This window comes from Sus scrofa, chromosome 14 (assembly GCF_000003025.6).
Source record: "Sus scrofa isolate TJ Tabasco breed Duroc chromosome 14, Sscrofa11.1, whole genome shotgun sequence".
In the NCBI taxonomy this organism is placed as follows: Eukaryota; Metazoa; Chordata; class Mammalia; order Artiodactyla; family Suidae; genus Sus; species Sus scrofa.
The window spans coordinates 38,488,907-38,552,497 of record NC_010456.5 but is presented as its reverse complement, the minus strand read 5'-3'; the positions used below and the strand labels follow the sequence as shown (position 1 = coordinate 38,552,497).

General features: G+C 49.8%; 2 protein-coding genes across 3 annotated transcripts; one reads left to right on the top strand and one right to left on the bottom strand.

The window, feature by feature from the left end:
• On the top strand, positions 8,917 to 36,663 carry PLBD2 (phospholipase B domain containing 2). Of its 2 annotated transcripts, none has more exons than XM_013982918.2 (12): positions 8,917 to 9,267; positions 15,179 to 15,272; positions 17,582 to 17,740; positions 19,828 to 19,928; positions 20,148 to 20,362; positions 27,407 to 27,504; positions 31,741 to 31,901; positions 32,474 to 32,569; positions 32,827 to 32,898; positions 33,841 to 33,993; positions 34,598 to 34,760; positions 34,871 to 36,663. In XM_013982918.2, exons 1-12 carry the CDS (start codon positions 8,978 to 8,980, stop codon positions 35,036 to 35,038), a joined length of 1,770 nt encoding a protein of 589 aa, XP_013838372.2. In that variant the 5' UTR covers positions 8,917 to 8,977; the 3' UTR covers positions 35,039 to 36,663. The 2 variants fall into 2 exon arrangements, with proteins under 2 accessions (XP_013838372.2, XP_020928112.1); XM_021072453.1 differs by having other exon boundaries at positions 8,921 to 9,267; positions 27,410 to 27,504.
• On the bottom strand, positions 38,590 to 48,576 carry SDS (serine dehydratase). Its single transcript, XM_001928302.5, has 8 exons — positions 48,403 to 48,576; positions 43,676 to 43,830; positions 43,170 to 43,209; positions 42,808 to 42,947; positions 42,615 to 42,706; positions 41,903 to 42,130; positions 40,027 to 40,151; positions 38,590 to 39,173 (listed from the first exon to the last, which is right to left on the bottom strand). Exons 2-8 carry the CDS (start codon positions 43,826 to 43,828, stop codon positions 38,965 to 38,967), a joined length of 987 nt encoding a protein of 328 aa, XP_001928337.1. The 5' UTR covers positions 43,829 to 43,830; positions 48,403 to 48,576; the 3' UTR covers positions 38,590 to 38,964.

The window sequence follows — 63,591 nt, the reverse complement described above, 5'->3', positions numbered from 1 at the left end:
TTCATGCCACCTTTGTTGAAAAGGGATTGGGGAGTTCCCGTGGTGGCGCAGTGGTTAATGAATCCGACTAGGAACCATGAGGTTGCGGGTTCGGTCCCTGCCACTTGCTCAGTGGGTTAACGATCCGGCGTTGCCGTGAGCTGTGGTGTAGGTTGCAGACGCGGCTCGGATCCTGCGTTGCTGTGGCTCTGGCGTAGGCCAGTGGCTACGGCCCCAATTGGACCCCTAGCCTGGGAACCTCCATATGCCGTGGGAGCGGCCCAAGAAATAGCAAAAAAAAAAAAAAAAAAAAAAAAAAAAAAAAAAAAAGAAAAGGGATTGGTTTGGAGTAGGAGAGGGCCCAAGTCTGACATGATATCATCTCCAGTTTCTGGGAGCTGGTACTCCAACCCTGGGCTCCCAAGAAAAGCTCAGGCATTTGTATCAAAAAAGCCAAATTTGACTCTGGCTTCCTTTTTTTGTTTGTTTAAGTTTTAATTTTAAAATCATTTTGGGCCTATACAGAAGTTGCAAAGAATGCAATGAATTCTTGTATAGCCTTCACCCAGATTCTTCAAATGTTAACATTTTACCATATTTGCTTTCTCTTGCTCCCCACACCTTTCTCTCTTCAACTGATTGGATGAGGCCCACCGTCACTATGGAAAGTTGTTTGCTTTACTCAGTCTACTGATTTAAATGCTAATCACATGGAGTTCCTGTCATGGCTCAGAGGTTAACGAATCTGACTAGGAACCATGAGGTTGCAGGTTCGATCCCTGGCCTCGCTCAGTGGGTTAAGGATCCAGCATTGCCCTGAGCTGTGTTGTAGGTTAGCTGTGGTGTAGGTTGAAGATGTGGCTCAGATCCCGAGTTGCTGTCGCTGTGGCTGTGGTTGTGGCATAGGCCAGCGGCTACAGCTCCAATTAGACCCTTGGTCTGGGAACCTCCATATGCCATGGGTGTGGCCCTAGAAAAGGCAAAAAGACAACAAATAAATAAAGAAACAAATGCTAATCACATCTAAAAAACCTTCACAACAACATCTTGACTGGTTTATGACAAACATCTGGGCACTATAGCCTAGCCAAGGGAACACATAAAATTACCCAACCTAGGAGTTCCCACTGTGACTCAGCAGGTGAAGAAACTGACATAGTGTCTGTGAGGATATGGATTCAGTCCCTGGCCTCGCTCAGTGGGTAAAGGATCCGACGTTGCAGCAAGTTGTGGTGTATGTCACTGACGTGCATTGCTGTGGCTGTGGTATAGGATGGCAGCTGCAGCTCCCATTAGACCCCTAGCCCAGGAACTTCCATAACTTCCATGTTGTAAAAAGAAAAAAAAAATTACCCAACCCAGTTATCAAGGCTATTTCATCCTTCTGCTTTTCTGTCCTAGACATGTTGATATTTCAGCCTTAGCACTGTCACCTCAAGGTTACAAAATGGCTGCTGAAGCTCCAGAAATCACAATCTCAGACACAATACTGTCAGAGCAGGAGGGGAGAGATAAGATTAGAAAAGTCTTTCCCTTGCCCACCTCTCTCTTAATGGACAGTCTGGGAATAGACTGGAAGACAGTCTTCCCAGGATCCCTTAGCAGACTTTCCTCTATGTTTAATTGGCCAGAATGAGGTCACATGTCCATCTCTAGACCAAACACTGACAAGGGAGGCACGGGATGCCAGAACTGGCTCAGACTAATCAAGACTCATCTCCTAGATTGTGGAAGATTTGGGGGAGCAAGGCAAAATGGAGAAATGACTGCTGGATAGGCAACCAAGAGCACTGCCGCAGACTTGATGCAGCTTAAATGTGGAGGAATCAACCAATGGATGACTGACACTTTTTTTTTTTTTTTTTTTTTTTTGTCTGTTTATGGCTGGACCCAAGGAATATGGAGGTTTCCAGGCAAGGGGTCGAATCGGAGCTGTAGTTGCCAGCCTACACCACAGCCACAGCAATGTAGGATCTGAGCCACGTCTGCAACCTACACCACAGCTCAAGGCAACATGGGATTTTTTTTTTTTTTTTTTTTTTTTGTCTTTTTGCTATTTCTTTGGGCTGCTCCTGCGGCATATGGAGGTTCCCAGGCTAGGGGTCGAATCGGAGCTGTAGCCCTCGGCCTACGCCAGAGCCACAGCAACGCGGGATCTGAGCCATGTCTGCAACCTACACCACAGCTCACGGCAACGCCGGATCCTTAACCCACTGAGCAAGGCCAGGGACCGAACCACAACCTCATGGTTCTTAGTCGGATTCGTTAACCACTGCGCCACGACGGGAACTCCAACATGGGATCCTTAGCCCACTGAGTGAGGCTAGGGATTGAACCTGCATCCTCATGATTACTGGTGAGCCACAACAGGAACTCCATGGATGGCGGACACTTGGTAGAGGCAAGAGTCCCAGAAAGGAAGGTAAGTGTGTAGAGAGTTGGCTTGGGTCTCCTTTGCAGGTTTAGCTCTCCGGGCTTGCCCAGTGCCCTGGACATTTCACAGACCACCTGGGGGACCCCACCAGGTCAGGTAGAAAGGGCAGCCCTGATACAGAGGAAGAAGTGACCACCACCAACCGTTGTCCTCTTGGCTATGACAATCTGGCTCTGTCCCATGGCCTCCCAGCCTGGGCTCTGGCCAACCCTCTGACACCTGGACAGCCATCTGCTGTTCTAGAAGCTGAGTCTGCAGGGGGAGACTGGAGATTTCTCCAGCAAGGAGGAGGCAGAGGGAGAGATTGGGGAGGAGGAGCTCTTGACCCCAGTGCTAACAGCCAGAAAGAGAGGTCAAGGGCATGCTGAAATGGGCTGGAAAATTCAATCCTCATAGGACACTTTCCAAGCCTTTTCATGTTTATTATCTTGTTTAAGTATCCCCACAGGCAAGGGAGGATGGGATTTTTCTCAGGGTAGGGATGGGGCTCTGGAGGGCCAGAAAGTCCAAAAGCCTTGCCCAGGGCCACAAGATGAGCTTTCCTAGTACTGCTATAAGGAATTACCCCAAACATGGTGGCTTTAAACAATACCCCTGGAGTTCCCGCTGTGGTGTAGTGGTTGACGAATCCTACTAGGAACCATGAGGTTGTGGGTTCGATCCCTGACTCACTCAGTGGGTTAAGGATCCAGCGTTGCCATGAGCTGTGGTGTAGGTTGCAGACATGGCTCAGATCCCACGTTGCTGTGGCTCTGAAATAGGCTGGTGGTTCAGCTCTGATTCGACCCCTAGCCTGGGAACCTCCGTATGCCATGGGAGTGGCCCTAGAAAAGGCAAAAAGACAAACAAAACAAAACGAAACAAACAAACAAAAACAATACACCTTTATTATCTTACAGTTCTGAGGTCAGAAATCCTGAAGTCAAGGTCGGCAAGGCCTGCATTCATTTTGGAGGCTCCTGGGGACAGTCTGTTTCTTTGCCTTTCCAGCTGCTAGAGGCCACCTGCACTGCTTGGCTCATGGTCCCTTCTTCCATCTTCAAAGCCAGCAGCACAGCATCTTCCAATCACACTGCCTTCCCTCAGTGTGAGCTCCTGCCTCCCTCTTCTCAGGATCCCTGTGATTACACTGCCCCCCCCCCCCGGAGAATCCAGGACACTCTTCCCATGTCAAGATTCAACGTGATCATATCTGCAGGGGCCCCCGAACTGCTGCCACTGGGGCGTGCAAGGCACAGGCAGGATCTGTCTGGGACAGCAGCCACAGTGAAACTGCTGAGATGGGCAAAGGGGCAAGGTAGGGGCTCTGAAGGTCTCAGCTGGATAGCTGTGAGAGGCTGAATCAGAGGCATCCACATCCTGATCCCCACACCTGACAAACACATTATCCCCATGGCCAAAGGGTCTGTTATGTTACTTTTCTGTGCCTCTGTTTTCTCATCTGTAAAATGGGAGTGATGATAATAGACACCTGTCCCCTAGGTTGTGGAGTACGAGGATTCAATGATTTAATGAATGCTGAGTTCTCAGAACAATATCTGGTTATGGTAACTTCAATACATGTTAGCTTGCTTTTTTTTTTTTTTCTTTCATTCATTTTTCTTTTTTTTTTGGCTGTACCCACGGTATGTGGAAGTTCCCGGGCCAGGGATCAAATGCATACCACAGCAGGGACTTGAGCCACAGCAGTGACAATGCCGGATCCTTAACCAGCTGAGCCACCAGGGAATTCCTGCTTTGTTTGTTTGTTTGTCTGTTTGCTTTTGTCTTTTTAGGGCCCCACCCACGGCATATGGAGGTTCCAAGGCTAGGGGTCTAATCAGAGCTGTAGCCACCGGCCTACACCACAGCCACAGCAACGCCAGATCTGAGCTGCATCTGTGACCTACACCACAGCTCATGGCAACGCTGGATCCTTAACCCACTGAGTGAGTCAGGGATCGAACCCTCAACCTCACGGTTCCTGGTCAGATTTGTTTCCATTGCGCCACGACGGGAACTCCTGTTTGTTTGTATTTAATGGAAGGCATGATAGCCCATCATTTACTCTCTACCGGTTTGCTTTGCTGTCTCCTAACTTTGGGGTCTGATGGTGTCAGGGTTTTTGACACGAAGCCACCGCAACAGACAAGCTTGGAATTGCAGTGGCTAAACACAATGACCTCCTCATTCACTTGAAGGCTGAAGAGGGTGGGTAGCCCTCCTCCACTCAGAGCTTGTGGCCTCCAGGGTCCAGGCGGTGGGGGAGAGATGAAGCCGCTCTTCTCATCTTTTGACAACAGCCCTCAACTGCCTCAACCCGGAAGACACATGTCAGTTTCACCCCAGTCCTTTGGCTGGAATGAGGCAGGCACAGTCACAAATGGGATGGTCAGTGCCACCTGGGGGAAGATGGCATCTCGAGAGGGACAGAGGAGGCACCTGATGCAGCCTGAGGGTCAGGGAGGCTTCAGTGAGGGAGAGACCACCAACCCTGCAACAGAAGCCTGTCTATGATAATAATCCTGGGTATGGCCCTAGGATTAACCTTGCAGGAGACACAGGTTTCAACACTCAGGGTGGGAAACTGAGTCTGGGTTTAGTCCAGAGAAAGAAGGATGGGTAAAAGTGGGGTGATTCATTGAGGATCTGGAAGAGACCCCCTAAACCAAGGTTCTTAACCGGGGGCTGACAGACCCTTTGAACTTGGATGGAAAAAAAAAACCCAATATCTTTATTCTCATTAACCTTTAACCAAAATATAACACCTCCTTCCACTATGAATGTAGGCAACAACCCCCAGTGGTACTGGTAGTGGGTGAGGCTGTGCCAGTCAGTAGAAATTTTTCAGTGTTATGTTTAGCCTGTTGGAGCCATCTCAAAAAATGGGTCACCTTGACTTATCAGTACTTGGAAATAATGGCCCTAATTAGACTGGAGTCTTCATTTTAATCTGTGACCAGGGGCTGGGCTAATTGGTGGGGGCCCTGGAAGCTGTAGCTGAGGGGTTTCTGTATCTGCCAGGCTCTCAGGTGGCATTGCAATGCCTCAAGTTGAGGGTCTTTCTCAGGGGCTCAAATCATTATATCTGGAGGGAGGGTCACCTGGCCCGGGTTGGGGTTGGGGAGCTGCAGCTCGGGTCAGGGCTCAGCTGGGAGTATCCTGGAGGTTTCTTATCACTTGAGGGAAATATTTCTGTTTTTGATGATCCGTGGTTGTTGGAATTTTTCCTCCATGCCAGCTGAGATCCACAATCTAGCTCCCAAAGCTGGATTTTCAGGAGTCCATATAGTTAAGGAGTTAAACACTTAGAATTTGGAGGCAGAGAGGCCTAGGGTAGAATCCCACCAGCCTACTTACGTGTTGCTGGCCCTTTGGCCAGGGATCTGACTTCCCTGGGCCTCAGTTTCCTTATTTGTAAAATGAGGAAAATGGTACCCAACCCAGAAGGCAGTTTGTTTGTTTGTTTGTTTTTCTTTTTAGTGCCACACCTGTGACATATGGAAGTCCCCAGGCTAGGGGTTGAATCGGAGCTGCAGCTGCCAATCTATGCCACAGCTTGCGATGACAACAGATTCTTAACCCACTGAGTGAGGCCAGGGATTGAACATGCATCCTCATGGATATTAGTCGAGTTCTTAACCCACTGGAGCCACAATGGGAACTCCCAGTTTTTTTGTTTTCTGGTTTTTGGTCACATCTGTGGCATGCCGAAGTTCCCCAGGGTCAGGGAATAAACCCATGCCACAGTAGTGACAATGCCAGATACTCAACCTCCTGAGCCACCAGGGAACTCCCAGAAGGCAGTTTTGAGGCTTGAAGGCAACAAGGCACATTTGCCTCCTTTCTTGGACAGAGGTTAAGTAGTTGCTGAGTACATAGAGGCCACTCTCACGGTGTCCTCTCACCTGGGCCAGCAGGTTCCTCCTCTCCCCTCCTCCCTGGGCTTTTATACTGCGACACTGGTGGGTCCTGTCCTTCCAGCCATCCAGCCTTTTTTTTGTTTTTTGTCTTTTGTCTTTTGAGGGCGGCACTAGCGGCATATGGAGGTTCCCAGGCTAGGGGTCTAATCAGAGCTACAGCTGCCAGCCTACACCACAGCCACAGCAATGCCAGATCTGAGCCGCAGCTGCAACCTACACCACAGCTCATGGCAATGCCAGATCCTTAACCCACTGAGCAAGGCCAGGGATCAAACCTGCAACCTCATGGTTCCGGAACTCCTCATCCAGCCTTTTAAATCAAGATGAGCAGTGAGGCATGCACTGCCCATTCATGGGGACATTTTTGACTCCGTGTCATTCTGAAATAGCAGGCTGGGCAGTGCCCGGAGAATAAGCTTTGCTAATGGAGTTTCTGTCTTGGCGTTGGGCCTGTCTGGACTGTTTACTGCAGGAGACTTGGAGGACACAGATCAGGGAGGGGGAAGAAGGACTTGGAGCCTCTAGTTGCTGCAGGAGCCCTGCAAAGGCAGGTGGAAGAGAGTGAGACTCTCTGGCATAGTGCAGAATCTCCTCCCAGGGGCTCCTGGGGTGTGAACTTGGGGATGAATCTTGGCCAAGACCCAAGACCTGGGCAGTGACCTCAGGCGAGAGAGGAGCTCAACTTTCCCCTGTGTCAGAGGGAGATGAAACTCTGTGGGCAAGAATCAAAGGAGATGATCTGAAGGAGGCACTCCATGCCAGGCACTGGGGACACGGAAATGATCAGGATGCTCAGAGCTGAGCCCAGCTTGACCTTTGCAGAGTGAAGAATGAAGTGGGATGGGGTACAGTATTTAGTCTAGCACCGTTTCCCAGGAGCCCTTGAAAAAAAGTACAAGGAGTTCCCGCTGTGGCTGAGGATGCCACAGTGAGGAGGCAGGTTTGATCCCTGGTTTTGCTTAGTGGGTTAAGGATCCAGTGTTGCTGCAAGCTGGGCACAGCCCCCCCAAAATGCTGCAGTGAATAAACTTATGCATAGATATTTTTTCTGCATAAATGTTTAGAAGTGGGATTGCTGGGTCAGAAGGGAAATGCATGTGATTTTTTTAAAGATATTGCCCATTTTCTCTAAGTTTTGCATGCCTAGCAGCCATGTATGTGTTCCCGTTTCTCCAGGCTCATCAAAAAATATGTTGTTCAGGAGTTTCCTAGTGGCTCAGTGGGTTAAGGATCTGGCATTGACACTGTAGCGGCTCAGGTCACCATTGTGACAAGGACTTAATCCCTGGTTCAGGAACTTCCACATGCTGCAGTTGGAGCCAAACAAACAAACAAAAAATTGCCCAGCTTTTTATTTTTTCTAATTTGGTAGGCGAGAAATGATATTTCAGTGTAGTTTTCTTTCAACTTTTTTTTGAGAAACAGTACAATTTCCGTGCAGCCTTACCTAGTTTCTCTCAGTGATAAAACCATATGTAACCAGAGTACAATTATCAAAATCAGGAAATTAATACTTTAAGCTAAATTATAGACCTTTTTTAGATCACACCAGTTTTTCCATGAACTCATTGTTTTCGGTCTATATTTCTGTGATACTTTATCTTCAATATAGCTATAATTTGCATTTCTCTTATGGTGAATGAAGTGAGCATTTTCCATGTTTAAAGATCATTTTAATATCTTTTTTTCATGAATTGTCAGTTCATATATTTTCTTCCATTTTTGTATTGGTTTTCACATTTTTTCCTCAAATTTAAAGTTATTCATATATTAGTAAGACTACTTCTTTATTCACCATACATGTTATAAATATTTTCTCCCAGGTTGTCAGTAGGTTTTTTGACTTGGCTTATGGTGTTTACAACATGCAAGAGTTAAAGAAAATTTTATGTAGTCAAATGTACTAATCTTTCCTTACCTCTGAATTTTGAGTCATATAGAGGCCCTTTTTCCACACACAAGCTAGGGAGGAATTCACCCATTTTTTAATACACCTCTAGTAATTACTGTTTCACTTTTTACATTTAGACGCACATTATTTAGGAATTTATTCTTGTGTGTTGTGTGATGAACGGATCCTGTTCAAAAGAAGAGAAAAACAGAAGCATTTGGGGGACTTTTGGAAAAATTTGAATAAAGATCCTGTTTTAGGCAAGTAAATGGCAAATTTCCTGAGCATTATAATGGTATTGTGGTTATGAAGGATAATATCTTTTCTTTTATGAGATCATCTGCAGTATTTAGGATTGATACATCACAGTGTCTACAATTAACTCTCAAATAGTTGAGCAAAATTTTATATATGTATGTATATACAAAGAGAAAATAAAATGTGACAACATATTAGCAATTGATGGTAGGCATATGAATATTTACTAGACTACTGGCAATTGATGGCAGGAAGATGGGTATTTACTATTCTTGCAACTTTTCTTGAAGTTCAAAAATTTGAAAAAAGTGTTGGAATGAAGCGTGCTACCGCCAAAGTTTGAGCAGGTGGGCCAGGGCACCCGGCCCCTTTAAGATGCCCCGCCCCTTAAGTCCCGCCCGGGCCCCGCCCCCCGGAAAGGCTCTTCCCAAAACACGCCCCGCCCAGCCGCCCGCCCTCCGCAGCGGAGGGCAGTCACGTGAGTCAGGCTGTGGCGCCCAGCTCCGCGCTGTCATGGTGGCACCGATGTACGGCTCCCCGGGCGGCCGCCTGGCCCGGGCGCTGACGCGGGCGCTGGCGCTGGCCCTGGTGCTGGCCCTACTGGTCGGGCTGTTCCTGAGCGGCCTGACCAGCGCGATCCCGACCCCAAAGGGCTACCGGGGAAGCGGCAGATCGGTCCCACCCGCCTCCCGCAGCCGCTCGGTGCTCCTGGACACTGAGACGGGCCAGCTGCGCCTGGTGGATGGCCGCCACCCTGACGCCGTGGCCTGGGCCAACCTTACCAACGCCATCCACGAGAACGGGTAAGGGTTGGCCCGACCTCGCGCGGCCCAGCGTGGGGAGGGAGTTGTGTGGGCTCTGGGCCTCTTGCAGGTGACAGTGTCCCAACCTGGTCTCCCCGGGGGTCAGTTTCCCGCCTCTGAGGCTGCAGCACCGTGCTTGGGTGAGGCTGTTGCAGCATCCCTCAACTCCTGAGGACCCGTCCTTTGCCATCAGCCAGGAATGACAATATCTGTTTCCTTAGTGATACAGTAACTTCTATCCCCACCGAGGCCAGCACTCTCAACCCCTGTCTCACCCCCACAGACCAGAAAGGTGGTAATAGCTCTCCAGGAGAAACTCACACTTCCTTGGTTGTAGCTTACCCCATAGGTGCCAGCCACCCTGCCTCCTTTGCAGAATCAGAGCAAGAGGACTGAACTTGGATTCCAGGCCAGTCTAAAAACAGAGGGCCCCTAAATTCACAGAGCCTTGGTCCAGGGGAAAATCGTCTGGCCAGACAGATACTTCGTATGGAGCCAAGTACTCCATCCTTGGCAGTCACGATCACTATCCTAATCACTGGGGTCCAGGCTGTCATTCTGATGTATGATTCTTACCGAACTCCTCTGTTTGCCTGGGCTTTCATTTGCCTGTCTATGGCTTGGATGCTGAGGATGTGCTCTGGCTGGGAGCTTGGGTGGTGCCCTCTCAGGTCTTGTACCAGGGCTTGTGCCCATTCACTCACCTGGTGTGCTTGGCCATGGGTACACAGACCTGACAGGGGTCCCCATTCAGTGGGGGAAACGGTGCCAGGGGGGAAAATCGTGGGAGTGGGGAAAAATCTTAGAGCCTTGTCAGTAAGACCCAGGTCCTGGATCCAGGTTGTGTTGGGGATCTTAGGGAGCCCTGTGCTCCCCCACCCCTCCATCTTAGGCTCATCTCAGTGCTTAGAACATACTGCCTCCTCCAGCAGGCATAGCTCCTCCTGCTGCTTCCCTCATCCATTTTGCCATCTTCATTAATTCCGGCAGGTGTTGGGGAGACACAAGACACTGAGGACACTCCATTCTGGTGCTTTGTGGTACTTGGGAGGGTATTAGGGAGATGTATAGACCAGAGATTGTGGGGAAAGGATTTGCTGCAGACACAGGAGCTAGGTGGGGCTAATCTGGGAGGGCTCCCAGGGAGAGGAAGCCACAAAGTGGGCTGATGTCTATGGAGTGAACTAAAACTCTGTGGCGATGTGACTCTGGAATCTGATGACCCAGTTTCTGCTGACTCATTTATGGTTTTGGCCCCGTTTAGGAGAGCCATGACCGTCTCTGCCTGGATGCCAGTCAGGGAAGGAGGCACAGCAGGAAGGCCCAGCATGGGGAAGGGGCTTTGGCCCCAGCAGGCCCTGAGTGGGCTGCATTGATCTCAATTATGGAAAACTGAGAAGTGGGGGGAAGGCTCCCTTGATTGTGCTGGGTGGAAAGTTCTTCCAGGCCCCAATCTGGTGCTGTGTGACCCTGGGCAAATCACTTCACCTCTCTGAGCCTGTTTCCTCTCTGGAAGGTGGGGCTCAATGGGAAATTCAGGGGAATCACAGGAAACACCTCCGTTTATTTATTAAAAGGTGGAGGGAATGAAAGAAAGGAGCGGGTGTCCTCTGCCTCCATTTCGCAGTTGGGGAAACAGGCCTGAGATGTGAACCCTGGTCTCTTCCACACTTCTTTCTCTCACCTCACCGTTCTGGCATCTTCTCTGTCCAGCCTGCCCCTTTCCTTCAGTGTTGGACAGTGCTTGAGTCAATGATGTAGGGAAACCTGTGTGGGAAACCCCCATTTTATAAGCAGGGAAACCGAGGTCCTTAACGATACCCTCTTGAGAAGTGAGATGTAAGAGAGGCATCTGGGGAGTCCCCATTGTGTCTCAGTACGTTAAGTACCCGACTAGGATACAGGTTCGATCTCTGGCCTCGACTGGTGGGTTAAGGATCTGGCACTGCCATGAGCTGTAGTGTAGGTTGCAGACGCGGCTCGGATCTGGTGTTGCTGTGGCTGTGGTGTAGGCTGGCAGCTGTAGCTCCAATTCAACCCCTAGCCTGGGAAGGGATCAAATGCCGCATGTGTGGCCCGAAAATGGAAGAAAATGAAACAGGAAAACAAAAGAGAACAGCATCTGGGGTGTTCTGGCCCCCAAGCAGCAGAACCTCTGATCTGCAGGTGACTGTCTCATTTTTTGGAGGGTGGAAATCATGGAATCATGGAAATCATCCTGACCCAGGATGTCACCAGATCCTGGGACTGGCAGGATAACTTCCATGTCCCTTTCCCCTAATCTCTCTTCTTTCATTTGTGTTGTATTTGACTCTGGACTGACGCTCCCCGTGTAGCCTGAAACATGAAGGGTTTGACGCTTGGGAATCAGAGATGCCCCCAGAGCAGTGCCTCTGCTGGCCTGGCTCTGACTGTGGTCCTGGGGATGCCGAATCCTCCAACCTTACCTTCTCCTCCTTCTCTGACCTGATCCCCCTGCCCTACAACCAGCTATGTGACCTAAATTGCCTTCCAGAGGGGAGAGGAAATAAATACCAATAAGAGGGAATTAACCTATTAGGAAGCTGGGAAACAACCCCAGTCTAGCACCCAACAAGCAGAAACCCAGCACAGTAAAATGGATTAATACCACCCAGCTGTTTCTTTGAAAAGTCACAGAAAATAAACTTGTACCATCACGTATGGGAAAGGAGTGATAGCCACAGATAAGGTGGTACAGCCCACATGATAGAGGGTGTCCAGGGTTCACTGTACACTGAAGGGGCAATGGGGACAAAGGGAGGTTTGTGACCCCCTGCTCATCTCACAAGAATGGTTCGCCTTTTCATTAGACCCTGAAGTCACCTCAGAGGAATAGCTGCCCCTGACATAAAATCCCAGTGTGGCCCCTAGACTGACCAGAAAAAAAAAAAAAAAAAAAAAAAGAAGAAGACTGGACAAACAAGATTCAGTGCAGCTGACTTTTTATTTTTGTCAAGCAAGTGCATTAAAAACAAACCAGAACAATATTTATCGATCTCTGCCCATTTTATCTAATAGATGATCAGCTATTTTAAAACCAAACAAGCCAGAAGGACATGATCTCTAAATCAAGAACAGTCTAATGGAGGCATTTTGCTTTAGAAACACTCTTCTCAGTGATTTTTGTTTTTTTTTTTTTTTTTGAGCCGCACCCCTGGTATATGGAAGTTCCCAGGCCAGCGGGTCAAATCAGAGGTGTAGCTGCCGGCCTACGCCACAGCCACAGCAACAGATGATCTGAGCCCTGTCTGCAACCTACACCACAGTTCAAGGCAACACAGGATCCTTAACCCACTGAGCGAGGGCAGGGATTGAATCTGCACCTTCATGGATACTAGTCAGATTTGTTTCCTCCAAGCCACGACAGGAACTCCCCCTCAGTGATGTTTTTGTTTGTTTGTATGTGTTGTTGTTGTTTCATTTTGGCCAGGAAGTAGGGTAGAGTTTCTCAGAGTTGCCAGCCAGCACAGCAGTAAAGGATTCCCAAAGCCATTGGCTGATGTCCAGGTCTTCCCATTTCACAGGTGGGGCAGCTGAGGCTGGAAGAGTAAGGAGGTGTGGTGTGAGGCAAGGTTTCAGGCTTCTCATCGGGGAGATCTAGGTTCAGATCTCTGTCTGGACACTTACTACAGGTGGCCATTGGCAGCTGCCTCATCTCTGTGACAGCTTTTCAGAGTCCTTGAAAAAACTGATTAGGGCTCAGGGCCCGAGGCAGCAGAGGGAGCCCTGGAGAGCAGCTCAGGGGATCCAGCACTGAAATCCCCTCATGAATGGGAAGGGTAGGCAGAAACCCACCTAGGACTTAGGCCAAGTGAATAAACCCCATCCAAACCGAATCATCCATGGAGTTCCTGGTGGCCTAGCAGTTAAGGATCCGGCATTTTATCACTGCTGTGGCTTGAGTCACTGCTGTGGCTCAGGTTCGATCTCTGGCCTGGGAACTTCCTCATGTTGCTGGCATGGCAAAAAAAAAAAAAGGGGGGGGAAGCGAATCACCTCAGCTGCCCTTTAGAATTGCAGGAGACTTTCTCTTGGACAAGGGCAGTGAGTGACTAATCCTGTATCTGCGGTACTGCAGCCTGGCTGGGGGATGGGGTGTATGTGGGGGGGAATTGTCACTCTCACATGTCCTTTTCATTTCTGTCCAGCTTGAAGGAGTCATGTGGCTCTTCTCTTTTACATTTTTGGAATTATTATACAAGTACTTTAATTTTTCATGGAAAAATTGGAGCAGTTTGGAAAGGCGAGAAGGGATATGGAAGATAAACGGAGCCCCCATTCTTTCTTTCCATATATCACCACTGTTAGCTCTTTTTTTTTTTTTTTTTCCTTTTCTTTTCTTTTCTGCCACCGAGGCCGAAGTAAGGGACCCATCCTGTGACTGGTGCTCATAGCACCCTCGCACATGCAGGTGAGGGTCCTTGTTCACAGCAGCATTTCTGACCAGAGCTGAGGAAAATCGGGCCCTCCTGAGACGTCCAGAAGGGCCTGACAGTAATCTGCCCATATATGCAGTGGGTTTCTAGAACCATATGGCTGACTTCCATGTGCTAATGAGATGTCAGACCCAGACGGCATGTGGAGGTTCCGAGGCTAGGGTCTAATTGGAGCTGTAGCCGCCGGCCTATGCCGGAGCCACAGCAACTCAGGATCTGAGCCGCATCTGTGGCCTACACCACGGCTTGGGGCAACGCTGGATCCTTGGCCCACTGGGCGAGGCCGGGGATCGAACCAGCAACCTCATGGTTACTGGTCAGATTCATTAACCGCTGCATCACAGTGGGAACTCCAACCCAGTTTTAGAAAGAACAGCGTTATTACAAAAATTCCCATTTTCCTCAAATTTCCATTTTCTTCTCCCAAAACACTGAATGATTTTCTCCCTACCTGTGAATTTCAATTCTGTTCTCCTTTTGTGGCTAACTTACATACCTTATTATCAGGGGAGAAAACAGAATCTTAAGGTTGGAGTTTTAATGAAATCCAACAAAATGAAGCCTACGTGACCCTCCTAGCACAAAAGGAGATAAGGCAAGGAACTGGGGTGAGGGAGATCACATACCATACACAGTGAGGTGGAAAAGCCAGGTAAATTCTAGTCCTCCAGTGCAGCTCCCTCAAGCCCTGTACGACCCACTGTCCTCAGAGGTTAGGTTCTCAATCTCCACGGATGTCATGTTGGGCACATGGACCCTCTGCTGGTACCTGTCCTGGAGGCTGACCCAGGAGGGAGTTTTCCCAGGATGAACTCATAGCCAAAGCCCCATGTGACCTCCTCCAGCTCAGCTTCTTGCTTCTCGAGTACATGAAACAGCACAGAACCTCCTCGGATCCCCTGTGGATGAATTCCAGAAGCATGAACTTCAGCACTATGGACTCCAGGACTCTTGGCCCCCATGCCGCAGACATCTAGGGCATTGGAAATAGGAAACATGTTATTTTATCAAGGATAAAGACGAGAACCACAGAAACCTCTTCCTAATGAAATCCATCAAATTATAATCCCTTGATCTAGACAGAGAGCCTGGTACAATACATTCGAAGTGGTTTCTGGGATTAAGTCCTGGTTCTAGTGGAATATAACCTTGAACAGGGACTAAACTTGCCAATCTGTTGTTTTTTACCTGCCTAATAATGACAGTGAAATTAAATGAGATCAAAGGCAAAAAAAAAAAAAAAAGAGTTCCCATCGTGGCTCGGTGGTTAACAAATCTGACTAGGAACCATGAGGTTGCGTGTTCGATCCCTGGTCTTGCTCAGTGTGTGAAGGATCCGGCGTTGCCAGGTGGTTTTCTGTGGTTTAAAACTGCAGATGGTTGCCTGCTCAGCTGAGGATCCATTTCATGCTTGGCCCCTCACTGACCAGGTGTGCCCTCTCCTCCCTCCTCAGGTGGGCCTTTCTGGAGCTGCACACGAATGGCCACTACAATGACAGCCTGCAGGCCTACGCAGCAGGCGTGGCGGAGGCCGCCGTGTCCGAGGAGGTAAGGGCCAGATGGGGAAACCTGGGGTGCCCTGTGCTCATCAAGTGTGCTCCCCAGGGAACTTTGGAGGGTTCTGAGATATGTGAAGAGTGGGCTCACATGTATCTGTTAAAAATTTATAGTCTTATTTGATGCATAGGAAAAATATGACACATTCCAAGTTATGAAGCATAAGAATACAATGAACACCCAAACTAAACGCTAGCTTGTTAATACCACTGAAGCCCCCATTCTCAACTCCATGCCCTTACCTCCCCTACCCTAGAGACCCCCACCCCCTCTATGTGGTGTCTGTCATTCCCTGTCATTCATTCATTCATTTATGTTGAGATAGAATTCACAAACCAGAGAGTTCCCTGGTGGTTCAGTGGGTTAAGGATCTGGCATTGTCACTGTTGTGGCACGGATTTGATCCCTGACCTGGAAACTTCTGCATGCTGCAGACATAGCCAATATGTGTGTGTGTGTGTGTATTTGAAATTCATATATATATATTTGAAATTCAGTGCTTCTTAGTATAGTCATAAGGTTACACAACCATCACTACTATCTAATTCCAGAACATTCCAGAACATTCTTACAACCCTGGAAAGAAACCCCATACCTACTAGCAAACTTCCCTTTGCCCTCCTTCTACCCAGCCCCTGGCAACTGCTATCTACTTTCTGTCTCTACGGATTTGCTTATTCTGGACATTTCCTATAAAAGGAATCATACAGTATGTGGCTTCTTTAGCTTAACATGTTTTTAGGGTCCCTCCATGTTTTATTTTTTAATTTATTTTTTGCTTTTTAGGACTGTACCCGCGGCACATGGAGGTTCCCAGGCTAGGGGCTGAATAGGAGCTACAGCTGCCGGCCTACACCACAGCCACAGCAACTCTGAATCTGAGCGATGTCTGCAACTTACACCACAGCCCATGGTAACACCGAATCCTTAACCCACTGATTGAGGCCAGGGATCGAACCCACAACCTCATGGTTCCTAGTTAGATTTGTTTCCCCTGCACCACAACAGGAGCTCTTCCCTCTATAGTTTAGCGTGTGGTAGTTCTTTATTCCTTTTTATGGCTAAATAGTATTGCATTGTAGGAATAGACTATTTTATTTCATCAGTGGGTAGATTTTGAGTTACTTCCACTCCCTTCCTTTGGTTGAAGTAGTAAAACTACACGGGATGAAGCCTTAAGCAGCATATCATTTTGCTTTACCTGCTTTGGGGCTTTTTAAAAGTGGCCCTCACCAATTGCAGAAGGCAGACAGCATCAGGAGTTGGGGAGGCTGTGGTTGTGCCAGCCATGCTCCCATGCCATGGTGCAGGTGTGACATCCACATTGGAAAATAATTTGGTGTTAACTTGCAGAGTGGAACACACACATGCCCTGGGACCCAGCAGCCCCACTTCTTAGGTGTTTCCCCTAGAGGTGACCCGAGGACGTGCATGGAGGGTTCAAAGCAGCCCTGAGGTGGGAACATGCAAACACCACCAGCAGATGTACCGGTAGCCTGCACAGCGCAGGACTGTAGAGCAGTGACTGTGAAAGCAGTGTGGTGGGTCTGAGATGTGTGACACTGAAGGGGAAGAGCATGTCACAGGAGACAGCATACAGTGTGACAGCCTTTTATAAACTCACTCTCCTCCTTTGTCCACCCAGTTGAGACTCCCCCCAGGACCTTGATGTTTGGGGTCAGACAGGGCGTCAGGCTGGCACCGTTTTGGGTGCTGGTTAGGACCCTGAGGCAAGTCCAGAAGTGACTGTTCTGTGAGGAGCCCCAGATGTGGGCAGGGTGCTTTGCTGGTGTTATCTCACTAGCTTGCACAACAGCCCTCAGGGGAGGCTGTCTGTCAGCTGGGTGATGGGATGACTGGATTCAAGTGGCCTCCCTCCTCCGCACCCCCAGCAGATCGGCCCAGGCTTGTTCATGTGACATTGATGGGGGTGGGGGCTGGGGGGTGGTGGGAAGGCTCTTGAGGGCTGCTGGAACTCACTCAGGATTCTCTTATCAAGGTCACTCAGTTTAGGACATAACAGGTGCTCAAAAAACCCTGGTAGTTTGAAAACATATATAGACTGGGGGGGGGGTCCCTCCAGTAATAGACAAGGTGTGATCTAGGACAGACTTTGAATGCCAAAGACTTTCAGAGGAAGGAGGCATCCAGAAATGTGGCTTCACCAGGGCCCCTGGGCTCTTTGGAGACCTGGGTGAGAGTGATTTCTCTGAGTCTGAATGGGGAGCCCATGGGGTCCTCAGGGATGAGAGCAGCCCCGCGGCCCCGCCCCTGTCCTCGCCTACCTCGCCCCCCTGCAGCTCATCTACATGCACTGGATGAACACGGTGGTTAATTACTGCGGCCCCTTCGAGTACGAAGTCAGTTACTGCGAGAGGCTCAAGAACTTCCTGGAGGCCAACCTGGAGTGGATGCAGGAGGAGATGGAGTTGAACAAGGACTCTGCTTATTGGCACCAGGTGGGTGTGGCCCCCATGCCCAGAGGGGTGGGGTGGCAGCTTGGGTCAGCTTCTGGGACCTGCCACCACTGTGACTGCTACTGTTTCCAGCTGGCCCATCTATCTGCCTCCTGATCCTTCTAGCCAGTCCTTTGTCTCTCCCTCCCTCCATTCACCCATCTACCTACCCCTCCATCCATCTACCCATCCATCCAACCTTCCCTCCCTCCCTCTCTCCCTCTGTGTCCATCCTTCCCTTTCTCCCTTCTACCCATCCACTCACCCACCCATCCAACCATCCATCCATCCACCTCTCCATCCATCCCTCCATCCACTCATCCATCCCATCCCCATCCCTCCATCCCCACCTCCATCCATCCATCCATCCATCCATCCATCCACCTATCCACCTATCCATCCACTCATCCATCCATCCACTCATCCATCCATGCGTCTAGTTTGTCAGCTTATTCATCCACCTACCCACAAGCCTATACATCTTTCGTGCTCTTCCTCTCATTTATCCATCTGTCACCTACCTGCTCATCTTAGCCCAGTTGTCAGATCTTCTATCCACCCACCTTGTTGATACACCTTATTTGGTTGCCTATCTCTCTGTTCATCATCTCCCTGTCTGTCCATCTACCCTCCATCCACATGCCCAGCCATCTCTCAGAGACCACCTTCCCTGCTTCATTCCTCATCTTCCTTCTGGCCAGAGTCTAGGCACCTCTCAGTCAGCGTGTCCCTCTGTTGGTCCATCTCCTCTGCTCTGTCTCTGCTCTCATAAATCTCCCAAGGGGCTTCCCAGCTCTCTGGGGATAATGGCTGTACTCCTTACTGTGGCCTCAACACCCTCCTGCATCTTCTCCTTCCCCTGCCTCACTCCTACTGACTTTGATCTGTGCTTTAGCCTCCCTGGCCTCCTCCCCATTCCTTGAACAAGATGTGTCACCTCTGGCCTCAGGGCTTTTGAATGTGCTGTTCCTTCTGCCATCTTCCCTCACCTCCCAGGCCCTTCCCTGCACTTCTTCTTCTTCTTTTTTTTTTTTTTTTTTTTTTGTCTTTTTGTATTTTTCTAGGGCTGCACCTGCAGCATATGGAAGTTCCCAGCTAGGGGTCTAATTGGAGCTGTAGCTGCCAGCCTACACCACAGCCACAGCAACTTGGGATCCAAGCCTCATCTGCAACCTACACCACAGCTCTCAGCAACGCCAGGTCCTTAACCCACTGAGCAAGGCCAGGGATCGAACCTGCAACCTCGTGGTTCCTAATTGGATTCGTTAACCACTAAGCCACGACTGTAACTTCCCCTGCACTTCTTTATAGCACAAGTGAGGCATTCAGAGACTATCTTCAACTGGACTTGGGCCTCATGAGGCCAGAGCAGGGACCGCATCTTCTTTGTCTGCTGCAATGTCCCCAGTGTCTAGCCCAGGGGCTGGCATATAGTAGATGCTTCATAAGTAGAATTTTGTTGAGTGCTTACAGATGAAGAATGAATCCATTTTGAACCGTCCATCTACTCATGCACCTGCCTGAATGCATCCTTCCTTCCATCCTCCCATCTAAAGAGATGATGCCTTTCTCTCCGTCCTTCTCTTGTTTCACTCTGTGGCCACCATCGTTTATCACTTCTGCCTGTCCATCCATCCACCACCTATCCTTTTGTCTATCCATCTTTCAGATGCTCACTAAGTGCCTGGTGTATGCCCAGCACAGGCCAAGGCTTTGTGTGGGACACAGTGATATATATGTGTGTATGCTACAGAACAGTGACAGTGGGGAGAAGTCAGCTGCTTGAGACAGGTGCCCTGAGCCAGCAGGCTGGGAGGCTTCCTGGAAGAGGTGGCTTTGAGCTGGGCAATTAAGTGGGGATGATCAGGGGTTGGCACAGGGTGGAGACATATAGTTAAGTGATGGCATGAAGGTGCTTGGCATAGAGGGCTGGGTGGTGGTGGGGGTCAGGGCTATCTGGAGCCTGGAGGGTGCACCTGAGCCTCTCTTGCTGGAACCCCTCCCATTGCAGGAGAAGGTGTGAGCCTAGGGGAGAGGCCTTACCCTCCCTCTGCCCCCTGCCCTCTGCCTCCTCCCCTTCCCCTCCCTAGGTGCGGCTGACCCTCCTGCAGCTGAAAGGCCTAGAGGACAGCTATGGAGGCAGTGTGACCTTTCCAACTGGGAAGTTCACCATCAAACCCTTGGGGTTCCTGTAAGTGCCACCCCCAGTGTGGATAGGGTAGGGGAAAGGGCCACACGCCTTATAGTCAGACAGACCTGGGTTCCAGTACCAGCTCTGCCCCTTCCTGGCTCCATGGCCTTGGACTGGTCACCTGACCTCCCAGTGCCTCGGCTTCCTCCTCTGTGAAATGGGTAGGTAACAGCACTCCCAGCGGGCGTGGTAACCCTTTGGCACCCTGGCCCTCCTCAGCCTGTTGCAGATCTCTGGGGACCTTGAAGACTTAGAGCTGGCCCTGAATAAAACCAAGACCAAGCATGCCATGGGCTCTGGCTCCTGCTCTGCCCTCATCAAGCTGCTGCCTGGCCACAGTGACCTCCTGGTTGCCCACAACACCTGGCACTCCTACCAGTACATGCTGCGCATCATAAAGAAGTACTGGTTCCAGTTCAGAGAAGGGCCCCACGGTGGGTAGGTGTGAATGGATCTGTGTGTGTTCACGTGTGTGTGGGTACACGTAGGGGCAGTATGAGGAGGTGTGGGTCTTGGCCCTGTACACACTGGGGTCACCATAAGGCCCCTCTAAGAGCTCATCTTATTTTCTTTTGGCCACATCTTGGCATATAGCAGTTCCCAGGCCAGGGATTGAACCCATGATGCAGCCACAACCAGAGCTACAGCAGTGACAACACCAGCTCCTTAACCTTCTAAGCTGTGCGGAAGCTCTGAGCTCATCTTATTTTTCACATGTTTACTTCCTTTTAATTTTTATCTCACAAGGTGTATCAGTAAGCTACTGCTGCATAACAAATCACCCCACATTTGAAGCAGCAAAGGCTTGAAACACAGCCGTTTATTTTTGCTCTGTGGTTGTTTTGTTATTCTGGGTTAAGCCTGCTGATCTTGACCAGGATCAATGATGCTTCTTTAGTCAGCTGCTGTGAGCTGGCTGACGTAGGATGGCCTCATCTGCAAATCTGGGGGTTGGCTGTCAGCTGGAATGATGCGACCTCTGGCCTCCATGGTCTTTCAGCTTCCCACAGGCTAGCTCAAGCTTGTTTATGTGACATCTGGCCAGGGAAGCATGGAAGCCTTCAACCTCTTGAGGGCTGTTTGAAACTGGCACAACATTCTGTTGCTCAAGCAAGTCAAGTGACCAGTTCAGATCAAGAGGTGGGGAAACAGACCCCACCATATGACGTGAGGAACAGCAGAGCCACATGGTGGCTGTTGTGGACACAAGCACGGGGAGAATTACAGCCATTCTTGCACACAATCAGCTACACAGGAATGCACGAATACATTCTTCCTGTCAAATGGGAAGACTTTGCCACTGAGGCCAAAGTCCCGCATCATGCCCCGCCCCCTGTCATTCCTGGCCCCAGTGTCAGCCCCAGAGGTAGCCACTGCCAGATGTTTGCAGTGCCTCCTCAGCCAAAATGAAAAACTTAATGTTGCCAGGAGGTGATAAGAGAGTAGGGAAATGTGTACCCTCACTCACTGCTAATGGGGTATGAGCTGGCATGGGGCCTAAAGAGGAGCCTAGCCATCGTCTAACAAAATTTAAAATCTGTCACGCCTGTGATCCAGCAACCCTCTGGCCCATATCTGTCCCTAGAGAAGCATTTCTCTTTCTGCACAAGGATGTCAACTGCAGTAGTGGTTTGGCCACAACCTGGTGCCCATTAATTTAAAGTAGAGAGTTCCCTGGTGGCGTAGTGGTTAAAGACCTGGTGTTGTCACTGCTGTGTCTTGGGAAACTGCTATGTCTTGGGTTCGGTCCCTGGCCTGGGAATTTCCACATGCCGTGAGTGTGGCAAAGAAAGAAAGTGAACTTTGAAATTGACATTGATACGGAAAAGTATGCACATCATAGCGTACAGATGAATTTTTTGCACATTGAACGCATACCAATGTATAGCACCCAGACTGAGAAACAGTATTCCCAGCCCCCAGAAGCTTCCCTCTTGTCCCTTCACAGGCGTTATCCCCATCCCATACTGACTTCTCATGGCTTGGACTAGATTTACTGGATTTGAAATGCTTTACAGATGGAATTGGGCTTCTTTCACTTAGTCTCACGTCTGTGGGTTTTACCCATGTTGTCATCTGTAGCTGTGGTGCTCTCATTCCCATTGCTATATAGCCACTAGCATCTTAATATCTTTTAAATACCTATATAAATCAGGAGTGCTCTTGTGGTGCAATGTGTTAAGGATTTGGTATTTTCACTACAGTGGCTAGGGTCGTGCTGTGGCATGGGTTTGCTCCCTGGCTCAAAGCCTACATAAGTCGTATGCATGTGTTATGGAAAATTGGAAAACACAGCAACACACACACACACACAGAAAGTCGCTGGAAAATCCCACAACCCACACGCGTTCATTTCTGTAAACATTTGGGTTTTTTTTTTCCCCTAGACTTTAAAAAATATACCTCAATTTTCCATTGGTTTTAACTTACTTACTTATTATTTATTTATTTATTTATTTTCTTTTTGCCTTTTTCCAGGGCCGCACCCATGGCATATGGAGGTTCCCAGGCTAGGGGGCTAATTGGAGCTGTAGCTGCCAGCCTACGCCACAGCCACAGTAACGCAGGATCCGAGCCACATCTGTGACCTACACCACAGCTCACTGCAACACCGGATCCTTAACCCACTGAGCAAGGCCAGGGATCGAACCTGCAACCTCATGGTTCCTAGTCAGATTCGTTAACCACTGAACCACGACGGGAACTCCTGGTTTTAACTTATTTTTACTACATTAGTAATGCATGGATACATTCTCCCTGTCACAAATTCCAGCAATAGAGAGGAAGAAATAAATCTCCTTTGATCCCCTCCTCCCAAGTACCAGACCTCTCCTAAGAGGAGAGCACTGATGCCATTTTGGTTTGGATCCATCTAGATATTTTTATTATTTTATTTATTTATTTATTTTTTTATTTTTTTGTCTTTTTAGGGCCACACCTGTGGCACATGGAGGTTCCCAGGCTAGGAGTCCAATTGGAACTACAGCTGCCAGCCTATACCACAGCCACAGCAACATGGGATCTGAGCTGCGTCTGCGACCTACACCACAGCTCAGGGCAACGCTGGATCGTTAACCCACCGAGCAAGGCCAGGGATCGAACCCGCAACCTCATGATTCCTAGTCAGATTCGTTTCCGCTGCACCACGCCGGGAACTCTTAGATGTTTTTAGATGTATTTATACATCTGTATATATGGACCTTTTTAAAATTAATAGACTTTGTTTCTTAGAAAAATCCTAGGTTCACGAATAGAATACACAGTGCAGAGAGTTCCCGTATATCTCCCCCTGCCCACTTCCCCCTGTTATTAACATCTTGCGTTAGTGTGGTTCATTAGTTACAATTCATCAACCAATATGGATTCGTTATTAACTGAAGTCCATGGTTTACATTCAAGTTCACTGTTTGTATGGTAGAGGTTTATGGATTTTTGACAAATGCACAGTGACATATATTCACCTTTGCAGTAGTCTCCAGAATAATTGCACAGCCCTGAAAAGTTTGCTTTCTGGGTTTTTGAAAAAACATGAGATCATAGTTCCTTGCTCATGATTGTTTGCAACTTGCTCCTTTTGCCCCACAGCTGGCCTTGAAGAATTTTCGATATTGCCATGTTCAGTCCATCATTAACAGCTGGATATTAAATTTTAACTAGTCCCCAGTTGAGGATTTGGGCCATTTCCAGATCTTTGCTGTTTCGAATGGTGCTACAGCAATCAGGTGGGCCACCAGAGGTGTTTCCTGGTGGAAACACTGGGTTAAAAGATGAGTGGGGAGCTTCCGTTGTGGCTCAGTGGTAATGAACCTGACTAGTATACATGAGGATGCGAGTTCAATCCCTGGCCTTGTTCAGTAGGTTAAGGATCTGGCGTTGCCATGAGTTGTGGTATAGGTCACAGATGTGGCTTGGATCTTGCTGTTGCTGTGACTGTTGCAGAGGCTGGCAGTTGCAGCTCTGATTTGACCCCTAGGCTGGGAACTTCCATATGCTGCATGTGTGGCCCTAAAAAATCAATTAAAAAAAAAAGAAAGAAAGAGAGAGAGATGAGCACAATTACAGTTTTGTCAAATTGCCTCTAAAAATGGTTGAGCCAGTTTATACTTCTACCACCATTCTGTGGATGTGTTGACTTTCCCCACAGCCTTGCCAGCACTGGGTATTATGGTTTATTTCAATTTTTTTGCCATTCTTCTGGGTGATAAGTGATGGCCCAGACTAGGTTCATTCTGGTTTTTTTTTTTTTTTTTTTGGTATTAACTTTATTGGTGAATAGGTTAAGTATACATTTAGAGTATATCATTTGATGGGTTTGGACAAACAAATGTGGTCATGTGAACACCATTCAGTAAAGATATAGAACATTTCCATCACTCTAGAGAGCTCCCTGTGACCTATGCAGTTTTTCTCCACCCCTCTCCCCAGCCAGTACTCGTCTGATTTTTTTTTCCCATTAGGTTAATTTTGCCTGTTCTAGAGCTTTATATAAACTTATACTAATTTTTTTAAATTTATACTTGTAGTTTCCTTTTTTTTTTTTTTTTTTTTGTTTTTGGCTGTGCCTGCACCATGTAAGAGTTCCCAGGTCAAGGACCCAACCCATGCCACAGCAGCAACCTGAGCCACTGCAGTGACAAGGTCGGATCCTTTAACTCACTGCACCACAAAGGAACTGCTACCTTCTGTAGTTTTATTTTTATTTAATTGAGGTGAAATTCATATGACACCTTGTGTGAATTCCTGTTGTGGCTCAGCAGGCTAAGAACCTGACATAGTGTCCGTGAGGATGCACGTTTGATCCCTGGCCTTGCTCAGTGGATTAAGGATCTGGTGTTGCCACGTGCTGCAGTGTAGGCTGCAGATGTGTCTCAGATCCTACTTGCTGTGGCTGTGGTGTAGGCCAGCAGCTGCAGCTCTGATTTGACACCTAGCCTGGGACCTTCCATATGGCAATGGTGCAGCCATAAAAAGGAAAAAAAACAAAACAAAATTATTTTAATGTGCACAATTCAGTGGCATTTAGAACATTCACAGTGTTGTACAGAGTTCTTTTGTGGTGCAGTGAGTTAAGGATCTGGCCTTGTGACTGCAGCAGCTTTGGTTGCTGTTGTGGCACAGGTTTAATCCCTGGCCTGGGAACTAATTCATGCCTTGGCTGTGGCCAAAAATAAAACAAAACAACACCAAACAAAAAATACAGTGTTGTGCAGCTGTCACCTGTCTACTTACAAATCATTTTCATCACAAAAACAGGAAACTGTACCCATGGAGCAATCACTTCTCTTTCTCCCCCCTTCCCAGCCCCTGGCAACCACTAATCTACTTTCTGTTTCTGTGGAGTTTCCTGTTCTGGACATCCCATAACAATGGAGGCATTCAATAATGGTTTCTTCTAACTGGCTTCTTTCACTCAGCATTGTGTTTTCAGGGTTACTCTATGCTGTAGCAGGTGTCAGCACCTCATCCCTTTTTATGGCTGCCTAATATTCCACTGTATTGAGCTACTCCAGTTTGTTTATCCGTTCACCTGTTGATGGATATTTGGATTATTTCTTTTTGTCTACTGCACAAACTCTTAGTGATTCAAACAAATTGCTTAAGTAATACACGTTCACTGAGAAATTTAGAAAATACAGTGGAGCACAAAGAAGGAATAAAAATCACTTGTAACCCGCCCTGCCCCCAGCCCCTGCAGAACCACCACTGGTGTTGGTTATTTTCCCTTCCAGTTTTGGCTGTTCAGTTATGACTTTGCCCCTTTTATCTAGTCATTAGTTATTCAGAAATAGCTTCTTTGGCCCATCTCCTCCAGGGGCCCACATCCCTACCCTAGAACCCTTTGTACCTAAAGCCCATCCCATGACAAGTGCTGGTCTGGTACATGGTACCCTTGATTGTAGGCCTGCTAGGTACCCACTGTTGTGCTAGAAAGTCTGTCCTCCATGATCTTGTAAATTAAATCCTTATAACTGCCCCGTGCAGGGTGAAGGATTATTATTCCCAGTTTCAAAAAGGCTAAGTAACTTGCCATAAACCAAGCAGTTGATAAGGGGCTAACCTGAGATTCTACGCAGGTCTCCTCCCTCCAGAGCCCGCACTCTCGTCTGGTCCAGCCATCTTGCTTCTAGGTATGCACCCAAAGGAAATGCAATCTCGAGGAGGTGTCTGCCCTCCCGTGTTCATGGTAGTATTTACAGACCTGAGATAGGGAAACAACTAAGTATCCATTGACAGATGAATGGATGAAGAAAATGTGGTACACACACACACACACACATATATTCATACAATGGAATATTATTTAGCTGGAAAAAAAGATCCTGCCACTGACAACAACATGGATGAACCTGAGGACATTATGCTAAGTGAAATAAGTCAGAGAAAGACAAATACTGATCTCACTTATATGTGGAATGGAAAAAAGTTGAATTCAATATAAGCAGAGAAGTAGAATGGTGGTTGCCAGGGGCTATGGGGAGGTGGGAAATGGGGAGATGTTGGTGGGAGTACAAACTTCCAATTAGAAGACGAATAAGTTCTAGAGTCTAGAGCACAGCATGATGGCGTTCCCGTCGTGACGCAGTGGTTAACAAATCCAACTAGGAACAATGAGGTTGCAGGTTCGATCCCTGGCCTTGCTCAGTGGGTTAAGGATCCGGTGTTACCATGAGCCGTGGCGTAGGTCGCAGACTCTGCTCGGATCTGGCGTTCCTGTGGCTGTGGCATAGGCCAGCGGCTATAGCTCCAATTAGACCCCTAGCCTGGAAACCTCCATATGCCACGAGTGCAGCCCTGGAAAAAGACAAAAAGACTAAAAACAAACAAACGAACAAAAAAAAAAAAAAAGCACAGCATGATGGCGGTTCCCCAGTGGCCTAGCAGTTAAGGATCTGGCATTATCACTGCTGGGGTGCATGTTTGATTCCTAGCCTGGGAACTTCCACATACTGTGGGTGTGGCCAAAAATAAAATAAGGTAAATAAATAAAGGAGGAGTTCCCATTGTGGTTCAGCGGGTTAAGAACCCGACTAGTATCCATGAGGACACAGGTTCCATCCTTGACCTCGATTAGTGGGTTAAATAAAGATCTGGTGTTGCTGCAAGCTGGAGTGGCTGGGGTGTAGGCCTGAAGCTGTAGCTCTGATTGCCCCCGAGCCTGGGAATTTCCATATGCCATAGGTGGAGCCCTAAAAAGAAAAGAAAAAATAATAATAAAAAAATAAAGGACAGCCAAAAAAGGAATAGTAAACAAAGAAAACTCATGGGTACTAGTTGGGTTCATATTTTGCTACTAGGTTTTTTTTTTTAACACACACACACCCATCAGATGGCCTGGTTTCTAAGTCAGAAAGTGGCGTCGAGGCTTCTTCTGAAACCTGCTGCTCCACCTGGAGCATCCCAAGCCTCATGCAGAGGCCCCCATATGGGCTTGTCTGACCAGCCCCCCGCCCCACACTGGGCTCATTCTCCCCCGACAGAAGACCCCATCCCGGCTCCTGGCAACAGAGTGATCTTCTCTTCCTACCCTGGTACCATTTTCTCCTGTGATGACTTCTACATCCTGGGCAGCGGACTGGTGAGTCATCCTCTGCTGTCACCTTTCTCCCTGGGGTAGCTTCTCAGCCAGCAGCTCAGGACCAGCAGGGAGACACAGCCCCCAGCACCACCCCGGGGCAAGGCCGTCTGCCAGCAGGGGGCGCCTGTAAAATGGAGTCCCGGCCCCTCGGCCTCCAAACCCTGCAGCCAGCCTGGGACTCTGATAACGCAACTCCTTAGAAATTGCTTGCTGGTCTTGGGGCCCTTTGAAAATACCCTTGACCTCAGTGACCTCGTCTTGTGTTTATGTATTTAGGACAAGCCGTCCCTCTCCCCACCATGACTTGCTCATTCTTCTGCTTTTCCTCTTGCTTGCCACAAAACCCCTCTAAACCTGGCCAGGTTTTCTGAATAAATGTTGTTTACAATGTGTTGTTTTTATCGGTTTTCCTGGCTGAGCTCCAAACTCGTTTAGAAATCTGTTCCTGGCACCCGCTCACCAGGGCGGCAGGCCTCGCGGTCGCCAGGGCAACACTGGAGAGGAGAAAAAAGCATCACTTAAAAAAAAAATCCTAGATACAGAAGATGCCAGTTCCTGGGGAGGGGAAAGGAGGGGCCCTTTTTTTTCTATGACTTTTTGAAAGGAGCGTGGGATTTAGTCCCTTAAATGTGGGCAGAAGCATGAGGGGCCAGGCGGTGGGTGAGGGGACCCCCTTGCTGCTGTCTGGTGTGGGGAAAGCAGGAGTGAAGCCCGGAGACAGACAGTCTAAATGGTTTCATCCAGTTACCTGGAAAGTGTTTCATCAGGAAATTTACCTTCCATTCGAGTTCTTCTTCTTTTTTTTCCTTTTTTTTTTTTTTTTTGCTTTTTAGGGCTGCACCTGCAGCATATGGAAGTTCCCAGGCCAGGGGTCGAATTGGAGCTGTAGCTGCTGGCCTGTGCCACAGCCACCTTAACCCACTGAGTGAGGCCTGGGATCCACGTCCTCGTGAGTACTAGTTGGGTTCATAATTGCTGAGCCACAACGGGAACTCCCGTCGAGGTTATTCTTAATTGTTTTTGTGCTCTAGATTCCTTTGGCAGTCAAGGGAGCTTCAGACCCCTTCTCAGAATAATGCTTTTATATGCATAAGCCAGCATCTGTTGGATTATAAAGGAAACCAGTTACATTGACATGACTTTATCAAAATATTAGATAAGTAAACCTTTTAATATAACATACAAGCATACCTTGTTTCATTGCACTTTGTGGATATTGTGATTTTTTACAAATTGAAAGTTTATAGCAATCCTGCATCAGGCAAGTCTTTCAGTGCCATTTAATTAATTAATTAATTAATTAATCTGGGCCACACCTGCAGCGTATGGCAGTTCCCAGGCTAGGGTTCAAATTGGAGCTGCAGCTGCCAGCCTATGCCACAGCCACAGCAATGCCAGATCTAAGCCATGTCTGTCACCTACACCACAGCTCGAGGCAATGCCAGATTCTTAACCCACTGGGCGAGGCCAGGGATCGAACCCACGTCCTCATGGATACTAGTTGGGTTCATTACCACTGAGCTACCACGGGAACTCCTTAGCACCGCTTTTCCAACAGCATTTTCTCATTTCAGGTCTCTGCGTCACATTTTGGTAATTCTTGTGGTATTTTAAACTTTTTCACTATTATATTCTTTACGGTGATCTGTGACTAGTAGTGATCTTTGATATGATGATTGTAATCAGTTTTTTGTTTCTTTCTTTTTCTTTTTTGTCTTTTTAGGGCCACACCCGCAGCATATGGAAGCTCCCAAGCTAGGGGTTGATTTGGAGCTGCAGCTGCCGACCTACGCCACAGCCACAGCAACCTGGGATTCCCGACCTACTGAGCGAGGCCAGGGATCGAACTTGCATCCTCATGGATACTAGTTGGATTCATTTTCACTGAGCCACAATGGGACCTCCCTGTTTTGTATTTTTTTTTTTTTTTTGTGTCTTTTTGCTATTTCTTGGGCCACTCCCGCGGCATATGGAGGTTCCCAGGCTAGGGGTCGAATCGGAGCTGTAGCCACTGGCCTAAGCCAGAGCCACAGCAACGCGGGATCCAAGCCGAGTCTGCAACCTATACCACAGCTCACAGCAACGCCAGATCCTTAACCCACTGAGCAAGGCCAGGGACCGAACCCGCAACCTCATGGTTCCTAGTCGGATTCGTTAACCACTGCGCCACGACGGGAACTCCCCCTGTTTTGTATTTTTAAATTAAGCTAGGTACATTTTTTCTTGACATAATGCTATTGCACACTTAATAGCCTACAGTATAGTGGAAACAACTTTCATGTGCACTGGGAAACCAGAAAATCAATGTGACTGCCTTTCTTGAGATACCTGCTTTATCGTGGTGGTCTGGAATGGAACCTGTGATATCTCTGGAGTCTGCCTGTATGTGCTGCTTATTAGCACATTAAATAACAAACTCTGTTCACAGGTAGGCTGCCTGCCGTAATTTAGAAGTATGAGGAGGGAGTTCCCATTGTGGTGCAGTGGTTAACGAATGAGGATGTGGGTTCGATCCCTGGCCTCTCTCAGTGGGTTAAGGATCTGGCGTTGCCATGAACTGTGGTGTAGGTCGGAGATGTGGCTCCGATCTGGCTTTGCTGTGGCTGTGGTGTAGGCTGGCAGCTGTAGCTCCGATTGGACCCCCTAGCCTGGGATCTTCCATGTATATTTTTTAATGACCACACCAATGGCATATGGAAGTTCCTGGTCCAGAGATTGAATCTGAGCCGTAGCTGCGGCCATGCTGGATCCCTTAATTCACTGAGCTGGGCCAGGGATAGAACCTGTGCCTCCACAGCAACCTGAGCTGCTGTGGTCAGATTCTTAAGCCACTGCACCACAGCGGGAACTCCTTTTTTTTTTTTTAATGAACGCTATTTTGAGATTTGTGCAGCCCTGTCATATGATGGAAAATATCTGTGATTTTTGTTGGTCACAGTCTCAGGTACCACTAGCAACACTGTGGTGTGTTACCTGCATCCATGGTGGAAGGAGGTGCTGCATTTTGGTGTGACATTAGTGGAAATAAAGATGTAATGTTTCTTCCACCCAAGTCTGCAAACTCCCTGAGTCCTGCTCCAGGCTGAGAACCTCCCCCTGGCTCAGAGAGAGGAAACTGCTTCTCCGGGGCTTTTGAGGTCCTGTAGGTCTGAGTCTTGGCAATGAATGACTTAGAATATGAAAAGCAGCTGGCTGAGGGATGAGGAGGGTACAGAGTGGGGGAGTGGGAGAAGCTATTCCCACCTGGGTATTGCTATTGAGAGGCTTGCTTTGCAGCTTCCTCCCACCCATCCTCCCTCCCTTCCTCTCTTCCTTTTTTTTTTTTTTTTTTTTTTGGTCTTTTTAAGGCTCCCCTTGCAGCATATGGAAGTTCTCAGGGGTCAAATCGGAACTGCAGCTGCTGGCCACAGGCACAGCCATAGCCACAGTAGATCAATTCAAGCCGCATCTGTGACTTAAACCACAGCTTGTGGCAACGCCGGATCCTTAACTCACTGAGCGAGGCCAGGGATTGAACCCGCATCCTCATGGATACCTGTCGGGTTCTTAACCCACTGAGCCACAATGGGAGCTCCACGGATTCCTTTCTGAAACATCGCATTTATGGCTAATGCTGTCTGTTAGTTGTTTTCCAGCTCTGTATGACAAAGGAAGAGGCATGCTACCGTCCTGCTCTAGGGGAACAAGCACCAGTTTAGGAAGTTAAAGTGGAAATTTGGGGATTGAGTCTTGACCTGTCCACCTCCCAGCCTTTTTGCAAGTCTCTTAGCTTCTTCGGGCCTCAGTTTACCTTTCAGGAAGAAGGGCCTTACTAGCCTTGCTGTGTTTTCCCTAAGAGGGTTATAAGAGTTCATGGAGTTAGTGGTAGCCACCCTGCTTGCCCTGCAGAACTGCCGAGAAGGGGTATAAAGGGATACTGTCTATCTGGGGAAAGAGTTGACTGATTTGGTAGGGGAGTGGGTTCACGGGAGCGGCCCCTTGGGCTCTTTTAGGGACTGTTCCCCCAAGGCAAAGTGGGAAGCATGATCTTGATCATGAACTCCCCTCAATGCTCGTCCAAAGAACCAGTGAGGACCATGCACCTAAGTTGGGACATGAGGTTTTAAAAACTAAATAGTCGGCAATTTTTGTCAATGTGTGAACCATGATTGGTACAGTGCTGCCACTTGGTGGCAGCATGCCCTGGTTGTAAGTAAGGGAGCCTTTCCATGCAGCACCCCCTTGACTCTCCCACAGGTGACCCTGGAGACCACCATTGGTAATAAGAACCCGGCCCTGTGGAAGTACGTGCAGCCCAAGGGCTGTGTGCTGGAGTGGATACGCAACATCGTGGCCAACCGCCTGGCCTTAGATGGGGACTCCTGGACTGATATCTTCAAGAGGTTCAACAGTGGCACGTGAGTGGCCACCCACCCTCCCCACTAATACTCAGACCCCGGGGGACCTGATGGGGCAGCAGGGTCACACACCCCACATCTTCTGCAGAGGCCTCTCCTTGTTATGTACATGGGGAAACTGAGGCACAGGGAAGGAAAGGAGTTGCCTTTCTCTTGCAGGCTCCTCCACCCAGGGAAAGGCTCCCAGAGGGAAGACAGGAAGAAACTTGGAACTTGAGAGCTCTGGGGACAGTGGGGGGGGGGCATCCAAGGAGGTACTCATGAGTGGATGGGGCCGCATGAGCCAGAGACACTGGAACTGGGTAGGACAGGGTTGTAGTATGTTAGGCAGAAGAATTGACCTCTGTTCCAGTAAGCACTAGGGAGCCATGGACTCCTCTGGAGCAGGCCAGCAGCATGACGAGAGAGGAGTCTGAGGATGTCTTGTCTAGCTGCAGTGTGCAGGTGACAGTTGGACAGCAAGATGCCCCCAGACCATCCCAGCCCCATGGTTCCTGGCTTCTTGCAGCCCTGGGAGGGGAGAGGCTGGGGCAGTGGCCCCAGGGTCTATTCAGCCCACCGTCCTTGGGCAGGTACAACAACCAGTGGATGATCGTGGACTACAAGGCCTTCTTCCCCGGCGGGCCCAGCCCTGGGCGGAGGGTGCTCACCGTTCTGGAGCAGATCCCGTGAGTACCTGGAAAGGGGCAGGCGCTGCAGCAGAGGGAACTGCCTGGGCGGAGGCCTGGAGGCAGCCGAAATGAGTGTGGGAAGGGAAAACCTCAGGAAGGCTAGGCTGGGGGAGAGGGCAGCCCCGACTGGGGCTAAAGATTTGTGACATAATCAACCCCCAGGCAGTGGGGAGCCACTGGGGGTCCTTAAGCGGGGCAGTGCCCCCAGGAACCCCTTTTTACACCACACCTGTCCTGTCTCTTCCCGCCCGCAGGGGCATGGTGGTGGTGGCTGACAAGACCTCGGAGCTCTACCAGAAGACCTACTGGGCCAGCTACAACATCCCGTATGTCCCCGCTTCTCGCTCTTGCCCCACCCTTTGCTCAGCTCTCTGTGCTCTCGTCCTTCCCAGGCGAGTCTTTAAATCCACGGAGCGGGGAGTTCCCACTGTGGCTTGAACCCACCAGTATCCATGAGGATGTGGGTTTGATCCCTGGCCTTGTTCAGTGGGTTAAGGATCCAGCATTGCTGTGAGCTGTGGTGTAGGTCGTAGACACAGCTCAGGTCCCAGGTGTCTGTGGCTGTGGCTGTGGCTGGCAGCTGTAACTAATTCAGCCTCTAGCCTGGGAACTTCCATATGCTGTGGGAGTGTCCCTAAAAAGAGTAAAAAAAAAAAAAAAAAAGAAAAAAAAAAAAAAAAAAAAAAAAAAAAAAAAAAAAAAGCAAAGAAAACCACAGTCCACCCTCTTCTTTGCCAGGAAAGCCCTGACAGTTGGGGGTACAGCTGTGGGCTCAGTGTCCATGTGGTCTCCCAGTCTGTACCCACCACAGGGTGGTGGGGGGTGGCCAGCTCAGGTGCTGACTCCCACCATGGCTCCCCAGCTGGAGCCACTTCAACCTGGCTGCACAGCCATCACCTCTCGACCCTCTTTACCAGGGTTATCTCACCTGATCTGGGCAACCTCCGTGTGTGGTCGCCACAGCACCATTCCCATTTCACAGATGATGAAACTGAGGCCCTGAGAAAGTGTCCACCTTTTCCAAAGTTCCATTGGTGGTCAACTGTGAAGCCAGGCTTTGAACTTGTGTCTTTTGGGCCCCAGAGCCCTAGCTCGGCACCCTGCCCAGCCCTCCCCCACAGCACAAACAAAAGACACAATTATTGTTCTCCCGACTGTCATGGTGCTAAGGTCCTAGCATGACTGCCCTCTTCACCTCCCTGGCCACACACGGCCAGGTGAAGTCACTGGGGGTCATGAGTGACCATCCTTGTCCCTGAACCTGGCAGGTCCTTTGAGTCCGTGTTCAACACCAGCGGGCTGCCGGCCCTCGTGGCCCACTACGGGGACTGGTTCTCCTACAACGGGAGCCCCCGGGCCCAGATCTTCCGGCGGAACCAGTCACTGGTGCATGATCTGGACTCCATGATCCGGCTTATGAGGTGCGCAGGGGGGGGACCGTGAGCCCAGAGTCACGTGGAGCTTTATTGTAACTCACTGCAAACTCCTAGCAAGCCCGGGGGGCAGCGGGGAGGTGGTGCTAATGTTAGCAGCTGGCACAGCAGTACCAAGGCAGCACTCGGCTGAGCCTTCTTGGCGTCCTTGTGTTACAGGTGAGAATGCCTATCAGCCGTGGAGGGACCGCCTGTGCTTGGGACTGGGAAACGGGCACTGAATCTGCCCCCCGGTCCCCTATCCTCGGGAACACCCTGTCCCGTCAGGGATGCAAAGTCCATTCTGTACTCACTGATGCGGACATGTGACTGGGGATGTCTAAGCTCAGCAGATGCCATAAAGGGGCAAAACGGGGTCTCCAGCCTGGCTGGGGACAGGGCCCAGAGGGATTCCTGGAGGGAGGGATGGTGGAGCGGAGGTCTGAGTGGTGAGTGTGGAGGGACTGGGGGAAGCGGGGTGGGTGATGGAAGCTGGTTGGGTTTGGGGAGCCGGGCCCATTGAAAGTGGGTGGTGGGGTCAGGGGGCTGCCCCCACCAGAAATCTGGCCTCCTCTCCTGGCAGGACTGATGTTTCCTCCCTTTCCACATCCAGATACAACGACTTCCTGCACGACCCCCTGTCACTGTGCAAAGCTTGCAAGCCCCAGGCCAACGGCGAGAACGCCATCTCGGCCCGATCCGACCTCAACCCATCCAATGGCTCCTACCCCTTCCAGGCCCTGCAGCAGCGCTCCCACGGGGGCATCGACGTGAAGGTGCCAGGCCTGGGGCCGTGGGTGGGGTCCAAGTTAGGGGCGCTGCAGGGCCTCCCAGGTCAGGACAACTTCATGACCTGCCTCTCCTCCTGTCCCCTGCCCCACCCCAGGTGACCAGCATGGCCCTGGCCAGGGTGTTTGGCCTCCTGGCGGCCAGTGGACCCACGTGGGACCAGCTGCCTCCATTCCAGTGGAGCACCTCTCCCTTCAGCCACCTGCTGCACATGGGCCAGCCTGACCTCTGGAAGTTCTCTCCTATCGAGGTCTCATGGGACTGAGGCTCCAGCTCTGCTCTGCTGGCTTCTGTCCTTGCTGACCCCAGCAGGGACCGCCCAACTGACTGCCACCCTGACCTCCTGCCTGCCCCCCCCCCCGCCCCAATTGGGCGATGCCCTCTGCTAGGCCCAGATCAGGGACCCAGATCAGCTAGGTTCAGGCTTGCCTTGGTGGCCTCCTGAGTGGCGCCCAGAACCCCAAGGAGGGAGCCAAATCTGACACTCCCAAGTTGGTCCCCTCTCCTCTGCCTCTCTGTCCCTGCTTCTCGCTCTCTCTTCCAACCCCTGGGCCCCTTCCACATGCTGGCTAGAGGCTGGAGAGGGGTCCTGGGATCAGGTTCTGGGCCCCACTGGGGCCAGCAGGAGAGGCCTGTCCCAGTGCCTCCCTCCCAGTGTCATTCCTGGAGCTTGTGGGGTTTCAGTCCCCGAAGCCTGGGTGCTGCCTCCGGTTGGTGTTGGCCTTGCTCTTCCCAGCCCTCAGCCCCTTTGCCCCCTCAGGAAGCAGCTCCCCTGTTTCTTCTCCTGGCTGGCTTCTTTGAGCACAGAAACTTGAAAACAAAAACCAAAGTTTCTGGCCACTTGTGGCTGAAGGGGCCCAAGTGTCCTCTCTCCAGGGGCAGGCAGGAGTGTCAGCCCCCATGCTCCAGCCTCATGCCCCTGCCCCCCACCAGGGCCTGCCTCTGGCCTCAGGGCAGTGCAAGCAGGTCCCCTGCTGTGAGAACCAAATCGCAGGCTGTGCTGCCATTAAACAAGAGAGGCCATGGCCCTTGTGCTGTGCTTCATGGGTCAGTGGGAAATGCTGGGTTGGCATCCTTTCTCTTCTCAGATGTGAGCTCTGCACCATGCATCTTCCTGTCCACTTTCTATCTGTCCATCTACACATTAATTCATCTGCCAACCCACCTACCCCCTTGTCCATCTGCACCGTCATCCATCCATCCATCCATCCAACCATTTTCCAATCATCCATCCATCCAGCCATCATCCATCTAGTGACCCATCTTACCCATTCATATCTGTCTGACCACCCATATATCCATGTGTTTATTGAACACCCGCCTTGTTCTGTGTCCAGTTCTGGGGCCCTGTTAACCACCAAGACCTTCCCAAGTCCTACCTAGGGGGTATAGATCAGCAGCACAGAGTCCCTCCCCATCTGATCTTACACAGAGCCTACACTAGAGACAAGAGTCACTCAATGTGAGGTGCTTGGGGAGAAAAAAGCATACAGCCCTGGAGTCAGAGACCTGGACTCAAACCCTGTCTCCATCTCTTACTAGCTCTAGGACTTCTCTGAGCCTCAGCTACTGGTCTGTACCATAGGTAGCAATGTGAGCAGCATGTCACATGCAGTGTGTGTGTGGGGGAGAGGGGTGAGGACTCACTGCAATAGTAGCTGTGGTGTAACCCACATGAGGCCTCACACACTCAGCATTCATTCATTAGCAGGAATTTATTGGAACACTTAGAACATGCCAGGCACTGTTACAAGGTCCTGGGGATACCTTATAACAACAGGTACCAAAAAAAAAAAAAAAAAAAAAAAAAAAAAATCCCTGCTCTTGTGATGTTTACACTGGGGAGGGAGATAGTAAAAATAAATAAACATACGGTGTGTAAGATGCTGATAAATGCTCTGGAGAAACTCAAGCAAGGTTGAGGGCTGGGGTTTGCTATTTCTCTCGATAGCTTTACAACTCCTATTATCTGGGACTCGATAACCCATTTGTGGTTCTAAAAATTTAACTTTTACGCTGGTACATTTCCCAGCTCCTTTGAGAGTATTGTCTTTCCTGAGGTCCCTTGAGCTCCCGACAGCCCTCTTGGCGGGGGGGGGGGGGGGTGCCCAGGATAGCTACGTGTCATTTACAGATTAGGGCGCGGACTTGGAGAAGGGAAGTGATGTGCCTGAAATCTCAAGACTTGGGCCCACCAGAGCCAGGATTGGGCCCGGGTCTGCAGACTGCTGTGGGATAAAGCCCTCCCGCTTTCCTTGTGCTGGTGCAAACTCTGGCAGGACAGTGGTCATCCCCACCTGCTGTGTGCTAGTCTCTGGATCGCCCCAACCACTCCTGAGGTCAAGGCTTCTGTGGGACCCATTTGGCAGATGAGCCATTAGAGGCTCAGGCCGGTGGAACTCAATCAGGGCCAGTCACTCTGTAGGAAGGGGCAACTCTGGTCTATTCCCTCGAATGATTCTGGTCCCTCTTTCTGCTTTTCAGGAATTAAGGGTGGGCATGAAGCTAAGATGACTGAACAAAGAATGGGGTGGGGGGTCATGCAGATAGTCCCCCACTGGCGCTTCAGTTGATCCAGTAAAGGTAGGACCCACCTTCACAGGGACAGACAGGCCGCTTCCCCTCAGCATTTGTACACTGGGAGTTTCCCACAATCCTCAGGCTTATCCTGGGCTTCTGCCCTCCCATGCAAGGCAAGGGTCTGGCCAGCTGGTTGACCCCGCCTACAGTGGCTCCTCATCTATTGGGCAGAGGTGTCTGCCTTGCTTCTTTGGGGGGAGGTGTTCATGCCTGACGGGGGTAAAGCTGGAAGCAGTCATATTCTGGGCAGGTTTCCCTGAACTGAGTGTTATTTCTGACCCTCTTTTATCCCCTGGGAATAATTCTGGGCCAAGGGGCAGGTGTTTTCCCAGCCCTGCCAGCCCTTCTTGATGTTCTGTCTCCTGGGTTTTTAAAGCACATGAGCTCTTGTTCTTCCTGGCTAGAAATCAGCATGTCGGTCTGTCCCTGGGGTGGGTTTTCCAGGAAATCTCAGTCCCTGCTCTCTGCTGAGGTGAGTAGGGGGTTTGCAAGACTATGTGGATTCTGTGTGGTGTCCCAAGGGTTTAGAGTGGTTCTCAAATTTGACTTTGAACTGGGGGATCCATGTGTCCCAGGGGCTGCTATAGGTGGTGCAGGGACATTGAGTGGTTGCACCCCCAGCTCCACACCCCCCCACCCCCGCCAGGACCAAGGTGGCCCCAGCAGTTCCTTTTTTATCTGGTTTATAGGCTTGCATCAGTGTGCACTGTCCTTGTTTTTGTTTTGGGGTGTTTTGGCGGCACCTGCAGCATGTGGAAATTCCGGGGCCAGGGACTGAACCCACTGTGCTACAAGGGAACTCTAAGTGTGTACTGTCCTTGGACGAGAGGATTTTGTGTTTGAGAGGGCTTGCATGACATTGACCAAAGATGGGTGTCCAGTGTCATTTTACACACCCCTAGGAATGGGGGGGCTCACCACTCCACTCTCAACGCTTCTGTGATAAAATTCTTTTATCAGAAGGGAGTTCCCATCAGAAGGAGGTCAGCTGGTTCTGCCTCCCATGGAGGCAGCCCTCATCCCACCCTCAGCCCCTCTTGTTCAGCGCCATTCACCTCACCTGCCCCCTGCCATGCAAGGACACCCCCTCCTGGCACACACACCCAGCAGGAGTTGGGGTCCTGGCTTCCATGTGGGGCCCCAGGGCTTCCAGGGGTGGGGGATGGAGGCTGGAGGTGCTCACTGTTGAGAGCTGGGGGTGACAGCAGACTTGGGATGAAAGGAAAACCTCACCCATGATGGAAAAACTCAAAGGAGCTTCATTTCAATAAATAGATGTTTTTCTTCAATGAAAACGTTTACACATTAGAAAAGGGGATACCCAGTGTTGTCCCTCCTGCCCTGGGGACCTGGTGAGTTCCATGTGGGTGGCTGTCACTCTATCCAGGGTGGATAAGGGTGGCCAGAGAGCTGTCACCTGGATACCAGAGTCCTGTTCACAGCCTTGCTGGCTGCTGACCTTCTGGCACCTGTACAGCTGACCCATCATGAGAACAGGAAGGTTACTGGCTGGCCTGGGCCAGGAGGCTCCCAGCAGATACAAGAAGAGTATTTACAGTGAGGCTCTGGATAAAACTCCAGCCCTTCCAGAGGAGGGGGTGTGGTGGGTCTTCAATGGAGAGGCCCGCTCTTCATGCCCAGCTGTTCCTTGAGGGCTGGCAGCTGGGCCAGGCTGATGTTGCTGCCCCCGCAGACGATGACCACGAGGGAGGACAGCGGGGTGCAGAGTTTCCCCTCTCCCTGCAGCTTCTGAACCACCTGGCTGTAGACGGCGGCCAGGGCTGCCCCACAGGCAGGCTCTACCAGGATCTTCTCATCATCTGCCAGAGGAAGGGGATGGTGAGGGTGGAACCAGAGTCCCACAGGGTGCAAGGGAACCTTTGGGCCATTGGTAGAGCATGAGCCAATCAGCGCTCAGCCTTAGCCTAACTCTGGCCCTGGACCAACCCCACCCCTCATCATTACCCTACATTGAACGGCCAAGGCCTGAGCCAAGACTGAGTTTCATCATCTGTGCTAGCACTGATAAAACCACTGTAATTTCCTGAACACGGTGTTAAGGATTCCGAGCAAGAGTGCCAGGACATTAACCAAACTAAGTGTGGATACAGGAGGACTAAGTGGTAACATAAATGTATATGGGAGTGACCTCTGTCTTAGGATAAACCCAGGAAGAGTCCAACTTAGTTACAGACCTACCTCCAAATCCAACACTAAGGCTTGTAGTTTTCTTCTTTACCCCGGCTACCAGGAAGCTCAAAACCAATATTTTAAATACTGTTATTTTTCCCTGCTGTTATGGTTATCAGATTTTTTTCTTTTTAATTTTTATTTATTTATTTATTTTAGGGCTGCACCTGGGGCGTATGGAACGTCCCAGACTAGGGTCAAATCGGAGCTACAGCTGCCAGCCTATGCCTCAGCCACAGCAACCAGGATTTGAGCCGCATCTGAAACCTACACCGCTGTTTGAGGCAACGCCAGAGATCGAACCCGCATCCTCATGATTCTAGTCGGGTTCGCTTCCACTAAGCCATGACAGGAACTCTCAGACTTTTTCATTTGTCCCTTTGGTCTTTCTATTTTTTCCATTGCCTTGTATTCCTTTTTCATTAATGGGAAGTTCTAGGGAGGGGACAGACACTGGTCCTCTTAAAAGGACTTGGCACTTACCCACAAACTTCTCAAGAGCGGCTACAGCCTCCTGGTCTGAGACCACTTCAGAGAAAACAGGCTGTTCCTGGAACACCTTCATGGCCTGAGCTGTCACGGTGGTCACGCCCAGCGCTTTGGCAACACTGAGAGGCAAAGGGTGAGGGGGAGGCAAAAACAGAGAACAGAGAGAGGAGGGAGGCCGAGGGTCGGGATGGGCAGGGAGAGTGAGAAAGAGACACAAAGATGGATGTGAGAGGGAGGAGGCAACTAGAGTCCCTGGGCAGGGGGACCTGGCGTAGCTTCTGAATCTGTAAAGCACTGAAAAGTCCCAGGGGCTTGCTGAACAGAATGGAGTCTTCCAATAAGGCACAGATTGTTTGAAGGAAGGTAAAAGAGCATCATTTTCTGTTCAACATGGCAACTTGGGTGCAACCGCCTGAGAGAAATGTCTTGTGGGTCTCTGATGGGACTCCCAGGCTTTGCTCCTGGTTGTCACCTTCCCCTGCTTAACTCTGCTAAACTTAGCACTTCTCTCCCTGTCCTACCCCTGCCTTGTCCTTTTTCAAGGCTCAGGATTAAGGTCATCTCCTCTAAGGGGAGCACCCAGTTCCATGGCCCCCTGGGGAATTCTCCGCCCCCATGACACAAACATAGCGATGGCTTTGAGAAAGCATGTCGCAAGCACTGTCTCAACCTCACCACAATTTCTGATGTTCATTGGTCTGATGTCATAGAAGGGGAAACCGAAGCAGAGAGTGCAGGCACTTCCCCAAGGTTGCGTGCCTGGGGTGGGGGGTGGGGTGCCATAACCCCAGGATGTGACTCAGTGTGTTGGCGTTCTCCGCAGCCTCTCTGGCATGATTACGGCTTCTGTCCCCAGCTTGTCTCCCCTACTCACCCATGAGCAATTTGAGGACCTGGACCACCTTAGCCCTTAGCCCAGCATGTGGCTCATAGTAACCACTCAACAATTATTTCAGTTCCCTACAGTGCGGGATCAGAGGCCAACAGGGTAGCTCAGGGTGCTGAGCTTAAAAAATCCAGAGGAAATTCTTACCTGGACTTAGTCCTTCCTATCAGTGCCAAAGACCTGTCTACATCATTATCTGTTCTAGCTGCACACATGGATGCCCAATAAGACATTTCCCAGCCTCCCTTCTAGTAGGCATGGCTATGTCACTAAGTTATAACTTATGAGAGGTAAGTGGAAGTATTGTGTGTCTTTAAAAGGGGCTATAGATTCTGCCCTGACTTCCTCCTTCCTGCCAGATGGAGTGTGGGTGTGATAGCTGGCACTTAAGCAGCTATTTGGGGCCATTAAGTCTACATGATTGGATGATGGAGAACAAACTCAAGGATCCTGGGCCCCTGGCTTCCTGGAGTTGCCTCTGGACTGCCTACCTCTGAGAATTTTTTTTAACATGAGGGGAAATAAAGTTCAATTTTGTTTAAGCCACTGTTATTTTAGGCTCCTGTATGATGTGGCCAAACCTAATCTTAATTAAACACCATCTGTCAAAGGTTTGGGGCTAGGATATGAACTCCTTGGGAGCAGGAAATTTATTCACAACTCTCTCCCTAGGATCAGCCACAGTCTTGCACATATTAGGGGCCTGGTAAGTGGTTGGTAAATTAATGAGGTGTGTAAAACCCTGCACAGAATAACCCAAAATGATGAATTGGGCTTTTTATGCTAGGAAGTGTAATGTTCATTGTGCACAGTCATAAGAACTGGGTTCGGTCCCAGCCATACCACTCTCGGGCTGTGTGACTCTGGGCAAGTGACAGTTTCCTGTAAAATGAGGTGAGCATCAGGATCTACCTGGCAGTCAGTGTGGAACGGGGAGCTCCCAAGCACTAGCTGAACATAATGGCTGCACCCCTGGCTGCTTACCTGGTAATCCGGGGCAGGGTGACCAGCTTGCCGGCCTTGGTGGAAGCGTTGAAGCTGTCGGCTCCGATGGTCTCTATGGCGAGGATGGGCACGTCTCCCCAGCCCACTTCCAGCAGCCCCTGGGCCACTCCGCTCAATAGGCCTCCACCCCCCACTGCCAGCACGATGGCCCCCGGCTTTGCACTCATCGTCTCCTTCAGCTCCTTTACGATGGAAGCGTGGCCTTCCCTGGAGGTGGGGGGGGGAGGTCAAGGCTGGCAGGGGTCCATCAGGCAGGGGTCCTGGAGCTGCCACTTGTCCTCTGTACTTGCCCTTATCCCAGGCAGCTGATGGGCCTTGGGGCTTGGTTCCCTTGTCCCTGACTCCACCCTGATGGCCAGTTGCCAGCATCTGCATCTCTACCTGCAGGCTTCTCTGGACACTGGAGCACTATGAATGTGGCAGCTGTCAGTGCCAGGAGATGACACACCCTGGAAGCAGCCCTCAACCAATTATGAGAATTAAGAAGCCATGGGGAGTGGGCACTGGTGCTCGTATCTGGGGATGCCAGCTGCCAGCTGTGCTATGCTATACTGCATGTGTGTGTGTGTGCGCGCGCGCGCTTCCAGTGATGTCACCGCTGAGCCTGATGGCGTGCATCATGGCAGATGTCCACTCTGTGGTGTAATGGGATGGCCACTACCCATCGCGGGTGACCCTGTGCTCCACATACCAGATGAGGGGGTCGTCAAAGGGAGGGACGTAGACCCAGTTTGAGTTGTTCTTCACCAGGTCCTTGGCCAGCTTGATGGCCTCGTCCAAGGTCTGCAAGGTCACCAGGGAAGCGGTGGAGGGGATGAGGCACTGGGGGACCTGGCCCTGTTACCAGGTACCCCCCTTGGCCTTTGCCCCACGTTGGCACTCACCTCACCCACCACCTTGACCATGGCACCCTCATTCTTGAGCCGCTGGATGGTGAGGGCAGGTGTGGTGCTGGGCACGACAATCAAGGCAGGGATGCCCAGCTTCCTGGCTGCATAGGCGGCTGCCAAGCCTGCATTACCCGCTGCCCGTGGTGGGGGGAGAGTGTTAGTGAACTGCTTGCCCCCAACCTCGAGACTCTGAACCCTCCCTGGGTGATTACTGGCCTCCCCCTGGAATTCCAAAGTGGGACTTCTGCAAATGATGCAATGAACAATGTTGCTGGGGAAACCAGGGCCCAGAGAGGTGGAGCGCCCAGCCTCAGGACAGACAGCAAGGGACAGGAGGAGGCATGCAAACCACTTACCAGAGGAGCAGACGAAATGTTCACAGCCTCGCTCAGCCCACTGCAGACACAAAGAGGGAGGGAATCAGGCCAAGTTCTTCCCTCCTACTTGGAAGACCTTCCAATGATTTCTTTTGACCTGAGCCACAGCAGTGACAAACTCTGGCTTCTTTAATTGCCAGGCCACCAGGGAACTCCCTTCCAATGATTTCCATGTGTACTGACCCCTCCTTCCTTCACCTGGAATTTGTGCTGCCCTAGATTCTCAGATAACATCTTCCTTCCCCAAAAGGACAGCCTCAGGGAAGGCTAAAGGAGAGGCAGGCAGCTGGCTCTGGGATTAGCCCAAGAGAGGACCCTCTGGCACCCCTTAACCAGAGGGGGTGAAAATGGTGGGTGCTCAGGTGTTGTAGGGAATCAGCAGAGCCCAGCCTGGAACTCCCAGGAGTTTACACAGCACTGGCCCTGCCCTGTTCAGAAAGAAGAACTGCCACCCTTGCCCCGATGATGCAGAATCCATCCTGTACCGTTTTGCAGAGGTGTCCGATGCCCCGAATCTTGAAAGAGCCGGAGGGTTGGGAACTTTCTAGCTTGAGATAGACTGTGGTGCCAGCCACTTTGGATAAGGTCATACTGTCACGAATAGGGGTTCTCACGTGCAGGGGTTGTCCTGACGCCATTGCTGGGAGAAAAGGAAGGAAATCCAGAGGGTCAGGAGAGCTGACCCTGGTGCCAGCTGCTGCCATTCAGTAGGCAGTGCAGCTGGGAGGAACCCCGTCCCCCACTTCCCAGGAGGCCAAGGCCAAGGTGCAGATTAGAGCATCCTGGAGATCTGAGTTCAAATCTCAACGAGGCCACCCACTCACCACATGACATGGGACAAGGAAACTCCCTGCAACCTCAGGTACATCTGTAAAATGGGCTTAAGGGTCATCTCCGCCTTCCTTATCCCAAGAGACACCCACCCCCGGCTGGAAAGCTGTGGACATCAGAAATAACTTCCAAGCCTTGCAGCTTTTAAAAGTCATGAACTGGAAATGGATTTGCAGGAGCTGACTCAGAAAGCTGCAAGATGGTGAACTGACAAAAACAGGGGTGGGATATGAGGTATTTATTGTCTGTGCCAAAAAATGCCAGGACACACGCACAGGCGCATAATTCCCATGCATCTCAGGAAACACACACAAGAACCTGGTCAGCGGCATTCCCGCTGTGGCGCCAACAATTGACAGCATTGCAGCACTGGGACATAGGTTTGATCCCCAGCCAGGCACAGTGGGTTAAGGATCCAGCCTTGCTATACCTGTGGCATAGGTCGAAACTAGGGCATGGATCTGATCCCTGGTCTGGGAACTCCATATGCCGTGGGGTGGCCAAAAAAAGAAAAAAAGAAAGAAACCAGTGAGAGTGGGAGCCTCTGGGGGAGAAATGGCACTTGGTATCCCCTTCTGTACCATTTGAAGGTTTTGCCATGTGCATATATATTACTTAAATATGCATTAAAAAAAAACTTTGAAAAGCCCATAGCAAGTTGGCGAAGCTTATTTTTTATAATTATTAAATTACTTAATAATCACTTCTAAAGTGATTACCATGTACCAGGTACCGATTTACAGATGTTAAATTATTTAATCTTTTTTTTGGTCACACCCGCTGCATATGGTAAGTTCCCAGGGTGCCATGGAACCATGCCACCCTGCAGCAGCTGTGGGCTGTAGGATCCTTAACCCCTGCACCACACAAAACTTTCTCATTTAATCCTTTTAGCAATCCTAGGAGGCACCCTTATCCAGATTTCCTGATGAGGAAACAGACCATTTTTTAGGTTGACCACTGAGAGCCATTCCGATTCCACATGCACCTCCTATGACGATGCATTGATGCTTTTCTAGGTGGGAGGTGGGATTGAGTTTGTGCTTCCTCTCCTCGAAACTGGGGTGGAGATGGGGGAGCTGCGGCTGCAGGGGAGTGACACAATGTGACCTCCAAGCAGTGGTGTGCTGGGGAATGTTTCACAGTGGCTTCTCCAAGGAAAGGAAAGCCCTGATCTCTATTGCGTGTACTTCCGTGATGTACATATTCTCCATGAGGCCAATTTCTTTTTTTTTTTAATTTATTTTATTATTATTATTATTTTTGTCTTTATGCTATTTCTTGGGCCACTCCTGCGGCATATGGACGTTCCCAGGCTAGGGGTTGAATCGGAGCTGTAGCCACCGGCCTACGCCAGAGCCACAGCAACGCGGGATCCGAGCCGCGTCTGCAACCTACACCACAGCTCACGGCAACACCAGATCTTTAACCCACTGAGCAAGTGCAGGGACCGAACCCTCAACCTCATGGTTCCTAGTCGGATTCGTTAACCACTGCGCCATGATGGGAACTCCCATGAGGCCAATTTCAAGCGAGAAGCAGGATGTCATTGAATGGGGATCTGGGAGGAGGTGGACACAGTCCACTCCTGAGAGCCTGTGTGAACTGGTTCTAGCACCCCGTGGCTGCCAAGGCTGGATATTAAAAGACAACCCAGAAGTTTCCAGGTGGTACAGTGGGTTAAGGATCTGGTGTTGTCACTGCAGCGGCTCAGGTTACTGCTGTGGTACAGATTTGATCCCTTATCAGGGAACTTATATGCAAAAAAAAGGGTGCAGGTTGTAGCAAAAAAAAAAAAAAAAAAAAAAAAGAGGCAGTTCCTGTCATGGCCCAGCAGAAATGAATCTGATTAGGAACTGTAAGGTTGTGGGTTTGATCCCTGGCCTTGCTCAGTGGGTTAAGGATCCAGCATTGCTGTGAGCTGTGGTGTAGGTCACAGATGCGGCTCAGATCTGGCATTGCTGTGGCTGTAGCTCTGATTAGATCCCTAACCTGGGAACCTCCATATGCCTTGGGTGCGGACCTAAAAAAAAAAAAGAAAGAAAGAAAGAAAGACCGTCAACTCAGCCTCCACCTGGCTGACTCTCTTGCAAAGCCCCTTTCTGAACCCAGCCACCATGAGGGGAGCAAGCCCAGGCCACTGGAGGAAGCCCCAGCTAGATGTTCCTGCCTGACAGTTCCAGCTGGAATCCCAGCTGATGGCCAGACATGGGACCTGATTTGGGGATGACTCTAGCTTAGCCACTGTCATGCAGCAGCTCCCAAGTGACCCCCAAGTGAGGACAGCCTGGCTGAGTCTAGTCAAGCCCCAGAATCCTGACAGATAATGAATGTTGACTGTAGTTTCAGTCACTCCCTTGGGGGCAGTTTGTCACACAGCGGTAGAGGGGAGTAGAGATGGAATTTGTCCAAGGTCGCACAGCCAGTGAATGGGGGAGGCAGGATTTGAACTGGGGCAGTTGATGCCCAGAGCCCAGACTCTCTCCAAGACCCATGGGTGTGGCTCCAGCCTCCTCTGCACGAGCTTTGAGCTTCGGGTGACTAAGACATTGAGTCTGGCCCAGTCTGGCCACACCCTTGCATACATGGGCAAGCTTTCCATCACTGCTCCTCCTGCGGAGTGACAGGTGAAACTGAATCTCCTCAACTTGATCAAAGCTAGAATTGATTCAAGGGTGGTTGGGTCAGAGGCCCACTGGGTCTTCCCCTCCTCCACCATCTCAGGCAAGGATGGCTGCTACCCCCCCTCACCCTCCACTGCATTTTGAAGGACACTGGTCCAGCCCCTGGGAACTCCTGGCCCCGGCCCCTCCCACCCCCAGAATGGTACAGCCCCCGGACCTGGGCATTAATTGTTCAGGGACCCCCCCTACCACACCCCCATTCCTAGATATGGTACAGATGTGCCTGGCTTGGAAAAAAAGTGGAGAATGGTGTTCCTGACCACCCCATGAGCCTAGAACCCCCCTCCCCCCAATGCACACCCCCTGTCTCTGAGAATTAACCAAACTTCAGGTCCTGGGATGGGGATCCACTAGACACCTCTCCCTTAGGTGTCTTGAATAAAAGTCAGAGGCTGGAGGCATTCCAAAACAGGGACATCCGCACTTCTGTTTAAATTAACTTTTAGCTCCTGGAGGTTACTCCTCAAACAACAGCACCCCCATTCTGGCTGGTGGGACCTTAAAGTCCTAGGTCTTTGGCAGGTAGCTAAGCCCTGGCCTCCAGGAGCCCTCTGATTGGAGGTGGGAGGCATCCACCCCTTTCATGTGGTTTGGAAAGAGCCCCCCCACCACACACACATAACCCCTGTCTCCCATTGCACTATCAGATGCTCCCAGGTGAGGGGGCAGGTGTCCCTCTCCACTGCTCTCTCCAGCACAGCACCTTGTGTAAAGGGAGCAGCTGTAAACTGCACTGGGCACCCATTCACACCTGCTGCTGAGGGTGACTTCAGAAAAGGGGGTTGTTCCAGGCACCAGAGGAGGGAGAGGGACACTGCTGGCTGCCTGCCTACCTGTCACCCTGCAGTCAGAAGTTCCTCCCCCTCGCACTTGATCCACAGTAGGAGCTCAATAAAAGTGAATTAATTAATTTTATTTTATTTTGGTCTTTTTAGGGCTGCACCCATAGCATATGGAAGTTCCCAGGCTAGGGGTCCAATTGGAGGAGTTGTAGCCTCCAGCCTACACCATAGCCACAGCAATGCAGGATCCCAGCTGCGTCTGAGACCTACACCACAGTTCATGGCAACGCTGGATCCTTAACCCATTGAGCAAGGCCAGGGATTGAACCTGCATCCTCATGGATGCTAGTTGGGTTCGTTAATCACTGAGCCAAGATGGAAACTCCAAAAAAAATGAATTATTAATATACCTGGACAGAACTCTTTAACTGCACGATCTCATTAGACCCTTATAACAACCTCAAGAGGAAGGTTCTGTTATTACCTCCACTTTACAGATGAGGAAACTGAAGCACAGAGCTGGTACTGAACCCAGCTGGTCTGGCTTCAAAGCATGCGGTTTTTGTTTTTAGGGCCGCTCCCGCAGCATATGGAGGTTCCCAGGCTAGGGGTCAAATTGGAGCGACAGCTGCCAGCCTACGCCAGAGCCATAGCAACTCAATTCGGGCGGAGTTGCGTCTGCAACCCACTTACACTAAGGCTCATGGCAACACCAGATCCTTGATCCACTGAGCGAGGCCAGGGATGGAACCCGCATCCTCATGGATTCTAGTAGGGTTCATAACCTGCTACAGAAACTCCCAAAGCATGGGGTTTTATGCCTAACTGACCCTATCTCCCCTTCTTCCCCTGGGAAAACCCAGGCAGGCTGCAGGCACTGTGGTCCTGGGGATGGGTCTGAGCATGGGCACTTACCTGGCACAGGAGGCAAGACGGTGAGTTGGGTGGCTGGACAGAGCCTGCGAGCAGGGGAGGGTTGGACTGGAGATGGTCTAGATGGAGAGACTGGGTAGACGATCCACGGAGAGACGATCCACGGAGAGACGGAACAGGAGCGCAGGTAAAGCGACTTGATAATCCCAGGGCTAACGGGTCCGGGCTTTATTCCCAGGGCCTCTTCCAGGCAGCCAATGGGGCCTCAGGGTGGGCCACACCCCCGTCAGGCCCCGCCCCCTGGCCCCAGGCCGCCTGGGGGCTTCCAGGAGGGGAACCGGAAGCTGGCTCAGCCTCTCTTCCTGGCAGCTTTTTCAGTCTCTTTACCAGCCCCGCCAGCCACTTCCCCCTCCCCACCCACAGCTTCTTCACTTGTAAATAGGGATAATTTGAGGAGGCTGCTGGAGGAGGGTGTGGGATAATGCACTTAAAGTCTCTAGCACGGGCTTAGCACTTAGTAGGCAACCAAGAAACAAACAAGGAGGAATTATTATTATTATTATCCTCATCTCTTACAGAAAGGAAAACTGAGGCACACAGTAAAAAAGACTGGCACTTGAACCCAGCCATCTGACTCCCAAATCTGCAATCTGAACACAGCTTTTTTCTTCCCAGCGGCTGCCCCTGTGCCATATGAAAGTTCCCAGGTTAGGGAGGCCCAGCCACAGCAATGAGGGATCCAAGCTGCATCTTCGACCTACACCATAGCTTGAGGCAACGCTGGATGGTTAACCCATGTCCAGAGATGGAACCCGCATCCCCATGGATACTAGTGTTTCCACTGAGCCACAATGGGAACTGCTGAACAGTTTTTTTCATTGCTGACCCGTCATGCTTTATGACTCCTTGACCCTAGAAGGGCAGATGGCATTATGATGGGTAAGACCCAGCAGAGTCAGTATTCAAATCCTGGCTCTGCCAGTTTACTAGCTGTCAGGCCTTAGGCAAGCCACTTTGCCTGAGGCTGTTTCCCATTGTAAAATGGGAATTTTAGTGGTACCTCCCTCCTGGGATTAGTGGATGTAGGGAGGGGCTTGGAGTTGGTGAGTGTTCTGACCGTTGGCAGCTGACGCCATCATCATCACCATTGTCTTCATCACCACACAAGGGGAAGGGCTTGCCTCCCTGCCCCATAACAAGCCTCCAGTCTGTCTCTGGCAGGGGTCTATAAACCCACAGGGGTGATGCTCCCACCACCCCCCAACACACACAAGCCCAGCTGGCTCTCTCCCTGGCCCCCTCGACAAAGCTTTCTTGTCTGACTGGCCAGACGAGAATATCGATGAGACAGAGGGCAGAGGGGGCACAAATAGCCTGCACAAATAGCCCTTTGCTGGCCCCCTCTGACCTTCCACAGGCACTCCCAAGCCCCCTCCTTAGTGGGACATCCACAGGTGTGTGTTGGGGATACAGGGGGCGGAGCTGAAGGGATACAGGCATCACTAAGCTCCCTCATAGACACAGCCTCCCTATGTGCATCTCACCTTGCCTGAGCATCTGCTTGTGCCAGGTCAAGTGTTTCCCGTTGGGGGGTTTCCCTTACCCCCAGACAAACAGGTGAGCGGGCGTTTTGAGTCCCATGTCACAGGTGAGAAAACAGGCTCAGAGGTGAAGTGATTACCCAAGATCACCCGGGAGGCAGGGATGAAATGTGTGGACCGAAATAAAAATGTGCAGCACCAGGAAGTTCCTGTTGTGGCTCAGCGGTAATGAACCCGACTAGTATCCATGAGGATGAGGGTTCGATCCCTGGCCTTGCTCAGTGGGTTAAGGATCTGGCAGTGCTGTGGCTGTGGCGTAAGGTGGCAGCTACAGCTCTGATTCGATCCTTAGCCTGGGAACCTCCATATGCCGCATGGGTGACCCTAGAAAGAAAAAAAAAAAAGTGCAGCATGAGAGTTGAGGGTTTCAGTTGCACTGGGGGACTTACTGAGAGGAGTGGCCTGGGAGACAGCTCCCAGAGAGCTCGGGGAGGTCGGGATATACGTGATGTGGTGAAGAGGGTAGGTGCACACATTTGCACAGAAGGTTGCTGCTGCTAGTCACCAAGAACAGACGTCTCTGTTAATGACTTTAGTGCTTTTCTAGGTATGAGAAGAGTCAAGAAATTGGGTTCCTAAAATTTTCTCCCGAAAATATCTGACTATCTGAAGGCCTGTTCTGTCAGTTTTCCCAGAGCACAGGGTCCCCCATTCCTAAAACCTTTCAGGGTTTGTTGAAGGTCAGCAACTGCAGTGGCTAGAGACTTCTAGAACCAGACGATAAGTGACATTTTTAACTTATTTTAATTTTTTTGTTTTTTTAGGGCTGCACCCGTGGCATATGGAGGTTCCCAGGTTAGGGGTCTAAATCGGAGTGGTAGCCGCTGGCCTACACCACAGCCACAGCAACAAGGGACCAGAGCATCATCTGTGACCTACACCACAGCTCACAGCAACACCAGATCCTTGACCCACTGAGCGAGGCCAGGGATCGAACCTGCCTCCTCATGGATACTAGTCTGGTTCATTACTGCTGAGCCATGACAGGAACTCCCAATGAGCAACATTTTAGTTGTCAAACGCAAATTCTGGAATTCTGAGTCCTTTGTGAACAGAAGGCTGATGGAGGGGGTGGAGGTGGGGGGTCAGGAAGGACATCTGGCCCAGGCTGGTCACAATCTGAGGTCCCAGATAGGGGAGTTCCTGCTGTGGTGAATGGGATCAGTGGCAGCTCTGGGGCGCAGGTTCGATCCCTGGCACCTCACAGTGGATCAAAGATTTGGCATTGCCACAGCAACACCGTAGGTCAAAGCTGTGACTTGGATCTGCTCCCTGGCCCGGCTACTTCAGATGCTATGGATTGGCCAAAAAAAAATAATAATAAAAAAAAAAAAATAAAGACAGAAAGAAAAAAGTTCCAGATAGGAGTTCCTGCTGTGGCATGGTGGGTTAAGGATCCAACTGCAGCAGCTCAGGTCACTGCAGAGGTGGAGTCTGCAGCTGTGGTATAGGTTACAGCTGCGGCTTGGATTCAATCCCTGGCCCAGGAACTTCCTTCCATATGTTGCGGGTGTAAGCCAAAAAGTTTAAAAAAAAAAAAAAAAGTCCCAAATATAGGCTTCAGGTATGCTAGGGTGCTGGATTAATCTTCACTCCAGTGAGCAGTGTCCTGACTGGGTGGTGGGAAAATGCAAGTGGTGGAGACAAGATTAATTCTTCTGACCTCTCTGGATTGTTCCATTTGTTTCAATGAGAATGGATCACTGCTGTGATTTGAAGAGCACCAAACTAAGAAAACCAATCATATAAGAACCAGAAAGAGAAAAAAAGACAAAACATATATCACTGTTGGTGATATCCTGTCTGGGCCTTTAAAAAAATAGTAAGTTTTTTGAGATATAATTCATAAAGCATACAGTTCACCCATGTACAGCTTTAGTACATTTTCATCGCCCCATAAAGAAATCCCCTATCCATTAACAATTCCCCCCCACCCCTGGCAACCATCGATCTGCTTTCTGTCTTTATGGAGTCTCCTCTTCTGGACATTTCATATAGAAGAGATCATACACTATGTGGCCAGTTTTGTCTGGCTTCTTTTGTGGAGCATCCTGTTTTCAAGGTTCATCCACATTGTAGCCTGTATCAATGCTTCATTCTTTTTATGTCTTAATAGTATTCCATTGCGTGGCTAGATCACATTTTTATTACCCATTCAGCAGCTGATGGACATTTGCCATCTGGGCATAGCTTCGTTTAAAAAAATATAGAAAATATGGACATGTGCGGGCACATGTGTGGTTCTATGTCCCATCGTGTGGATAGAAATCGGAGACCCTAAGAGGGCAGAGGGCTCACCTCTGGGAAACAAATGGAGTAGAACAGGTAAGTGTCAGTATGATGCAGACATTCTTCTGACGGGTCAGCTGCTGGAGGGTCTCAGAGGAAGGCTGGCCGCCGTCATTGCACAAACCACAGTGAGATCAGTTCATGCCTATGACGCTAGCATCCAAGGTGCATGTTTTCAGACAGCAAGTCGATCAGTTCCCTGACAGGCCCAAGTTCAAATCTAACTCTTGCCATAAACTTGCTGTGTGACCTTGGACAAATCACTTAATCTCCCTGTGCCTCAGTTTAACTGATAGCATAGTAGTATCCACCTTCAATTTAATGGATTTAATGACCTAATTGATATAAAGTTATAAGGACAGTGGCCCTCCCCGCCCGCATAGTGGGCACTTGATAGGTGATGCCTATTTTCATTTTCTGGTACTCAAGAGGGCATTTTTGTCCCTGGGTATTAGAGAACAAAGGCGTTCTTCTCCTATCTTGTCCTCCTTTGAAAGGTCTTGAGAGAAGCAGGGGAGGAAAGTGAAAGTTCCCTTCCCCCATTTAACAGATGGGCAAACTGAGGCTGGGATCTATCCAACGGAGGAAGGCAAGGGCACAGATGGTACTCCTAGGAGGAGGGGCGGGAGTCTGTCTCCTGGAACCCTGGGCAAATTGCCTCCCTCACCTCTGCCTGCTGGCTCTGTTTCATCACACCCAGATCAGTGTGTCCTTGGCTGTGAGAGGTGGGGATGCTGATGACTGTTTTCATAGCTCTGGCAAAGAACAGACAGCTCTCACTTCTGTTTGCCTTCCCCCACAGGTCCAGGCAGTCCTAGGTCTCCTGATTAGTTAAGGTCTCTGGCTCCTGAATCCATCAGATCTTGGCTGAAACTGACATCCAGCTGTGGAGGCTTGGGGTGGTCACCGAACTTCCCTAAGCTCCAGTTTCCTCCCTCAAGAAATGGGAACGAGAAGTTGCCATCATGGCTCAGTGGTAACGAATCTGACTAGTATCCATGAGGATGCTGATTCGATCCCTGGCCTTGCTCAGTGGGTTAAGGATCTGGCAGTGCTGTGGCTGTGGCGTAAGGTGGCAGCTACAGCTCTGATTCGATCCTTAGCCTGGGAACCTCCATATGCCGCATGGGTGACCCTAGAAAGAAAAAAAAAAAAAGTGCAGCATGAGAGTTGAGGGTTTCAGTTGCACTGGGGGACTTACTGAGAAGAGTGGCCTGGGAGACAGCTCCCAGAGAGCTCGGGGAGGTCGGGATATACGCGATGTGGTGAAGAGGGTAGGTGCACACATTTGCACAGAAGGTTGCTGCTGCTAGTCACCAAGAACAGACGTCTCTGTTAATGACTTTAGTGCTTTTCTAGGTATGAGAAGAGTCAAGAAATTGGGTTCCTAAAATTTTCTCCCGAAAATATCTGACTATCTGAAGGCCTGTTCTGTCAGTTTTCCCAGAGCACAGGGTCCCCCATTCCTAAAACCTTTCAGGGTTTGTTGAAGGTCAGCAACTGCAGTGGCTAGAGACTTCTAGAACCAGACGATAAGTGACATTTTTAACTTATTTTAATTTTTTTGTTTTTTTAGGGCTGCACCCGTGGCATATGGAGGTTCCCAGGTTAGGGGTCTAAATCGGAGTGGTAGCCGCTGGCCTACACCACAGCCACAGCAACAAGGGACCAGAGCATCATCTGTGACCTACACCACAGCTCACAGCAACACCAGATCCTTGACCCACTGAGCGAGGCCAGGGATCGAACCTGCCTCCTCATGGATACTAGTCTGGTTCATTACTGCTGAGCCATGACAGGAACTCCCAATGAGCAACATTTTAGTTGTCAAACGCAAATTCTGGAATTCTGAGTCCTTTGTGAACAGAAGGCTGATGGAGGGGGTGGAGGTGGGGGGTCAGGAAGGACATCTGGCCCAGGCTGGTCACAATCTGAGGTCCCAGATAGGGGAGTTCCTGCTGTGGTGAATGGGATCAGTGGCAGCTCTGGGGCGCAGGTTCGATCCCTGGCACCTCACAGTGGATCAAAGATTTGGCATTGCCACAGCAACACCGTAGGTCAAAGCTGTGACTTGGATCTGCTCCCTGGCCAGGCTACTTCAGATGCTATGGATTGGCCAAAAAAAAAAAAAAAAAAAAAAAAAAAGACAGAAAGAAAAAAGTCCAGATAGGAGTTCCTGCTGTGGCATGGTGGGTTAAGGATCCAACTGCAGCAGCTCAGGTCACTGCAGAGGTGGAGTCTGCAGCTGTGGTATAGGTTACAGCTGCGGCTTGGATTCAATCCCTGGCCCAGGAACTTCCTTCCATATGTTGCGGGTGTAAGCCAAAAAGTTTAAAAAAAAAAAAAAAGTCCCAAATATAGGCTTCAGGTATGCTAGGGTGCTGGATTAATCTTCACTCCAGTGAGCAGTGTCCTGACTGGGTGGTGGGAAAATGCAAGTGGTGGAGACAAGATTAATTCTTCTGACCTCTCTGGATTGTTCCATTTGTTTCAATGAGAATGGATCACTGCTGTGATTTGAAGAGCACCAAACTAAGAAAACCAATCATATAAGAACCAGAAAGAGAAAAAAAGACAAAACATATATCACTGTTGGTGATATCCTGTCTGGGCCTTTAAAAAAATAGTAAGTTTTTTGAGATATAATTCATAAAGCATACAGTTCACCCATGTACAGCTTTAGTACATTTTCATCGCCCCATAAAGAAATCCCCTATCCATTAACAATTCCCCCCCACCCCCGGCAACCATCGATCTGCTTTCTGTCTTTATGGAGTCTCCTCTTCTGGACATTTCATATAGAAGAGATCATACACTATGTGGCCAGTTTTGTCTGGCTTCTTTTGTGGAGCATCCTGTTTTCAAGGTTCATCCACATTGTAGCCTGTATCAATGCTTCATTCTTTTTATGTCTTAATAGTATTCCATTGCGTGGCTAGATCACATTTTTATTACCCATTCAGCAGCTGATGGACATTTGCCATCTGGGCATAGCTTCGTTTAAAAAAATATAGAAAATATGGACATGTGCGGGCACATGTGTGGTTCTATGTCCCATCGTGTGGATAGAAATCGGAGACCCTAAGAGGGCAGAGGGCTCACCTCTGGGAAACAAATGGAGTAGAACAGGTAAGTGTCAGTATGATGCAGACATTCTTCTGACGGGTCAGCTGCTGGAGGGTCTCAGAGGAAGGCTGGCCGCCGTCATTGCACAAACCACAGTGAGATCAGTTCATGCCTATGACGCTAGCATCCAAGGTGCATGTTTTCAGACAGCAAGTCGATCAGTTCCCTGACAGGCCCAAGTTCAAATCTAACTCTTGCCATAAACTTGCTGTGTGACCTTGGACAAATCACTTAATCTCCCTGTGCCTCAGTTTAACTGATAGCATAGTAGTATCCACCTTCAATTTAATGGATTTAATGACCTAATTGATATAAAGTTATAAGGACAGTGGCCCTCCCCGCCCGCATAGTGGGCACTTGATAGGTGATGCCTATTTTCATTTTCTGGTACTCAAGAGGGCATTTTTGTCCCTGGGTATTAGAGAACAAAGGCGTTCTTCTCCTATCTTGTCCTCCTTTGAAAGGTCTTGAGAGAAGCAGGGGAGGAAAGTGAAAGTTCCCTTCCCCCATTTAACAGATGGGCAAACTGAGGCTGGGATCTATCCAACGGAGGAAGGCAAGGGCACAGATGGTACTCCTAGGAGGAGGGGTGGGAGTCTGTCTCCTGGAACCCTGGGCAAATTGCCTCCCTCACCTCTGCCTGCTGGCTCTGTTTCATCACACCCAGATCAGTGTGTCCTTGGCTGTGAGAGGTGGGGATGCTGATGACTGTTTTCATAGCTCTGGCAAAGAACAGACAGCTCTCACTTCTGTTTGCCTTCCCCCACAGGTCCAGGCAGTCCTAGGTCTCCCGATTAGTTAAGGTCTCTGGCTCCTGAATCCATCAGATCTTGGCTGAAACTGACATCCAGCTGTGGAGGCTTGGGGTGGTCACCGAACTTCCCTAAGCTCCAGTTTCCTCCCTCAAGAAATGGGAACGAGAAGTTGCCATCATGGCTCAGTGGTAACGAATCTGACTAGTATCCATGAGGATGCTGATTCGATCCCTGGCCTTGCTCAGTGGGTTAAGGATTCAGTGATGCCCTGAACTGTGATGTAGGTCACAGATGCAGTTTGGATCCTGTGTTGCTGTGGCTGTGGTGTACACCAGCATCTGCAGCTCCAATTTGACCCCTAGCCTGGGAACTTCCATATGCCTTAGGTGTGGCCCTAAAAGGCAAAAAAAAAAAAAAAAAAAAAGTAAAAGAAAGGAAAGAAATGGGTATGATGATCTCTGCCGGGTATTGCAAGACAGAGATAATGGCAGCCCAGTACCTGACTTGAGAGCTGGGGGTAAAGGCTCAAATCATAGTAGCTGATATTATGATTATCTTTGGTTGTTTCATTATTATCTAGGACTTTCCCACTTCTCTGGTCCCCTCTTCTGCCTTCTGGCCTGGCTCCTCATTCATGTTTATTCCCCATCAGGTCTGGGTTGGAGCCTCTTTGAGCTTCTAGAGCCTGGCATCCCCTGGAGACTCTGCCCCGGGGACCATGAGCAGCCTGTACTAACTTGTTCCCACTGATTTCCCCACTCTGCTCTCCATTCACTCAACATCCTATAGTGCACAGGACAGCCTCCCCAGCCCCCAACAAAGAATCATCTGGCCCCAAATGTCAGTCGTACTGAGGTTGAGAAATTCTGCTGAAGCATAATATGGAATGAGGCTATATCCTCCCTTGTTCTATCTTCTCTACTTCTATTAATATGACCAAGTGAAATTAATTAATCCCATGTGGGTGCTGTTATATGTCCAACTCAATCAGCCCCAGAGAAATTACAGGATTTTTTTCTTGATGAGATCAATATAATCCAATCAGGCTTCCCCTGTTTTGGAGTTAATGCATTTAACGTCTGTGGCCCTGCCTGTGGGACTGGGCAGCTAGCCCTCTTCAGTTTCATTCACTTGGCTTCAATCCATCATTCGATTTGGTCAAGACCTTTTGGAACCCTCCTTGGGCCATTTGACGGCGCTGTCCATGGTGAGGCCACCTCCTTTGCGTCATCCCCAAACACAACAAACAGCCTCTTGGTGGGCCTGATGGCTAAAATTGGCCACACTGGGGCCTCCCCACCTTGGGATTCTCATCACCCATCAATCAACATGTGAGGAGTTGACTCGGTGCAAATGGCCGAGTTTTGTTCAAAGTTCACCAACCAAGATATCTACAGCGGGCTTCAATCTCAGAACACAAACCCTGTGCACAACAAATGAAGATTTATTTATTTTCCACTAACTTGGCTTAATTTTTCTTTCAAGCAGATAAACAATTGGAGACAAGGAGGGGTTTCCCTTCCCCGCAGGGGTGGCAGAGTCATTCCTGGGCAGAGTCAACACAAGATGGGGTTGGGTGCTGCCTGGTCCTCTGTGGTCTGCCCCCCACCCCAGCTTGCCTGGGGGCCCTTCCTCATTCCCAGCCACGTGGGTCCTTGTTCCCTAGTCTGGGGTGCTTGAGCAACAATTCAGACTCAGTGTCTTCCCTCTCCTCTCTGTTTTGGCCACTGCCTTAAAACTTTCTCCTACCTCCATTCCCTGAGGCAAGAGCATTCCCTGTGTGTAGGGGACCCCCCCCACCGTCACAACCCCCCCCACCCCCCACCCCCCACCTCTCTGACTGTCTTTGTCTCTCACTGTTTCTCTGTCTCTCTCTCTCTGTCCTCCCCAGGGGCAGAAAGGGAGGGGCAGGAGTGATAAATTAATATTCTCAAAAAGATCATTCTTCAGGGAGCTCCCATTGTGGCTCAGTGGATTACGAACCTGACCAGTATCCATGAGGACACAGATTCAATCCCTGGCCTTTCTCAGTGGGTTAAGGGCCTGGCGTTGCCGTGAGCTGTGGTGTAGGTTGAAGACGCGGCTTGGATCTGGCGTTGCTGTGGCAGTGGCGTAGGCCCATGGCTACAGCTCTGATTGGACCCCTAGCCTAGGAACCTTCATATGCTGTGGGTGCGGCCCTAAAAAGAAAAAATTATTATTCCCATCATACATGACTCCCGCTATGAATTTCACCAGATTATGCAGACAAATAATTATGGTGGTGGGGGGGATAGTGTTACTGCTGATCCCGGGGTGGCTTCTATTCATTGTCCCTTCTTTATTTAATAATTATAGAGCCAATTTCTTTTCCAGGTTTTTCTCTGTCATGTGGTAGCTTCTCAATATCTGTATCTAAGCAGTAGGGCCTGTTTCTCTCTCCACTTTCTTTTATTTTTTAAATTGTGTTTTGGCTGTGCCCTGGGCATGTGGAAGTTCTTAGACCAGGGATCGGACTGGAGCGAGCCACAGCTGTAACCAGAGCACCACAGCAGCAAGTTCAGATCCTTAATCCACTGAGCCACCAGGGAACTCTTCTCTCTACTCTAAAACATAGGATTTTAGTCAACTAAACTTGCTTTGGATAAGAATGATAAAAGTCTCATGGAGTTCCCGTCGTGGCGCAGTGGTTAACGAATCTGACTAGGAACCATGAGGTTGCGGGTTCGATCCCTGCCCTTGCTCAGTGGGTTAGGGATCCGGCGTTGCCGTGAGCTGTGGTGTAGGTTGCAGACGCGGCTCGGATCCCGTGTTGCTGTGGCTCTGGTGTAGGCCAGCGGCTACAGCTCCGATTAGACCCCTAGCCTGGGAACCTCCCACATGCCGCAGGAGCGGCCCAAGAAATGGCAAAAAAAAAAGACAAAAAAAAAAAAAGTCTCATTATTTAAGCACCCTCAGAGGAGAATCTTTCTGCAAAGTGAAGAATCCTCTTGTAAGAAACATTATTTCTGGAGTTCCTGTCGTGGCTCATCGGAGACGAATCTGACTAGGAACCATGAGGTTGTGGGTTCGATCCCTGGCCTTGCTCAGTGGGTTAAGAATCAGGCATTGCTGTGACTTGTGGTGTAGGTCACAGATGTGGCTCAGATCTTGCATTGCTGTGGCTGTGGTGTAGGCCTGCTATAGCTCTGATTCGACCCCTATCCTGGAAACCTCCATATGCCATGGGTGTGGCCCTAAAAAAGACAAAAAAAAAAAAAGGAAAATATTATTTCTTACAGGGATTGAAACAACTTTTTAATTTTAGAATAGTATCAAATTTGTTGCGGAAACCTGGTCTCTGTGCTCTGCTGCTGAACTGAAACTCGGAGACGGAGTTTTGAATGAAAGAGAAAAGAACAGCTTTATTGCTTTGCCAGACTTTCCTGATTTTGGGTGACCTTGACAGATCTGAACACAACTGTGGTGGATTTTATGGGTTTTTTTCTCATGAGTGGACAGATGGGGGTTATAGGATTTGGAGAGGAAAACCATGGAGGTGAAGCATCCTTCTCATCTCATCCCATCACTTCAACGCCACACACTAGCTACCAACCTGACTCATCACTGAGGATGTTGATCTTGATCACCTGGTCCAGGTTGTCAAGCGTTTCCACTACAAAGTTCCTCCTTTTCCCGGATGTGGGTTTTCTTTTCTTGAACCCGCAACCTCATGGTTCCTAGTCAGATTCATTTCCTCTGTGCCACAAACGGAACTCTGATGTGGGTTGTTTGGTTGTTTTTAACTTGCATCCATCTGTATCCTACCTGGTCCCCTGTTTACTTGGGGGATTTCCTCTTCCCTCTTTGATGCCTTCTGCCTGCCTGTCACTCAGATGTGTCTGCGGGGCGGGGGGATCATTACACAAAGCCCAGGGATTGACTAACATCTTCCCCTTTCCCTGGTGACAATAACACCTCTGAGGTTGGTCTATATCACCACCTGGACAGAGTCTCCAGCCCTGTGCTGTGCAGTGTGGCAGCATCTGCTGACCTTCAGTTATTTACACTGAATGAGTCAAAATTAAAGAAAGTTACAGTTCAGTTCCACATAGAATTCCATGGTGGGGTATCATAATTTTTTAACCATTTCCCACTTGAAGGGCATCCAAACTTCCAGTTTTGTTTGTTTGTTTTTGTTTTTGCTATTTGAAACAGCAGTCTGATAAACATTCTCACCCATATTCCTACCCTCTGGTATTTTGTATTTTGGAGACTAAATCTCCCAAATTACTATTTCTTTGTCTGGAGTTCCCATTGTGGCTCAGTGGGTTAAGAACCTGATTATTATCCATGAGGATGTGGGTTCAATCCCTGGCCTGGCTCAGTGGGTTAAGGATCCGGCATTGCCACAAGCTGTGGTATAGGTTGCAGATGAGGCTTGGATCCTGCGTTGCTGTGGCTGGCTGTGGCTGTGGCCAGCAGCTGCATCTCTGATTCGACCCCTAGCCTGGGAACTTCCATATGCTGTGGGTATGGACCTAAAAAGACAAAAAAAAAAAAAAGACCCAGGGCCGATTGCCAGCTGGTTACTCACTCTAGGCTCATGGCTTGACTGTGCAAACCCGAGTTCTTCTACTTGATTATGGAACTGAGCCACTGTGGCTTGGCAAGTGTATGACGCAGAGTCCAGGGTTAAACCTGCATAGCAGAAGGGCCAGTGGCCTGCAACCAAGCTCCATCCCTCTTCTCTACGCAGTTCCCTTGCCCTAGGAACAAGCAGGCCAGCCGGGGGTGAGGATGGTGAAATGAAGCTTAATGAATAATCCAGAGGACTGGCCAGTGTGGGTGTTTGGCCGCCTAAGACGTCAGAGACAGGGTCTGGCTGTTGGACGTGGCTCTGGATGGGGATGGGTCAGTGACCTGTCCCCTTCTCCAGCCTCATGCTCTCTGGTGCATCCATTCTGGCTTCTCCACCCCATCCTCTTCCAGGTTGGAGCTCTGGCTCTGCCACTGCTCTGTGACTCAGGAAAGGGACTTGGCCTCTCTGAGCCAAGTCTGATTCCACAATGTGGAGTTCATTACAGTAACCACCTCCCTCAGGGTGTTGTAACCATCATGTTACAGAAGGATGTCATATTCCCAAACTTCGGTTATTCATGTGTTGCCTTTGCAATTTTTGTCACACTGTTGTGTCATGTCTTTTATAATGCTAATAATTATAATTATCGTTCTTACTGTTCTAAATATTTTACATCTACTAACTTTTTTGATCCTCACATCAACTGCACTACAGAAGTAGTATTTTATCCCCATCCTACACTTGAGGAAAAAAGGCACAGAGCGGTTAAGCAGCTTACCCAAGGTCACACAGCCTGTAAGCGGCAGAGCTGGTATTTGTACTAGAACCTGGCTTCAAGGTCTGTGTTCTTTTTTGGGGGGTGGGTTGTCTTTTTAGGACCGCACTGTGGCATATGGAGGTTCCAACGCCAGGGGTTCGATTGGAGCTGTAGCTGACAGCCTACTCCACCACCACAACACCAGATCCTTAACCCACTGAGCGGGGCCACAGATTGAACCCCATCCTCGTGGATACTAGTCTGGTTAGTTAACCACTGAGCCACAGTGGGAACTCCAAAGGTCTGTGTTCTAATTGTTAGGCATCCTGCTTCTTCATGCCAGAAACTTACTGCTACTATTTAATGTATTTTTTTTTTAATAGGCTTGGAATTCCTGTTGTGGCACAGTGGAAATGAATCCAACTAGGAATCATGAGGTTGTGGGTTCAATCCCTGGCCTTTCTCAGTGGGTCAAGGATCCAGCATTGCTGTGAGCTGTGATGTAGGTTGCAGAGGCGGCTCGGATGTGGCGTTGCTGTGGCTCTGGTTCGGGCCAGCAGCTACAGCTCCAAGCAGACCCCTAGCCTGGGAACCTCCATATGCTGTGGATGCAGCCCTGAAAGGACAAAAAGACAAATACATACATACATACATAAAAATAGGCTCCGTTTTTAGGGAATACTACTCAGCCATCAAATGAAATGATGTCATTTTCAGCAATATGGATGCAACTAGAGATTCTCATACTAAGTGAAGTAAGTCAGAAAGAGAAAAAACAAGGAGTTCCCATTGAGGCTCAGCAGGTTAAGAAGCCAACTAGTATCCATGAGAATGTGGGTTCGATCACTGGCCTTGCTCAGTGGGTTAAGGATCTGGCATTGCTGCAAGCTGTGGCTTAGGTCACAGATGTGGCTCAGATCCCGCATTGCTGTGGCTGTGATGTAGGCTGCCAGCTGTTGTTCCGATTTGACCCCTAGCCTAGGAACTTCCACATGCTGCAGGTGCAGACTTAGAAAAAAAGAAAGAAAGAGGAGTAGACAAATACTATATGATATCACTTACATGTGGAATCTAAAATAAGGCAGAAATGAACCTACCTACAAAACAGAAACAGACTCATGACATAGAGAAGAGACTTGAGGTTGCCAAGGGAGAGAGGGGAGGCAGTGGGATGGACTGGGAGTTTGGGGTTAGTAGATGCAAACTATGACGTTTAGAATGGATAAGCAATGAGATTCTAGTGTATAGAACAAAGAACTATATCCAGTCTCCTGGGATAGACCAAGATAGGAGATAATATAAGAAAGGGAATGTATATATATGTATGACTGGTCACAGCAGAAATTGGCACAACATTGTAAATCAACTATACTTTAATTAAAAAAAAAGACTCCATTTTTAGGAGATGGGATTAAAATGGCAGAATAGAAGGACTGGAGCTCAACCTCTCTCCTAAAAACAACAAAATTTACAAATGCTGACCAATCTTCCACCAAATGGACCAGAAACTTTCAAAAAGTCTGTGGGGAAACCCCACAGACTGGAAAGTAACTGGTTCACAGAGACTCACCTATAGGAGTGAGATTTCTGAGCCCCACATCAAACTCCCACGTGTGGGGATCTGGCACTGAGGAAAAGAGCCCCCGGAGCATCCGGCATTGAAGGCCCATGCGGCTTGTGTGCAGGAGCAGTACGGGACTGGGGGAGATGGAGACCCCATTCTTAAAAGGTGCACACAGTTTTCACATGCACTGGGTCCCAGGGCAAAGCAAAGTCTCCACAGGAATCTGGGTCAAACCTGACTGCAGTTCTTGGAGGACCTCCTGGGAAAACAGGGGTGAATGTGGCTTGTGTGGGGGAAGGATATTGGAAGCAAAACTCTGGGGAATATTCATCAGCATGCCTTTCTCTGGAGGTGCCATTTTGGGAAAATCTGGCCCCACCCATCAGCACTGAGAAGCCCCAGGGCAAACAACAATCCAGGTGGGATCACAGCCCTGCCCATCAGTAAACAGGCTGCCTAAAGACCCCCCCAGGCACACAGCCACCTCTAATCTCACCTAGAGACAAAGCCCCACCCACCAGAGGGATAGGAATCAGCTCCACCTACTGGTGGGCAGGCACCAGTCCCTCCCATCAGGAAGCCTACAGCAAGCCCCCATA

Bases quoted from the DNA above. Each gene is read 5' to 3' on its own strand.
- PLBD2 (XM_013982918.2), top strand. From the start codon at position 8,978: ATGGTGGCACCGATGTACGGCTCCCCGGGCGGCCGCCTGGCCCGGGCG. The intron at 9,268-15,178 runs GTAAGGGTTGGC...CTCCCTCCTCAG, and splicing joins AACGCCATCCACGAGAACGG to GTGGGCCTTTCTGGAGCTGC. The intron at 20,363-27,406 runs GTGGGTAGGTGT...CTCCCCCGACAG, and splicing joins GTTCAGAGAAGGGCCCCACG to AAGACCCCATCCCGGCTCCT.
- SDS (XM_001928302.5), bottom strand. From the start codon at position 43,828: ATGGCGTCAGGACAACCCCTGCACGTGAGAACCCCTATTCGTGACAGT. The intron at 43,210-43,675 runs GTACAGGATGGA...TTGTGTCTGCAG, and splicing joins TCGGACACCTCTGCAAAACG to TGGGCTGAGCGAGGCTGTGA. The intron at 39,174-40,026 runs GTAAGTGCCAAG...TTCCTCTGGCAG, and splicing joins CGCTCTTGAGAAGTTTGTGG to ATGATGAGAAGATCCTGGTA.